The following is a 72,089-nucleotide window of genomic DNA, read 5'->3' as shown; positions in this document are numbered from 1 at the left end:
GAATGACCATTTGCTTAGTCCCACCACCACGTTTGAATCTCAAGTGTAGTGAAAGGTCAATATAAACCAGATGTGAAAACAAAAAAACAAAGATATTCAGAAATTAAGGATGCTAGTAAACAAAAAAAAGAAGACTTTTGTAATATTATTAGTTTATATCATTGGTTAGAGTTGAGAAATGAGAGAACTTTGAACACTTTCAGTTTCCATTTTAGTCCTCAGCAAATATTTTAAAACTGTAATTTTGGGTAGATGATTACTAATGACCTTCTTTAAACCACAGATATTTCTAAAATTATCTTGACAGACATAAAATTAACTGTGTATGGAAACTGACAATCAGAATCTACAAGTGCTTAATTTTGGTAATAAATAGGATTGCTCAAATGTAAGAGGCTAAACATATGTTGATATATTTGCATGACCAGAACTGTAGAGATAGGAAACTTGCATCAAGGTCCTCAATTTGCCATGCCAATGTTTTTAGGATTGTATAAGATATATCTTTTCTGGGTAAACATGTCCTAAATGAATGTTTGCACACATGAGGCATAAGCCAGCCTGTATATTGGCAAGTTCAGCTGGCTCTGCTGCAGCTGAGTCTGCCTAGCCAGGTAGCACACTACCCGGCTGTCTTCTAGCAAGCTGCTGTTGTTAGTGACCTGTAAATTGGTAATAAAATGGATCAAGAGGTATCCTGACTTCCTTGTCAAGAAAAATGTGACAGAATATCTGATTTGCAGTAATGATTTGATTTGATTTAAAGTAAATATTTGCAGGTTTAAAAAGGACATTCATAGATTGAAACTGTCTATAGTCAAAATGAACTTTTAATAAAGGTTAGTTAATTTGTGAATGAAGAAACATATTTTGTTGCCATTTGGCCTAAATCTATTATTGCTTAAAAGTTTTTGGTTTGGCCACTCTACTAAGAGATCCATTTTTCACAAAGTTCCATTCTCAATTTCATTGCTTGGAATTTGAGGCTGTAACTTTTCCTCTGAGATGAAAATTCTGAAAACTGATAAGCATATGTGGCAATTCCTCATCTGAGCCTAAAACCATGTGAACTCCAAGGCAAAACATCTTGGTGTGAAAGCCTGTAACTTTTAACTGCTCTTACTTTCAACACCTTTTGGATTACTAAAGTTTAAAATTGAGGTATATTAAGCATTCTTGTAGACATTTGTTTTTTATCAATCAAGAATGCATGCTCCAACATAAAATCTTAAAAGTAGGGGAAAGAGTTTGCTGCAATTTATTCAAATACCATTTCTACTTTTCTGTATACCTTTGAAAATATCCAGCCTAGGGATTGCATTCTTTTGCAACTTCAAATGTAAGTTGTTATAGCTGGGAGAAGAAATAATTTGGTGTTTATTCTTGATATACAATAACCTCAACTAGCTCTGAATTTAACAAGAATGGCTGGTGTTTATTTTTAACTTGTTAAATCAAAAAGGAAATACAAATGGTCATTTCTTGAAGCATGATTTTCTGAACTCTTAAAAAGAAAAGTGTACTTTAGAAGTGTATCCTATGACAGGAAATGACAAGCTACCTTCACCAGGGTATAGGCTGGGCTGCGGTGTTTGGATCGGTATACAGCTGTTGACTTAGGAGGGAGATGCTTGCGCAGAAAAAGCAATACTTTATTCAAGTCACCAGACAGTCTGAGGATTTGGGGAGGAGACAGGGAGGGGCTGAAGCTTTTCACTAAAAAAGACAGAGTCATCAGGCTTTAAAATAGCTGTGTGGCCTTGTTCAGTGAAAATAAAGAGTAATGTGCCTATAAAAAGCAAAGTAAACTACCAGTTGACTGCCTCTTTTATGCCATACTCATCTTTGAAAGTTAAATTTGTTATTTTAGAAAAACATATGGTAGGTTTAAAAAAAAAAAAAAACAAACAAAAACCCCAGGTTGTTGGCTTCAGCTTTTTTATTTTGTGAACCAAAAACTAGCCTTACACTAAAGAAGCAAAAATCTTCACGTTTAGTGTAGTTACTTAAGTGAACACAAGTGTGCCGCCTTTTAAAATTTCATTATTAACATTAGTATTTAATATTTAAATTTGGTTTGTAAACATAAATGACTGTTATGCTAAACTGCAATTCTAAAAAGGAACTTTACTGGTTTACAGAAACGTGAAGACCAAATGTCCACATTGCAGATCCTTCTAGCTGTTAAAATGTTCTCAAAAACCATTTATTTCTTACTTATTAATATTTGTCAGATATAAGCAATGTACTAAATCACTGATACTTTGATCTTTTTTTGGATTGTTGAAAGAAAATGAAAAAAAATACAAACAAATAAATTGTAAAGACTTTAATAGGAAAATGAAAGTAGGCACTGGGCATCTTACACTCAACATCTACCACCTGTAATGACAACTTTGAATTTCTTGGAACACTAATGCTTAAAATGGTTATCTCATTTTACTAAGTTTTTTCATGAATTTTCTGCTCCTAACCCTTTACTCACATCTTGTCTAGCATGAGGAGGATCCTTTTTTTTTCTTTCTGTGCTAGCAGCAGTGGAGATCAGGTGTGTAAAGACAGAATTACAAAAATATTAGCTTAATATATACTACAAATCAGATATTGAAATACTAAAAAAGCAGGAAACGTTTTCAGTATTTTAAAAAGATCTAATTTTATTCACCCAATTTTGAAAGCACACTGGTTGCTCTATTTTGGCTCAACTCAAATTTGTTAAATTATTTAGAAGTACCAGGACTCCAACTCTTCTACTTTCTTCTTTCTTCACTGACTCCCCTGGAAACTGTCTGCCTTTGGAAGTACTTTTCTTTGGGTTCTTCAGACTTTTCAGCTATTCATTTGGATCTCTAATAAGATTTCACAATTAGAAGTAGTCATCAACGTTCTCTAAGCTATTTACCTTTGATTTCCTTTAGAAAGGGAACCAACCATTAGAGATGTTATTATTTCGTACATGTGGGTTTGGTTTTTTTTACAGTTGAAATCGTTAATGATTATTGCAGGTCAGGGCAATTTGATACTGTCATGGGATTTTCCCCTTTTTATGCCTCTGTACCCCTTCTTAAACATAATGAAAATGACAGTTCCAGAGGTTCCCATTCTTTAACCTTTTTTTTCCACTACAGCTCAGCTGCAACCCTCTTTTCCTTCTTCTAAGGGTTTTTGTCCCTACCAGAAGTGTTTTCTGATGCTCACAAAATTGCTTACCAAAATGTATTGATTTAGGGGGGGAGAATTAGAGTTGTTTGGGAGCAATATCCTGTTTGAATTAACCATCAAGTGTTCTGTGCAAGAAATTGGTGTGTACTGTTGGAATTACGATGGTCAGCTAATCTTTGTAACAAAGCTTCTGTTCTCCAAGTGGATAAGTACTCTTGTTACAAATACTTTTGATGAATCTGAATACCTTCCTTGACTAGTTACATGTGTGCCTTTGAACTTACCTTCCACAAACATTTGAGCTTAAAGGCTTGTAGACTATTACATGGAGCTGGTTGCCAAGGGGACATGGACGTAGTCTAAGAAGATTAATTTTTAAAAAACAACACCCAAGTGCTGAGTTATTGAGAACATTCAGTGAATTCATTCCTCTTGAGAAGTCACTTTGAAAGTGAATATTTGGAAAGGGTTGTTAAAATTTATTTATGAAGTTGAGATAATGCTGTTGGGTATACTGTTTGTTTTTCTTTTCACCTATATAATTTGCTGGCTACTCCTAAAGTCTCCTTTTTTCTTCTTATGAAGAAACTTGCTTTTGAATCTCAGGAAGTTTCTTATTCCTTTGGATTTGCTGTTTTTTGGTGGGTGTTGTTGTGGTTGGTTTTCTTTTTTTTAATGAATTTTAATAAGAACTGACAACTTTTAATAATTTAATGAATATACACTTTTAAAAGGCAACTGAGTAAGAGTCATGGTATAAAAAAATTGGGTAAACTTACACTTGTAACTCTTTGTGGAGATGGGTACCTACTCAGTTCTTCAAGAAATTGGAAATTTTACTCATTTAAGAATTTTTTTTCTGCTAAAAGAAATTTTTAATTGCAATACGGTTATAGTTTACTCTGATTATTTTATTCTACAGTTTTCTATTTCAAAGAAAGCAAGTTGTATTAAGAAATTCTCACCAAAGTGAATGTAAAATAACTCACATATTCACCTGAAGAATGTAGTTGAAGAAGGAGCACAATCACACAAAAATGCAGGAATGAGACGTATTGCTTCTTACAGAGGCTGCAGCACTGGGAAATTCCTCATTGCTAAGATTGTTTCATGGGACAGTGCTTTGGTGCTGGCTCAATGCAGTGTGATAACCTGAACAGTTCATGTCTGAAGTGCATACACCTGCTACTTGTTCTACAATATATGTCTGATAGCATCAAATCATTAGGCTAAACATCTCATTTAGGAAGCTGGGAAATAAACATACAGGTGCCCCTCCCAGTATGCAGATTTATAAGGAAATATCTTTATTATTGGAAAGCCATTTCTAGTGTTTTTATGATGTATGAAAGTGAGTTATATTTCAGCATTTGCAGTTCCCAGGGTTTTACTCACCAGTGTCGAGAAGTGGGACAGCATTGTGCTATCAGTGCTCAAGGGGTGAGGGGTATTGCAGACCCACATGTGCACAAGGTGAAAAAAATCACTGAATGTGGACAGGTGGTAGGACTGAAAAAGGAAAATGGATGCCCTTAAACTAGGGAGACAGAGAAGTAAGAGGGAGGAACTGGCCCAAGGAACAGAGTAATGTCAATTGTTTCATATGGGGTGAGGTGTAATGACACAGAATGACTATGCCTTGCTGAATAAATCAGGTCAATGTGAGAGTGTAATCCAGCATTTAATAGACGATGATGATCTCCATCTGTGCAGTTTTACAAAAATGTCTTATTTTGTCATGTAAATTATCTGTGATAACCTTTTTCTTAATTTTCCTTCTGTTATCAGAAGGGAAAAGAGGTTGGTTGGTTTGTTTGTTTTTTTGTCTATGAGCTAGTAAACCTCTGGTTATTGCAAACTAAAAGTGTAGTTATTTTGGTAGTTGCTCATTAACATCTGTTGATAGCAATGATGGAAGTAGGCCAGGCCTGAAGCCACAACACTTTGGCTTCTTCCATTAGGGTCATTTTACCTGCTTAAAAACAGACCTGGCCCAGAATAAAATGATATGGCTAGTAACTTGAATTTGTTTTCTCCAGCTTAGTACTAGAAGGAATCTTCTGGGCAATGACATTTAACTAGATGCTGTTCCAGGTCTAGAGGGCTGTGAAAAGTGAAATTTTGCAGTAGCTGAAAAAGAGAACAAGAAGCCTGTACCTCTGGCGTGTTTCCCACAGCAGAACAGAAAATTGAAAATGAGAGGAAAAGATGATGATTTCACCGAGTTGTCAGTGGAGATGATTTCCAGCATGCAAGGTAGTGAAGCAAGAGGGAAATAAAGCCAACTCTGCCACCACCAAAACCTTCTAGGTTCCATATTTCAGTAAATGATGAGGAAAGATTTCCATGCTTCCAGAGGTCATTCCCCAACACAGAGGATGCTGAAGCAAGGCACCATGTCTTTTTATTTCCTGGGCCAGTGCTCCTTTTGTTTTGGAAGCTTTTAAGAGGTTTGTCAGTCTCACTGATTTTACAATTTCATGTACTTAAAGAGGCGTCACTAAATCGGACAGCTCACAGTGCTAGAGCACTAGAAGTCTTGCTCTGTGTCTGCCGGTTGAAGTCCCACATTGTGGGCAGGGTGACAGATTTTGCTCTGAGAGCATGCCAAAAATGGGAAGAAAGAGGCAACTGCCTTGCTACAGCAAAGAAGGTCAGGAGGATACGGGATGACAGTCAGAGGATACGAAGTGACAGAAAAGAATCCAAGCATGGCTGGTTGTTCAGTGTCCTGTGGGGAGACCTCTGTTGAGGCTGGATAGCAAGAGAAAATGACTTGGTATTTGTTAGACAAGGTAGGCTCTGTGGTTCGCCAAATGTTACACAAAAAATAGGCGATGTGTGTATTTTGACATTTTCTCCCCTATAAATACTATTCTTGCCTCGTGAGACACAAACTTTGTTTTATTCTAACACTATAGGGTCCTTTCTGGCTTTATGATCTGTCTTACAGACTCGATAAGCTCTCCCTCAAGACTGTAAGATGATATTAACCAATAGTGCTAACATCAAAGGTGCTTTATTGAATATGATCAAGGAACCATTTAATGTCAATACAAGGGGGGTTTGTTTTGCAGCTGGTTGGCAGCCAGCCAGTTGCCATGCAGTTATGGAGCTCCTTGATGTTGAAGTGGCTTTAAAAGTGTGGTGAAAAAGACTGATGGAAGGCTTACAGCTCTAGACTGTGCAGGAAAGGGATTGCTTGTGTAATACAAAGGTAATATTTTTGGTTTATGTTCAAGTGGGAGGCGAGGGGGGAAGGCAGCTGTGTATTTTGTCAGCTGTATATGCCAACATGGTGACCTGTGAGAATTCGTGAAATGTTACAACCGACCTCTCATCTCACCAAAGATGAATAAATTAAGCAAGGTAGAAAACTTAATGTAAAATATACAGTAGAATGGCAGAAACTCTTGTGACCCTCCTTATTAGGAATTTCGTGCCTCTGGATTTGAGTTCTTCTTGTGGTGGCGGGCAGTAAGATGAGATGTTTCAGTCCTGACTTGATTCATACAGTGAGAGCTAAAAGTAGCATCTGCAAGTGTGAATGACCAAAGGTTGAATTCTTCAACTAGAAATGATACATTCAAAGGAAGTTTAATTGCAAGTTATTTTGTAATTTGTCATGCTTGTATCCTAGTGGAGACTAAGCTTATGTACCTTGGGATGCTGTATACCTTGTTTATGGATGTTCCTTCTGGTGCTGTTTGGACAAATCGCCTTAAAACTGCAGTGGTGTTGTCAGTTATCTTCTAACAGTTTTGAAGGCATGGAGCTGTCTGCAGGATGTTTTGGTGAGAGAGCTGAAAGATAAACAGTTTTCTCTCTGCCATGAGATTTTAGAGAAGTGTAATAGGGGTTGGTGTATCAGCCATCTACAGAAAGACCAGATACAGATGGAGGCATAAAATATCTACAGTATAGGCAGATTATCTTTACTCAGTTTTCTGTGTGAATGGGTGCTATTCAAGTTATTGTGTTGTCTCCTTGGATTATGTATGTTAATTTTTTTTTGCTTTCAAAAACTGCCTGCATCTCAGTTTCTGCTAACACTTCACCACCTATACAGAAGAAAGCATGTGAATTCTAAAATCCAGCCTTCCCTTCACCCTGCTTTCTCAGTCCAAAACCAAAAATCCACCAGTTAAGACTTTAAGCTATCCCTAAGTGAATGAAACAAGACTCCATTGGTTTGGCATATTATCAGCTGATGCTATTGTTACTCATGAAAGCAGGGATAAATTGTGAATAACACAGTGTATGGGAGCAGTGAATGAGGCCTGAAAAGAATGTCAGTGAATGCTCCTCATCTTATTGCAGTCGCTGGCACAGAAATGAGAAAAGGTTGTTTCACATTCTTGTAATCTTCATATTTTTGTTTTAATGTTGTTTACAAAATCTAAACTCTATTTTCAAATTGCAAAATGAGTTTACACAAAGTCTGGAAATGCAGAATGAAACTTAGATTTTGTGTTCTGACAAAGTGCATTGTGACAGGTCATTGGTGAGCTGGAAAGACAAAAGGGTCCATTTGTTTCTGCACATGTTTTGTCATGGAGGAAAAGTGGTAGCTAGCAAGCTGGTGGTTAGTGTTTGCACTGACAAATATATGCATATCTGTGTATAAGAAATTTTCAAATAAGCTTTTAGTGAAGTATAAAGCTAAACAGTCAAATGCTTATGGTCTGATAAGGTCATAAATTTACTTGTTGAATGTGCATGTTGAAAACTGATTCTCATTTTGTTACAGCCATATGGTTTCTACACAAAACAATGAGCTATTTCTAATTTTAGTGGTTTATAGTTTCATTATTTAAAAAATGAAACAAAAATGCATAAAGTGGCTGTTTCTTTGCAAGTCTAGTTGCATGCACAATATGATTAAAATGTGCTAATTTTAAGATTTTTGCAAGAAAAAATGTCTATGTTCTTTCCTTGAAAAGTGGCAAGTGTTCTCATTCACTGAAAAAGATTAGAAAATAAAATTTCTAATTTAAAAATAATATTTAAATAAGGTCTTAGTGTCTAAGTTAAAAAATTCTGTTGAATTAAGGTCATATCCATAACTTTAATTAATGTAAAAAAGATAAAACTAGCAAATATTAAATAATGAACTTCTTTCTTTGAGAGTAGTAAATGCAGAAAATAAAACAGATATTTGCAATAGAAAAATTGTGTCAGTCCTACTAAATATCTCATCTGAATTTCTAACATAAAAACAATAAATGAGATGTTTTAAGAATTAGAAAAGTGAAAAGAAAACATAAACCATAGGATGAACTTGTCTAATGTTTTAACACAAACATTAATGTAGATGAATAATCTTAACATCATATCATATAATTATGCATTGGAAGTAGATCTATTGTCAGTTAAGTGCTATGAAAACATTGCTGCTAATCATCTTCAGATTTTTGCATTATAAAACTTATTGTGAAAAACACAAACCTGGGATTTCAGTATTTTTCTTCAAGATACCCTCCTAAATTAGTGGAGGGAATAAAAATAGTCACCTACTTATATTATTGCATTTGCTGAATCTTTGTTGTGAGTGATTCCGGTTACTGTTGTTTTCCTCCTACTGTAAGATTTTTAGTCCTTTCTCTCTTACGGACTCCCCCAAATCAGTATCCAAAACCCCTTTCTGAACTGCTGTATTAGGCAAGCAAACACAAATGGTTCTCATTCTTAGACCATAAAAATCTTTCTAAGGATTCAATTCTTTGTGAATTTCCACTTAGATTTGAACAGTTCACCTAACTTTTGGTCTTGTCTTTTTTATAAAATTCATTCTTTATTTTCCCCGTATTCTTATAACACAGAGTTTCTTACAATAATGGAATAAATTTGAATCCACGCTCTAGCCTGGCAAACTGAATTTGCAGCATCTCTTTCTAATGTTAAGATACATTGCTTTAAGGCTTTTGCTGTAATGCTTTTTGTTGGAAGGAGAGGAGATGCTGACTGTTGTGTTTAAGCAGTAGCAAAAACATTCCATAATCAAGTGATGCTAATAAACACAAACTGATTAGAATGCCCTTTTCCCCCTTAAGTCTGTAAGAGCCACAGAGACCACAGAGACCAGCAGTACTCCCAGCTGCCACACTGGCAGTAGCTGAGTAGGTACTGAGCTGTAGTTGAGGTTCTTGATTGGGCATGATTTGTAATGCCAGAGTACTGGACTATTTTGATGTAGATGGACAGATCAGATCTTTACAGATTCTCTGTCAACCCTGATCATCCATTTTGCTGTCTTGTTCTTAGTCTCAAAACTGACCTTTCTGGATAATAAGAATTTATTTTTAATCTACATTTAATCCACTTCTCTGTATTAGTTTGACTGACTGAAATCCTCTGGTTGTGAACAACCTTCTACTTTCATCTGGGAAAAAAAAAAAAAAGGTATTTTAATGTTTATTTTCCCTTTGATTGCAGAAAATATCCCTACTACTCAGCAAATGCTAGCACTTTTCAGGTTTAGTCTTTACTGTCTACTCACCATTCTTTTAGTGATGTCAGCAATTTGTGTTTTATGAGATCAGAGGATATCAGCAGTGACTTTATATTATATTCTTTCTTTTCATTAGCCTTTGATTTTATAAAGGCATAAAAGGTTTTCTGTGATATTTTGTCATCACTCTTCTTCTGCTTGTTTTGATTTAAATAGAAATGCCTCTCTTTTTTGAGGGGAGGTGATCATTAGCATTGTGTATAGAAACTGGTTTGTATTTTCATTAGAAGCAGGTCTAAAAACAGGTGATAGTTTAGAATTTTTGAATCGTGTAATCATCTTTGACCCTAAATGAAGTTTAGGCATGCTCTGCAGAATAGTGTTCTGTACGAACGATTACCAGACTATGTCATGTACAGGCTCTTCTGCTGCAGGTGTCTTGTGTCTTTTTTTTTTCTTTGTAACAAGTTAACCAGATGTGAGAGAGAGCATACTCTTAATTATTACAAATATTGTATATGTCAGTATTATAACGCATTGATTTATTGGACTGTTATGGTACACCCAGCTAGTTAAATATTTCACTGCAATTTTGAATAAATCTGTAGGTGAAAGCTTTATCCTAAGAAGGTTAATGTACTTCTGGTAATTCAGGATAAGTTAAAGAAGTCAATTGGGTGGATCTCCAGAGTCTTCTGGAAAATGAAGCAAATATATTTTTTTTTTTTTTTTTTTTCCCCAGACAAGTCAGTAGCAGCTTTCCAAGAGGCTTTTGGGAAAAAAGCGCCAGAGCTTTGATGTGTTTTGCTGCTTTTAAGAAACACTTTTTAAAGTTTCTTGTAAATCAAAAGAATATGGGCTACTTCAGAGCAATAGACTTCACTGTATTAACTATTTATCTTATAATTACCTTTATGGAAAAGGGTCATTTATTTTTTCTTGCTGTGAAGTTTTCAGTAAAGACCACTGTAGTCTTAGCACAGGAAAGAGTATCTACTGATCATTTTGATCACATCTGCTGTCTGCACATGTTCAGGAAAGTTTTGGTTTCTTCAGACAAGAGTTGTATACCTAATTTGAAGTTCACCGAGATACTATCTGCTTCAACAGCCTGATGTGCAGATATTTGTAAACCTTCTCCTAAACAAGTCTTGTCTTTTTATCTTTTTTTCCGGAAAGGTGGAAGTGGTAACAAACCGTTAAACTGGTGGTTAAGAAGGTAGGTGTCTGTGGGTATTGATGGGAAATAGTCGTTAGAGGAAAGCTGCATCACCACACAGGAAGAAACATAAAACTCTTGAAAGCATTTTCCCCAGCTGTTGCGGAAGAACAATTTAGACAGTAGAACTTGAAAGCCACAGATCTTATATCTCATTTCTAGCTGAGAGAGTCCTTCCAGAAAAAGGACTGATTAGCTGCAGTCTTTTTACAGCTCTCACAGAGGATCAGCGTTTTCACAGAGAAGATGGATTTAACAGTAAGGAAACAATAAATTGCAGATAAGTAATCAAATTTCTACAGGATGGCCTTCAAGCGTTACAAAGAAAATGACAAAATGTGAAAGATAAATGGTGGATCTTTGATTTTTGAAAAAGAACATAGCTCTTAATTTATTACAAACATTTTTGCCAGCAAGTAATGTTAGTGAACTTACACAAAAACGACATTTAAAACCATTTATGACAGTATCTCCTCTTCACCTAGTCATGTGATTTCTTTACTCTTTCAGCTATTATATTTTGCTTCTGACTGGGCAAGTTTTCCCTCTGTCTTCAAATCATTCAGTTATCTACACGGGTTGTGAGCTGAGAGCTCTGAGTTCCTCTTTTTTCCCCTTGTTTCTGCTAGTCTGTCTCAAAAACTTAGACAGATTATTTTTCCCACATAAATATCCAGTGTTCTGCCATTAAGTAACTTCAACACTTCTTTCACATGACATATTGTTGGTAGCTATTCTGGTTCTAAAATATTGCCCACTGGCACCCTTGGAATAAATGTTTGCAAGTTTTCTTTGAAGTATGTATTTGGAGACAAAGCAGACCAGCATGTTCTTTAAGCCAATATTTTTCTTTCAAGTAAGATGTAAGGGAAGCAATATGACAGTTTATAGGAGCAGTGCATGATTCGCTTAACTGATGGTGAACTTTATAGTCCTACTTCTGTTACTGACCTGTTACATCATCATAGACAAGATATTTAATTTCTGCTTTTGTTTTTTTCCAAGGCAAGGGTGGTCACTACTTTTTTTGGTCTGTATATTTCAGAGCAACATTTAGTAAATTGTCTTGTGTAGTGAACATCTCTTTGTTTATGTGTAGTGACAAGACTTGCAGTCCCACCTTTGATCATTTTCTTTCCAGGTTTAAAAATGTTTTTTTTCAATAACAGTTTGAAATGACATTCTTCTGTAAAGAACAGACTGTCTTCCTGCTACCTCTAAGTAGAAGCTACGTCCCATTGTTCTTTGTAACACTCAAATCAATGTGTCTTTTGAACACACTGGAGAGCTGCTTCTCTCCAGTGATAGGAAAACTGACCTGCATCTGGGTAGCATGTTTGTAGAAACTTTCTGAAGCAAAAACACAGTGCAAATATATTCTCCAAAAGCTAATTAATGATCTTCTAAGATTTGTAGCTGTCTTAAATATTAAACAAAACTGATTTTTTTTAAATCTTCCTTCAATAGCACAAGCTTCAGGTTTCTGTGTGTTATGTATTTCCATAAATTAATTTATAATATTTGGTTTTGAGATACTTGTGACATCCTATATTGATGCATGTTTCTAATTTAACAAGTAAAGTTTTTATCTAGGAGTAATGTGCATGCTAGGAGGAGGCTGCATAATGTCATACGCTAAAGGGTGAAAAAGAAGGCAGAGGCATGATAGTTTGCACATATTGAGAGGTGCAAAGCTGCAGACTGTGCTACAGTCAGGAGTTGGAGCCTAACTGAAAATGGGAAACTCAGCAATGCCATAGAGGATTAATTTGACATTGTTGGAATTCAGAATCTCAAGGCAATAATAGACAGGAGCCTTTTGGGAAATTTTACTTTCAAATAGTCTGTGTTTTTACTGTAGTTTACTTTGGTTATTCCCAAACTATGGTCATAGTAAGTGAGACACTTGTGCGTTTGAGGTAATATTGCTTTTACAGGGATATGGTTCTCTGGGTTCTGTGCTGCAGTCATTCAGAATAAAGCTCCTGAAGGATGATATCAATCCAAAAAACTTTGTCGTGACTAGGCAAAACTGAGCACCTCTATGTTAACTGAAAAGAAGGCCCCCCTGCTGGAAGAAGGGACACAGTATAGTCTACAGTTCTTCATGATATCTAGCTTCTGCAAGGATAATCTTAGGAAAAACAACTTTTCTACTATTCAGGCAACCACAGCACTATAAAAAGACATAGATGAAGCATTTGGTATGCATTAGCTTGACTTTTTAAATGTCCTGCCCTCTCTCTCTCATATTGACAATCTGCATTCTATGTGAAATAAAAGTGATGGGGGTAGTATACACCTAGCTTAGTACAGATGTTGCTATTTGATACCAAGAACTGAATTGACTGTGTTGTCTTTACTGGAAATCCTAGTTAATGTTTTGCTTGTGTTAATATTTCCATGTGTTGTTCCTCTTGGGCAACACCTCAAAGTACTTGTATTTCATCACTAAAAAATTTTAGTCTTGTTGAAAATCCCTGGGATTGGAATTTTTGAGGTTGGTTATTTTGGTTTGCCCTTTTTTTTTATTATTTTTTTTATTTTCCCAAGATCCACCGATTACTACATCAGAGCAGTACGTAAAACAAGAGTTCTAACTTCTTTGGGCAGATACCAAAAGGTATGTGGTCTGAAACATGGTAAACATGGCATGACTCAGCTGTGACACAGATAACTGCGTCATTTTTAAAAAGTCATTTAATATTTTTGTTCTTCACATGTCCACTAAGGAAAGGCACTTTGTTACATTTCTCTACTTGAGAATATCACTTTACAGAGGATACTGTATTTATGATTGTATGTAAAATATCTTTGGTTAGTGTGTTTGCCAGACATTCTGTTCCATGTATTGTACCAGTATTATAACTTTAGAGAAGAGATTATGTAAAGGACTGCACCTACCTGGGTACATCAGGTGCTACTTCTGATCTTAAAGGGTCATCTGAGAAATATTTTGGAGTCATTTAATTGCTGTTAATGTCTCAACGCCTCTAATTCAACCACTAAATGAAAACAAGCACCAAGATTTTTTCCACTTACTTTCACAGTGGGGATGGGATTTAAGATGTTGCCCTTCTGTGTCTATATACTTCATACACGAGTATGGTGATACAGTGGAGATGTATATTCTTATAAGAGCAGATGGTGTCCGTCCATAGTTCAGGCAGCCTGTGAAAGCCAAAAAACTTCTGAAACTCTTCCAAGAATAATGACTTGCTCCCCAAGACAAACTTATTCGGGATGCAGTTACCAGACAGGATTTAACATTCTTTATTAAGAAAAGCTGTTTGAGCAAAGGCAGTTATTAAATGCTATGACATTTTGAAAATTAAATTGATGGATTTTTCTCACGTCTGGAGCAGACACTAATGGAAACTCTTGTGAATGTGCTGAGACCTTTTGAACAAGCCACTAGAGAGCAAACTGCTGAAACAGCATAGTCAAGCCAAGTCATACCAGCAGTTCTTATTCTGTGATTATTGATGCATGACTTCTCTCCTCCACACCACCCTTGAAGTCATCCAACAAGGAATCTTATTTGTTTCCAAAACATTTAGGAGAAAGTAAAAAGATAGTGCAGACTGTTTGAACTACTTATTGTTACGGAAGTTTTCTTCTAAATCCCTTTCTTTGAAAAAGTTAGTGGAATGTTAGCATCAGAGAGGTAACAAGACTGTTAAGTGATCAAAGATATCTGAGAAGTCATGGAACATTTGTATTCCTTTGGCTACCACTATTTCTATAAATTCTTTTTGAAACATTGCTCAGGGGGGTGAGCAGACAAAATTTTGTTAAAGCAAGCAAAAGGAAGTCGGATGGTCTTGCTGTCCTTTGCCTTTGCTAACTTGCTGAGCACAACTTAAAGTAAAAATCAGATATTCATCTGCTGGTATTTCAAATAAACCATCTGGCTAATGAATGTGATAATTAAGTGTCTTGAATTCCATCCCACTAATTTGTCATTTAAAACAACAATGACAACGCTTTAGTACTTGAAACTTTTTAAATTATTTTTTTAAATTCTAGGCAGGTCATGTTTAAATCTCGAAGTCTGAATAACTAGGTTGTCAAGCAGTTTGAACTGCTGATATTAATTTATTAAAGTCACTGTGCTATCACAAGAATTGGCTAGTCTTTAAACAAAAAAAAAAACCCAAAACATTAAAGGGCCTTCTTTGGAAAGGAATTTTCTTTCTGCACATGTATTTATTATTCCTCAATTTCACTGAATGGATAAGCTAAAGAATTTTCTTGCTGTATTGTTTTCAAGCAGTTCATAAAATTTGGACAGTGCAATTTTTGTGGTTGTTCCCCTTTCACACTTGGACGTATTGGAAAATGCTTGCACATTGTTAAAATTCTAAACATTTCCAGTACAAATAGCCACATTTTGAAGGACTGAATGTATTTTAATGATATATAAATATTGTGGAGTAATAATATTGTAGGGCACTGTCCAGAAGCTGGGCCAGCTGTGTGATAGAAGGTCAGTGTTTAACACTGGGCTGCGGCAAATTTCTCCAGTGTGTCCTCTTACACAAAGCCCTTTGAACACAATGCAAACTGTTCCTTACAGTACCCTGATGGAGCAGTTGGAGAGTTGTTGAGTGACTGAAAACTGCTCTCTGCACCAATAATCCTAAGAAGCTCAGTAGGGAAATTTATGTTGTAGTGTTATCTGAAATCTCTTCAACTGATTTTCTACGTAGGTGTTGGCTAGAAATGATCTACTGATAGTCATCAGACTATTTCTGATAATTACAGTTGCAAGGGGGTGTACACAGTTATCGAACATAGCTGAGGAAGGTAAAAAGTCTTTATAAAGGTTATCTGCATTTACATTTAAACCAATAATATAACAAGCTACTGTAAGTTGGCCTTGCTTTGAGCAGGGATTTGGACAATAGGATCTTCAGAGCTCCTTTCCAAACTAAACCTCTCTATGTGAGAAATATTTTAACTAAACATTTCCCTGTTCAGAAGACTTGGGTACTTGAAAACAGAACTTCTCATGGGAAGCTCTTGACTTTGGTGGAGGTTATGCTGGGAATAAGGAGAGAGGGAACAGAGGAGCCCAGAAGGCCCAGGTATTTGGGTTAATTACCTGACGTGTGCTGACACAAGGTCCAAGCTTTGCTCCAGAAAACAAGTGAACCGAGGATGATCAGGGGACTGGAGCACCCCCCATATGAAGACAGGCTGAGAAAGTTGGGGCTGTTCAGCCTGGAGAAGAGAAGGCTGCGTGGAGACCTCATAGCAGCCTTCCAGTATCTGAAGGGGGCCTACAGGGATGCTGGGGAGGGACTATTCATTAGGGACTGTAGTGATAGGACAAGGGGTAACGGGTTGAAACTTAAACAGCAGAGGTTTAGACTGGATATAAGGAAGAAATTCTTTACTGTTAGGGTAGTGAAGTACTGGAATGAGTTGCCCTGGGAGGTTGTGAATGCTCCATCCCTGGCAGTGTTCAAGGCCAGGTTGGACGAAGCCTTGGGTTATATGGTCTAGTGTGAGGTGTCCCTGCCCATGGCAGGGGGGTTGGAACTAGATGATCTTAAGGTCCTTTCCAACTGTAACTATTCTATGAGTCTATGATTGTGAAGAGTCCGTTTTATTTTGTTGTGTAATAAAACAAATTATGGAACATCAGAAAATTCTGTAAACCTGGTAATCTTAGTTTCTTGCCAGTCATACGCAACTGGACCTAGTTAGAGGAAAACATTAGATCTCATATAGTCCTATTGTTTCCTTTCCTCTCCTCTTCTTCTCTGGTGAATTGTTTAATGATATTTCTGGCAAATTATATCATTCTAATTTGGAAAGTCTATTAGTTACTTCAACATGCGTTCTTAAGATTTACATATGTACCTATTGTTTCACAGCTATTTTAGGAAGATTTGTTCTTATGAGTCACCCAAAGCTGGACTGAGGGAGGGAGAGGTGCTCCAAAGAGCATTTAAGAAATGTAGTAGTGATTTAGCCAGTTCAAAGTCTCAATCAAAAATATAAAAGCCTATCATAAGAACTTAATAATGAACGTAATTTTTTTTTTTTTGTGGGCTGATATCCATATGGTAAGAAAAGGTATGAAAACCTAATATATTTCATTCTTAAGCTATAGAAAAGTAGAAGAATAGATAGGACAAAGTAAACTTAAACCAAATTTTTTTTCTAGGGAAATGTAAAATATTATTTAAAACTTCCACATTATAATTGAACACCAAACCAAAGGTGTCTGTAGAATCAACTTCTTCTGTAGCCCAGTAAATATTTAATGTCAAGAGACATAAGTCTCTCGCTGCTTGACCCTCAACAAATGAGAACAATGATCTCACTCAGCATTGAATAAAAGGAGGGAGCAGCATGCTGCCAGAAAAATAGCTGCACTTCTTACTGGTGTAACGAATGTAACTGAATAGATGTTGACGAGACGGTGTGTCTCAGAAGCAAGATGGAACCAAATTAGGATGCATTATCTAGGAAAAACACCATGTTACAATTTATGGTCTAGTCCTAAACTGAATGCTTATCTATCATACAGCGTTAATACCCATTTTTCCTTCTCTATGAAGCTGGTCTGGGATTTAACATCTTGAGATCAGTTTAATCTAAAGCATATGTGTTTTCTTTTATATCACATGTGTGTTCTGTATTTCCCTTTTTACAAGAGCTAAGACCAGCATGACAGTATGCTGTGATGAAAGAATACAGAGTTCATTGTTGTGATGTAGCCACAGAAACAATATGGGAACCTACAATAAAATATGTATGTCCTTTTTTTATGGGTTTTATTTTGTGGTGCAGGCTAGTGTTTCTGTTAAGATTAGAAAGGGAAAGGTTCCCCATTGGGTATGGTAAATGCCTGTCCATACCACCAAAGCCTTAGTAACTTAGCTGAATATTTACCAAAATTTGCAGCAAAGGTTGAAAGCATTCTGAAATGATAAACTCTCAACATGTGTCTGTCTCCTACCATGGGAATGTTGTGAAGGAGGATTCTGTCACAAAACTTGGGATCACTTAAATTTTTGTGGGTCTTTGTGTCTGGATCTATTTAAATTTAGCTTTTTAAGTTGAAGAACTGAGACTATTGCAAATAAAAGGATAATTTCTAGCATTAGTTTATCACAGTGGAATCAAAATACATATATTTAACTTGAAAAGCATTTGATGTAAAGATGTAATTTCCTTTCAGTACTAGAATATAAGTATATCCCATAATATTTTCTTTTGTTATGTGTGGCTACAGTAGAGTACAAAATAAATTAAAGCCCCTGTCATAATAATGTGGTACATGCGATTCTAGCAGAATTGTTTGTCCAACGTAATTTTCTTTCTAGTCAGAAAGCCCCTAACTGCCATGATGAAACTGTCTTTTCTGGAAAAAGAAGTTCCCTTGATCAGTGCTACATCCCCACAAGGGATTTTCTTTTGTCTCATTTGGTCATAAGGTTGTCTCATTGTGTGAAACTAGTTCAGTATGGTAAATGAAGTCTCAGCTGAAAACTGATTATGTAGCACAGGGATTCTTCCTAGTGTGTTGTTTCCTTTTGATAGAGCCCCTGTTTTTAAATGGGTGATTACAGAAAGTATATTTGAATTATAAATAACCTGAAAAGAAAAATCCAGGAAAGAGACTTACTGTCCTTTCTAACAGGCATCAGACGTCTTTTATGTGTATTAACCATTGCAATTACATGGAGACTCTTCTTCATCCTCCGGAGAATTAAAGGGAATTTACTGGATGTATCTGAGCATGCTCACTGCTGCTGTGAAGTAATGACAGAAGTTATCTAAAACAAACCTTCTCTTTGACCTAATTGACAGTTTTATTCAGTCTACATAAGACTGCAAACATAAAATTCCCTTTTGTGATAACAGTCGTGTAACAAGGCTGGGAAGGGCATTAAATTCTACTGTATAATTAATATCAGACATGCAGTCTCTGTGCTGCAATTCTAAATGGAGCAGTAAAGAGTTGGGGAAAAGAAAAAGAAACAAGCACAAACAAACCCTGGTATCACCCTGCATAAACTTAGTGATGGTAAAGCTTCAATTCCTGCTTAGAGCAGAATAATGAAGGATGTGGGAAGAAGCTAGGTGGTCACTAGCCATACTGCTAAAGAGGGTGAAGCAGAGGGGCAGCCATGCAGCCTCACCTTCACCAGAATGTGAAATATTTAGTGGGGGAAGTGTACAATATTACCAGCTCTTTCCTCACCCTTTATTTCCCAGCTTTTACAATGTATCAAGGAAGGGTTTGATTCAGTTTGTATAGATCAGGATAGACACATAGTTCAGACTTGTTTTCTTTGTATAGAAAATGAGGGAGGAGCATGTTTGTCTACAGTTGTCATGAAGAAAATCAGGCACAGTAGTTTCTACTCTGTCCTTGCATAGGCTTTTCCAAAATGAATTTGTTTACTTGGGCACTGAAATACATATCAGGTAGAAGCTGACTGTTACAGATAGATCAGGATTTGTCATCCACTAGGTAGTGAGACTTTAAAAAGCTGTGTGGCTTCAAAGTTTTAAAGGAATGGAAAAATCTTTCTTTTCTGTTGCCCTGAAAATCCTGGGTTTTTTTCCTCTAACTAAAATGAATATTAGCCTCAATGATATTATTTTCTGAATCATTTTGTCATCTAAAATGGAAATCCTTATTCAGCCTGCTGCCTGTGCAGCAGGCATGGCCTCTGCTGAAAGAATAGTACTTAAAGTACAAGTTGTTTATTGGCACCCTTAAGTGATATTTGCCAAATAAAAGTGATCTGTGCTTTGTCCCAAGACTGTTACTTCTTAACCAGAAGAAAGGGTTCTTTACAGCAGTTTCAAAATCTATACACATAAACTTTTTTAGAAATATTCTTAATATACAAGATTCCTCAGACTGCTAACAAAGATGTGATTTAATCTTTTTTAATGGTGCTACCCAAATTGCATTAGTTTGGCCACTGTTTTGCATAATGTGTGAGCATACGCTTTTGTTATTCTTTGGACAGACATTGAAATATATTAAGCAAATGGTCTTTGCAATGCAGAAAACCATGTTATAAAGATAGAGCAGAAGTTATGGACATGTATGCAAAGGGTGCAGGTAGTAAGTAAATGTCAGATCAGTATCATTGCTTCTGACTATTATAATGCACAGTCTGAATGGTTTTGCCAATATAATGTTACATGACTTGAAAAGATTCAATGATAGAAGATGGCTAACATTGTATTATTATATTTACAAATATGTTTGTCAGCCTTCTTGTTCTCTGAAATGAAACAAACAGGAAACTGCATGTCTGGTCTACTGATGTGTGTCATTTTATCACAAATAGGGAAGTCTGCAATTTAATTTGTGTTTTTTTCATCTCGTGAATTCGATATCCAAACTACCCCTCCTTTGAGAAGGCAGCGTAAATCTGTCACATACAAATATTTCATTTACATTGTTATGAGAAAAGTAACAACAAATTATCTGTTATTCTGCGTAAAGGCTGTATTTTAGCAAAAGAAAACAGTTCAAGACAGAAATGTAAACAGGGAGACTAGAATAGTGCTTTAATATCCATATGGTTTATCTTGCTGAGAAGCTAGGCAATCCTTGATTTCTGTCATCCATTTACAAGTATTTAAAACCTTTCTAACTTCTAAACTTTTCTAAGTTTAAAACCATTTTAACTTTTCAACTATTCAAAACTTACAAGGACCTGCCTTGGCAGGGAATGAATAATTTACATGATGGGATTCTATCTTCAGTTTCTGTGCTTCTGCAAGATATGTGTAATGTTATGAAATGTATCTCTTCCTTTCAAAAAGGTTGTTTTATACTGGTTAATAAGACATTTTAAGCCTTAGTTTTTAAGCCATCTGTTTAAATAGAACAGGTTGGGGCTGGGCGGGGAGGCTTAAGCTTGATTTTGCTTGTGACTTGTCTCTGAAGAGAACTGCTGTGCAGGAGATAAAAAAAAAAGGATGATCTAGAGAAGGTCACATCAAGAGAAAACAAACAAAATCACCAAAAAAATCAACATTTTTTTCCTTGTAACTAGGGCAGGTTGATGATTTACATGTTAGGAACCCTAGCATGAGAAGGACCATTTGGGCTGTCAGACTGACAGTTTTGTAACAAGCAGTTAAACCAGGTGAACACAGGAGACATCATCTGCTTCTCCTCCCAGAGGCTGTGCAGGACTTCTAATGCCCTGTAACAAGCTTAAACCCATGATAAAAGATCTGTGGTCACAATTACAATGTGCCATAGGAAGAAAGCAGGAGAACTTAGAAGCTTTATAGGTATCACGGGACACAGCAGTAGCAGGGAACTTGCTAAGTGAAATTTCCCGGTGAGCCTCAGATGCAAGTCAGGGTCTGCTCTAGCAGGGGAGACCAACAGTCCAGGCACTTCAGCCAGGCAGCCCCGGGGGAAATTTCTTCTTGGCTGCAATCTGTCAATCTGTAAATACTTGAGCCAAGCATCACACAAGCTTTAGGGTTGAATCAGCCAATGTCTTCTGTTCCTATTTGTAGCTACAGCTATGTTTCCACAGAAAAACACCCCAGAAGTTAACTGATATGTCACATTGGGGAGAGTAGGTGATGGAAAGAAAAGCTGCAAGATCCTGCTGCAAATGTCCTTTTTAACCATCCTGTCACACCCCTCACTGGCTGTACCTATGTTCTGTATCTGCAGAGAGCTGCCTCTCGTGTGCACTGTACCCCTTTCCACTGAGCAGTTAGGTCAGACTCATGAGGTTCTCTGGATTCTGGTGACCATGAAGTATAGAACTAAAAAGAAATGTAGAAAGCGTACTTCTCCTGTGTTTGGTAAAGATGAAAGCCAATCCACATCTAACATCAGCAGCTGGCTCCTCTTACGGTTGCATAAGGCAAAAACGGAATTCAAGAACACTTATATTATTAGGGCAGTCTCCTCATTAAACATGCCCCCAAATACTCTTGCAATAGAAACTAAAAATACATGTTAATGTCAAATTTGAGGTATTTTATTTTGTGAATATTTTTGAGAGTGGCCTATTTCTGAGTAAATAATGTTTGACCACAACAGTTATCCAAGGTGGTGATTAATCACACCTGTTAATAGTATAGGCTTGTTTTAAGTGATACTTCTTCACTGAAACTAGTATCTGTTAGCCTGACTGGTCTTTCTAAGCTACTGCGAACTTTAAGGAAACCTAAGGTAAGGTCATATATTAGACCTTTATTAATACCACCTTTGATAGGACAAGGGGCAATGGGTGTAAACTGGAGCATAGGAGGTTCCACGTTAACATCAGGAAGAACTTTACTGTAAGAGTGCCAGAGCAGTGGAACAGGTTGCCCAAGGGGGGTTGTGGAGTCTCCTAAGTTGGAGATATTCAAGGCCCGCCTGGACAAGTTCCTGTGTGATGTACTCTAGGTTACCCTGTTCTTGCAGGGGGGTTGGACTAGATGATCTTTTGAGGTCCCTTCCAACCCTTGGGATTCTGTGATTAACAGTGAAGTTGAGCACCTTTTAATATCTGACACTTTAAATTCCCATTTCTCTGTCACACCTTAACATGTTGTGCTGAGAACATGATGAGGCTGAGCAGCCTAGCTCTCCCCACAGAGACTTTTTCTCCTCTCAGCTACGTAGGTTTGAGCAAAACAAAAGAAAATTATTTTACTCCTTTCTACTCAAAACACGGGTAATTTGAACTTACCTTTAAGAAGTCCGATTTGTTAAATCAAAACCTGGTTATTAACTGATGTGTAATTAATGTCTGTCTCTAGATGCCTAGCTCTCATTACTTCAGATATTTAAATTGAATTACCGGTGAATTTCCATGAATGATTTAAAGAGTTTGGTATAAGCTGATATAAGTTAAATGCCTAATTTTAAGCATAGAGGTTTGAGTGACCCACTTCCTTTCTGCTTCGGATGTTGAAAGAGGCCTAATTTCAGTTTCTGATGGATATATTGCTGTTTAATCCAAGTCTCTTAATTCCAGCCTTGTATAAACTCTAGTATTAGTGTATTTTTAAGCAGACAGGAGTTCCCATGTGTATACTCATAGAGTAAACATGATTTGGCAGCTTGAAAACCTTGAATCAGGCTAACTTACCAGTAGTGTTACTCAGGCCTAAAGGGGAGACAGCATCCTGTAGAAGTGTGAAGGGAAAATGTTCCTAATGCTCTGTCTGACAGAAGGTGATGGAGTTGCTAGGTAAAGGAGTTGTTCTTTTACTTGGATTCGTTCGGGTCTGTATTTCACTGTGGCATTTCCCAGGCTTTAATCCTCTTGGCTCCCATATGAATTGCTATGTAAGTCAATGGTTTTACATTCAGATGGGATTTTTTTAATCACTATCTTAAACAATTAATGTTTCAGTAGCACTGGAAAGTAACTGTAGTACCATTATGATCTTTGTCTTAAATAATGTTATGTCATCTCCACACCAGCTCACACACTATGTAAGACCAAGACCCTGAAAGGTCAGCTCTGAATCCAGACTTTCCCAGTGTGAGAAGCTAGATCCATCTTGGATTTGAGCTCACCCACTCTAGGCATAAAGGCCAAATGCTAAGATTTGAAAGGGATTGGACTCCAACATCACCCAACTCTAATTTTACAATAGCCTGTGGCTGCTTTCCATTTCTAAAGATAGTGATTCTTGAGTTTTGATGGAAATAGTTTTGGAGTAGAAGTTATAATTAGCACAGATCTAGCGTGGTTTGGTGTGTTTTGCAGTATTTATACATGTTGACTTATTTGAGGCTACCCAAGCAAGTCATTCTATGAACAGCAGAGTCCAGTTTTACATCCCACGTCACTAAACTCCTTCTGCCCTTATTTTCTGTATCCCTTCACTTGTTCTGCTTCCTATATTGTTATTTCTGATCCCTTTGCCGTGCTCCCAGGTATGTTAGATATCCCCATGTCTTAAACTTGCTGGGCTGAAAATAATTCTGCAGAATTATTAATACATTTAGTAACTATGGGTATAGTGTAAATGACAGGAAGGCTTACATCTTAAACATTTTAGAAGCACATAAATACCAAACAAACCTGAAATATACTAAAAATTTATGTAGAGTTTTTAAGATTAAATTAATGTTCTGAGTAAATGAAACAGAGTTGTGAAAGCTGAGAATATTGGAAAATTAAGTAGCACATGGTTTTATCCAGCACCTAACAGCAATGGCCTATTTGAAGAAAATGCCTATCTGTTTGCTGAGGGTGCAAGATAACTTCTTTCCCTTTATTTGGAAGCAATGAGGAAGCTTTGATATAAGAATACTCATGCCTTTCCAGCCTCAGTAAGCTTTTACAAAGTTTTTGTGTACTTTAATATAGCCATTAACCAATGAAAGTTTATACCGTATTATAAGTTTGTATATTGTATCTCAGGTTCAACTGATGTTCTGGAAATCCTCAAGGTTTCTTCAGAAAGTTGACTTGGGTTTCTGTTTGTGCATTAACACTTTTCCAACCTGTCTTTCAGTAGACATTTTGATCCTTAAGGTTTTTGCTCACTATAACTAAAATCAGGTAGGGTTTTATTTTTTTCATTCCCTTTCTAAGTCTATTCATTTCATGTATGAACCAAGATACAATTTTTTTTCAAAGGTGGTAAATGCTAACAATGTCAGCTAAGACTACAGGAGCAGCAAGGATGAGGTTGTTGAATAATATCTGGAATAAATTTGGCCACGGTTTTTTAGGGAGGGGAGAAAGAAAGGCATTATCTTTGTATGGAATGGTTCTTCACTACCACTACATTAAGAAAATATTGCTTTATTCTTGTGTTCTCTCTTTTCCCCTTAAGGCTTTGTGATTATAATTTTATTCTCCAATACCTAAATTTAGTTTCAAATCAAGTACAGTAGCTCAATAGAACACCACACATTAAGATACACATTGAATTTCACATGACAGGCTTTATGTTTGCTGAAGGCTCGGGGGCTAAAGTTTTAACAGTCATCTCACATTTTGGTTCAACGCAGTTTGATGCATGTCTAGGAAATTTGTGTTTTACTCACACAGGGGATGATTCAAGCCTACAGCTGTCGCAAACAGTATGCAGGACCTAATTCAGGAATAAGCTGTCAGCTACTATGCTCCCACAATAAAAGCAAATTAGAATCACAAAAGGAAATTGGCATAAAGCATAAGATGAGAGTTTATTTTTTTTTAAATCATAGTAGTATTTAATTTGGATGAAGACTGATGTGAACTATTAGGATACAAACCCCTACCACAACTGGTATTACTGTAACTGGATTTCTGTAAAGCAAACCTTGGTTATGGTTGTGGAATTCTACAGGAGTAGTATTATTTACCCTTAAAATATAATAATTCATCTACTATGCTGTGAAAATAGCCGTAATGATAAAAACGTATCTTTGGTTAATCATGCTGTCCTCACAGCATTTATATCATCAATCTAGCATGTAAGAAAAGTACTAAGAAATACAGTGCAAGGAAATTAATGTTTCATAGCTAAAATGAGAATTCCTGAAGAACTAAAGAAATGCAACAGGTGTTATCTCCTAAGCTTGGAGTAAAAACATCAAACACAGAATGTACTTCCTAGCAGACTTAATTCTTTCACCCTTCTGTGTGCAGGACTCTTTGCCCATTTGGCCTAATACAGTATTATGTATTTATTTAGAGATGTTTATTGACATAACATTTCAGATGTTCAAGTGACATTTTTAGTCTTCTTCCAAGCATGTATCTTGGGTTTAGCAGTAGCAATCAATTTTTCTCCTTCTTAGTAGCTGGTGCAGCAATGTGTTTTGACTTTCAGTCTGGGAACAGAGCTGATAACAGTGATGTTTTTTAGTTGTAGCTAAGTAATGTTTACTCTGACCAAGGACTTTGTGAGTCTTGTGCTCTGCCAGGGAGGAGGGGGGGCCAGGAGGAAGCAGGAACAGGACACCTGACCCAAGCTAGCCAAAGAGGTATTCCATACCACAGCATGTCATGTCCGGGGAGATAACTGGGAGTCCCCCGGAAGGGCTTGCTCTCTTCCAGGTTGGGCTCATTTTGGTGGGTGGTATCGTATTCTCTTCCCTTCTTATTTCTGTTATCATTACTATTTGTGGTGGTAGCAGTGGTGGGTTTGTGTTATACCTTAGTAACTGGACTGCTCTTATCTCAACCCATGGGAGTTACATTCCTTTTGGTTCTCCTCCCCATTCCTCTGGGACCGGGGCGGGGGGAAAGAAAATAAGACTGGGAGGGGGGGTGGTGGTGAGAGAGAGACTGTGGTTGGGTTTTAAACCACGACCCCATGAAAATAAGCATGAAGTGCTTATTGGTATGGAAGTGCTGATGCACTGAAATCTATTATTTGATCCAACTGTACATGTTAGTACCTGGACAGCAGAAAATACTATAAGTATTAATCAGATAAATATCAACCAGAGTTAGATATATACACATAAAATAAAACTAATTAACCTAGTACTTGCTGAAAAAGAAGAACTGATAAAGAAAAAGATCTGATATCAGAAAATATTGGATGGGATTAGACAACCATTATTTTTACTGAAGTGATTAAACTACATAGACAGTACCAGAAGGAGCATATTTATTTAGTATTGGTATTTCTGATTATGCATTTTGGAGCCATCTTACTAGAAAGCTGTCCCCCAAAAGACCACTTCTATTCATCTGATTCTGTATGTTCATTTTCACTTACGCTGTCTGGGACAGTATGTTTAGCTGATTGTGTGCATGCCACTGTGCTTTATTTTGAAATCGTAATTTCTAATCTAGATTCACAGCATTGACATAAATAGAGTTCTCCTACTTCCCTTCTCTCTGTGTCACTTGGAAAAAGATCTCTGCCCTTAGGTTACATTTGGAGAAACTTGCTTTCCCTGGAAGCCCCTTCCAGCCAGAGTTTCAGAGGTACAAAGATGACTCCTCATTACATGAATGTACCTGTCTCTTTTATGCTCCAAGTTTGTTTGACATCCAAGTGAGGCTACAAGTATGCATGTAGTAGTGCATGTGCTTAGGTTGCTGCTGGCTCAAATCTCAAGGTATGTATGTGCCTCAGTTTATACCAGCTGTTGGGGAAGAACAGCTAAATACTAATCCAACAGTTATTAGTGCAGCATAAGAATTACAGTGCAAGACTGTCCGACTGGTAGCAACAGATGCAATACATAGTGATCTGTGTTTTTGTACAGGAAAGCGCCATCTATAGCCATTCCTGAATGTCATGTGTTATGTAACGATTATTGTGTGGCACGGGTATTTAAAATCATAAATTACCTCATTTGCTATTAAATTCAAACAAGCTTGCGTATTTCAGAAAAAAATATTTCTGTACTGTATGTGAAGTACCTGGCACCACATGTTGCCAGCATACTATTTCTTAAAGACCATTAGCATGCAAGCTGTATGTCCTGAATCATCCATCAAATAACAGCTTTAGTAAACAGAATATCATCATTACAAACAAGACCAAGGAATTGTTTCAGACAATTAAAGCTTTACCACACAATAGTTCATTCGTGTATGTAACTTCACATCCAGTTCAATTGTCCCTCTGTGCAGATCGCACAAGTGCTCTTATCTAGTTTTCTCCAAGCTTGTTCTGACAATTTGGAATAGTAGTGGTTTGTTCTGAAGCAGCTAGTCCTTCTAACAATGCAAAGAATTAGTTTTTTGTCAGTGCATACCAAGTGCAACAAAGGCGCTGTTCTGCACAGCCTGATTTGGTGGCTGTTTTTCAGAACTGATGACTACATTTCCAAATTGTGAAAACTTAACACTGCTGGAGATGCTTGAGCTTCATTTTTTCTCTTGTGCTCAGTGCCAAAAAAGCTCATAGTTTGAATTGTTGCTATTATAGAAGAGCTCACTTTATTACAGTAGTTGTTGCTGGCGTTTAAAAACTAGGTGCCTTACATTCTTGGTATACATAGTCATAAATAGTTTCATTTGGCATTTAGGGGAAATGTCATACCACTTTCTGAAACATTTTAAAATATTTAAAAGAGAATTATGGAGAAGTGACAGTTGATTAATAGTTACTGAGTTTTATTTTGGTTTATTTTAATCAGATTTAGCATGATATTTATTTACATTTTATGTATTTTATATCTAAATTGCAATTCTAATTTTAATTATTTAGATTGCTATTATATACATGTTCCTACATCAGAAATTGATATTACCTCATTTTTTTGTATGTAAACATTGTGTGATTTTACTTACAGATGTATAAAATTTTCTCTGTCCCTGAAAGTCTTCAACTATTCTGAAAGATAGCTTGTGAAATACTATTTTATATATATATATAATGTATGTATATATATATATATAATGCTTGTGGGGAAATTGTTAATGGAATAATGTGTGTTTAAAAAAAAAGAAAAATAGTGATAATGGTCATATTCTTTAAATCAATAATTCCTTTGATGACTGGAAGATGTGGAATGTAAAAATTATTATGCAGGAAAGCAGAAAGAGAATACAATTGTATAGAAACGAAGAAATCCATTTTGATGGAACTTAATGTTGGAACTTTTGCAAATTCTTTTCAGTACATGAGAAAATTATATAAGAAAAATACATGCAGATTTTATGAGCAGCAATGTTTCTAATTTTATTTTCTTTTAACATCAATATTTCAGTTGATCAACTGGATTTGAAGGTAGTTCTTCCCTCTGGTGAATGGACACAACTAATCCCTCACAAAGCTATCACCTCTGCTATCTACTTCTTAGAACACTATGTTTGAAACTTTGAACGTAACCTTAATGACCAAATGAATTAGAAACTTCTTGTCTTTAACTGAAGTTTTGATTGTAGCTCACCAAAAGCTTTCTTATGAGCTAGCTCAGTTTTAATTTGATGAGATATTTGAGTTAATGAGCTGATTCTTACAGGCCAGAAAGATTACTTAGAATTTGAAGATATACAGGGTTTATAACAGCCCCCTTGTTCCACCTGTTCAGTGGTGGCTCTGAAATCAGTGTTAATTGATACAGAGAAATATTCCCTTGTGAAAAGCAGTCATTTTTTTTCCTAGAACTGAACAAAAAGTTTCATTAGAGCATGGAAAATGGCATCACATCAACTCTTCTCCTTCCTTGTTAAACTTCTTCTCCTATGGAGTTGCATGCATGCTCAAAAAGATGTGAGCTTAGGGACCTCATTGTGACTCCAGATGCACTACAAAGGTGATAAGTCAGCAATTAGAAGGTGTCAGTATCACAGTTGCCTCTTATTGCTTGAATGTGAAGAATTTGCCATAACCCAGAGTTGAAATGGCTGGGCAGAAGCTTGGGAGCACAAACTATGGTGACTGGTGTGAGGGGTTCTAGAGGCTGCCGACTTTGAGTAATTAGAGGCGAACAAAGGGAGCATGGTCTGCCTGTGCATTTTGTGGAGCTCGATTTTATATGTATGCAAGTTTTCCTTTTAATGACAGAGGGAGGGGAGGGGGTCTGCTGAGGAGAGGGTGTTTAGCAGTGCTGTAGTATCTTTTGCCCAGGTGTATGGTGAGTAGCTTCCATATGGTTGTAAATGATCTGTTCTTTCCTTTGATGTGACTTCACTGAACACAAAGCACAGATTAAAGGCTTTCTACAGTTTATTATAAAATTACTAGGCAAAATTAGAAGCCCTCAGGATATACTCAGATCCTTCAGAATTTGCCAAATGTGTTTAATTGTTCCTGTCTCCCTTTACAATAGTGTAACCTCCAAGCAAATCTAGGGCCTCCCTACTCCTCTTACATGATAGAAGTGGTGCTCTCTGAGCATAATATGACTGCAGGACAACAGGATTTGTCTTGTTTGTTGCTTTTAGGTAGACACAAAGCATGCTTCCTTTTGCTACATTTCATTTTTATTCCTTGTGCCTTCTTTCCAACTTCCATATCTACTTTAGTGAACTGTTCAATATAGAGGTCAATACAGAGTTTGCCAGCTGGCCAGTTATCAATGGAAAGGTTGCTTTATAGTTCAGAGGGGATTTCTTTGGGTAAAGGTTCATTCACAGTTACAGAAGGTGGTATTTGGTGAACCCAGACAAGGAAATCCTTGGCAACCAAAAAACTTCCTAAAGAGAGGATGAAAACAGACCACTGATTTTCTATGGTAAATTTAGTATCAAAACCCAAGTCCTTCCTTCGCCAGCTTAAAATAGGATTATTGACTTGCACTTATTTAACTTGTCTTCACACATTGAATGTAATAAAGCTTTCTGAAAGATAGTTTATCATTAAGCACTATTCAGTAAACAGGCTGCATGGTGTTGAATATCAAAGACAGAAACACATTTTGCGACTTGGAAGCTTGTGCACACAACCCACCATTCTGAATGGCAGTTACCTGCCAAGGCGTGTGGGGAGAAGATTCCTATTAGTTTTCTTCATGAGCATGCAGGTTCAAGTCAAACTAGTGGATATGTGTTGGCAGCATGTTTGTCTTGATGTAGCTGTGCACCAAGACAAGGGTCCATATTTCTGACATATGAATTATGAAAATATACTGTAATTAGTATAAACTATTATGAAATCAAACCTGCAGTCCTTTTCTTCTGTAATTGCTGGAATGTAATCCTGGGACTTGACTGTTTGAGGTGTTGTTTTTTTTTTGAATGGCACTTTACTTAGAATAAGCTGAACCAAAATGTTTGACCCATCTTGCTCCTCTAGTTTATCAGATTGCACCCCTGATAATGGGGAAGTTAAATTTGAGAGGGAATAATGGAATTATTCACCCACTTACAAGGCTGTTTGTCATAGTGGTTGCAAGGTTTTACAATGTATTTTATTAGAATTAGAGTTTATATGCAATCTGACAAAGTATAAAAAGAGCACAAACATTTATCTAAATGTTTTCATAATACTCTTGTGTGATATAAACAGGTCATATGGCCATGCTTTTAATTAAACTGATCATTGCTAATTCCCCAGTTCTGTGTATCCTTCCTCACGTTAAAATGCATCTGTCATTTTCATCTCCCTATAAAAGCCATGATTCCCAAGAACTTTTCGGTCCTGCAAGCACAGTATATATGTGTTCACTGGTTAAAGAACAACATGTTGTAGGATGCATGATGTTTCAATTAAATAGTTCGAGCATATTAATCATCTACAAGAAAAGGTTAAACCCTGGAGTGTGCATCTGCTAACATTCCATCTTTTTTTTTTCCTCTAAGTTTTCTTAGTATTGAATTGATTCTTGCATTTTCTTTTAATAAGAGACTGAAATTTGGTTGCAGCAAATCAATTGCTTTTAATATGGAAAATATTTTTAATGGAATAGAAATTTTATTTTGAAGATCCAGACTCTTGCTCTGTGGCTGTGGCTAGGACATTTGATTTTTAATAAGGCAAAATTCGCAGTTATGTTTTAAAGGCAGGGTTATTCCTGCCTGGTCATACTTTTAGTTGCAGCTTTTCTAGTAGACAATTTATGTAGTCTGCTTTGTTTTGTTCCTTCATTTAGAGTAATAATGTAAGAGAAGATACTTGAAGTCTCTGGCCAAGATTAAGGTAAGGCTACTGCCACTTAGCTCTTTATTATGTGATAAAGTTTTTATCCATTCCAGAAATACTTGGTTAACTCCTAAAAGAGCTAACTCCTGTGACCTATATGAATGGGTCTGTTTCTAGTGATACCTGGGGGCCTCTCTGTGATACTTGTTACACGTATACGCAGTCCACAAGCAGTTGTAGAGGTTGTCCTCTTCTGCAGTGTTAGGAGCAGCTTCACAGGCTCAGTCACTAAGGGGATAAGTAAAGGGGTAAGGTAGGGAGCTCTCTCAGTCCCAGCAGGATAGCAACAGGTTAAGAACCTGAACTAGTTTTACTGGACCATAAAAGTGGGGAAATGCACCCTAAGAGAGACAGATGATGGCTGTATGGAGTGATAGCAAGATAGAAAAAAACATGAACTTAAAAAGGCAGACGATCCTTATGTCCTGAGAGCTTAACTGACCATCTACTGAGAAATGTAGTGCCAGTGTGTACCAGCTGTGCAATTGTTCAATTGCCACATATGCTGCAGTGCTGAGTGTTTTACTGTGCAGGTGTGGGACACCTTGACTTCTGTGTAACTGCACAGCAAAACCAATTACTTATGTGTCATATATACCTTTGGAAAAATTTCAGTTTACCCTGTATTTGGTATGGGAATTTCCCAAGAAAATAACACTGAGGTACATCTGTGTATGCACAGGCACAGGATCTAGTTCTACAGCTGTAATAGTGCTCTACATTCAGTAATCCCCCTGAAAGTACACAGGAATTTTCCTTCCTCTGATTGGTGCAGAAATCACCTGCTGTCATCATCCTGTCTCCCAGAAGTGAAGCCTCTGATTGTTCACTCTACAGTTTATATCCTGCTTTTTTGCCTGCTTATTTCTGACTTCTGCACAGCCATGTTATCAATGTGATATCTGATGTTTCCAGTCAAGCAACAACTCTGGGGATAACAGCCCTCCCTGAAACACCACCTCTGACAAAGAGCCCGAGCAGCTCTGGTGTGGCTGCGGGGGCTCCTGCAAGCCTGAGCTCACATGCCTTGTCTGTCCCCTCCAGTGCAGATAAAACCAGACAAACCTCTCTTTATAACAGCTCATGTTTTCCCTGACTTCAATCTCTACACCTGCTGATAGTTTTATCAGCTCAAAGGATTCTTTGTATGAAATTAGCTAAGTCCTCATGCAATTTTGTAGTAAAAAACAGGTCATTGAGTCTGATTGTGCAGGGATAAAAGAGATACTGCTATTGAGGCTATGCATAACTGTTTTATTCAGTTTAACACTTAAAAAAATACTGGCTTTTATTTTGACTTCTAGAGGGATAGGTATGGCAGAGCTCACCTTTGTCTTCTAAATATGAGGTGGGAAAGAACCGTCACTGCTCTGCTTTCAGAGAGTCCTGATACTGTGGCTGACAGCATGAGCATGCAAACCAGAAGAAGGGTTAGCTTTCACTAGCTTATCTGCTAGTAGTTTGGACGTATGTTTGCTTGTACTGTAACAAAACATGCCATTCCTCAAGACAGCTCAAGTTAAGGGTTGAAAATTTTACAGATTTTTGACAGATTTCTGAAACTATATAAAACTATATTGGGTAGTTTCCCTGCTGATTATTTATCTATATTTGGTTCAAAGATTATCCATGGGCAAGTGAGAATGTTAACATTTATCAGGATGATGTTGACAGTAACACAGATAAAATGCTATCTAGTGATTTTGTACTTTGGGAATACAAATTCCTTGGAATAGACTTCTGTTGTCTCTATTTTACTTATTACATGTTGTCATCACAAAATACTTGTGATGAAAAAGATATGCAACTTGTTCAGACACTGAGTCACAGGAACTTTGCAGCTTCACTTCCATTTTCAGTGTGGTTTTAATTGAATTAGTAGCTCTGGGAGCCTGTCATAAACATATCAGCAGAATTTTACAGGAAAATCTATCACATGACTTTCTTGCCCATTAGTAAGTACAACAAAATCAGTCCAAAGGCCTTGAAGACTTCCCAGCTAGTGCTGATGGTACAAAGCTCACACCATTGGTACTCAAAGTAAAGGAGTTGTCCTATGGCATAATAAGGAGCTACACACTGTATTTGGGGGTGGTAAAGACTCAGTTGTTTGAAAGGAAAGGTGTTAAGGAGGATAAAAAAAAAACCCTGGACTTCTGATAGATTCTTTGTTTCTATGTATTTTATACATAGTTACATACTGGATCTATCTGGGTGATTTACAAGATCACTAAAAGAAGTAAAAAAAAAAAAAATCTGCAATTACAGTGTTGCAAAAAAGGTTTGGAATACTGTTAGCACTGGAAGGTGGCACTTTCAGAAGAATCAGTGATTTAATACTTCTCTTTAAAAAAAGCCTTTTACTGAATGTTAGCTGCAATCTGTTTCTCCGATGGAAATATTTTTGTATAAACCATAATTATTTTCTTTGTACGGTGAATTTATTTGGGTTGCTCTGAAATATATTTGGTTGTAATATTGCCATTCAGTTATATCTGGGCAATAGGAAACATTTAGACAGCACGTTTGAATAGAAAAAAGTGTTAATTTGAATGCATTTGTTAGATACCTCCTGTGTTAGACACAATAATGGCATAGTTCATTTTTCAGAGAAATAGGTAAAAATTGAAAAAAAACCTATCATTTAATTTCATGCTAAATCTACTTAATAATGGGGCTTTTTTATTATTCTTACAGCCCCTCAAGCAATCAGGCTAGGATTCTGTCTGATGTACGTTTGTTTGTATTTAAGACATTAACCTGTCTAACAAATGAATATGATAGAGGATCATGTTTCAAAACTGGGAATGTATTCCAGCTCTGTGAATCAAAGACCTCCTGACAGAGCTTTTACTTGTCAAAATAAAATATGTATTTTAACATTTCTATCTGCATACTCTGATGTATATCCTTTTCCAACCCCTATTTAAAATGTCAGTTGCCTAACCGAAATTGAGTACATCCATATAAAAAAAGACTTTGTCTATGTGTTTGGAATTGTAACATGGTTTTTATTTTAAAAATGCATATGTTAAAAAGAAAGCTTAACAGTTTTACTTCAGTGTTGGCATTAAAAATCACACGTATTTCTTAAATACTGAAAACGTCGCTAATTCTTTCATTTAAGCCATGGAAAACTTTACTGCTCAGTTGATGAGTTCACATTTTATTAGCATTGTTCTTGTCTCCTGTTTAGGGTTCTGTATGAGCTCATTATACAGATGATAAATTTAACAGGCTGATAACAAGTCATGGATAGCCACACAACTATGTCATGATGCATTACATTCCAAAGACTTTACAAAACAGTATTTTGACCGCAAATTTTCTCAATTCCGGGAGACTGTTTTAACCAAATGAATGCTGTTGTCTTGAGTCAGTGTATTTTGGGCTTTCCCGAGTCTACAGATCTTTGAGGAGATTTATCTCTTCTAAAAAAATATTTTGATGTCTTTTCCTTCCAAAGCCCACAGATATGTACAGAGCAAATCAAGCAGCGAGGCAGAGGAGAAAACTTGGAGCATTTTTAATTAAATAGTATATTAGTGTGCGTTTCAGAGAACCTGCATATCTCACTAATTTGGTGGAGAGAACAGCATAGCAATTTAGAAGCAACAGCACTGAGGAGGACCCTTTTAGATAAAAGGAAAAAGTCCTTAAAATCCTAAAACACCTTGCCAGCACTTAAGCAGAGAGGAATCAGATTATTATTTCTCTGTATAAGACTTATCTTTCTACCAGCCTGGGAGTGTATTTCTTGTTTGTCAAAATGACAGCAGCTGGGTCAGCTCTATGTAACATGGCAAAGCACAAAGGGATATACAGTCTTCACTCAGAAAGCTGGCAATAGGCAGCATCAGACAGGAATGAGAGCACTCCCCTGCACAGGGGGAATGGAGTTGAGTGGGATGCTGTTAGGCAGACTGGTATCTTATCACCCATCTAATGTTGATAGCAAGCCTCCCGCAGAGCACCTCTGAGAGCTGTGTTTGGGGAATTCATAGTTCCAATACTCCAAAGATTTTTTTTTTCTTTTTTGTCAGGATAACATGTTTTGTTTATTTGCCAAAGAATACATTTGATCAAAGATCTCAGGGCTTATCTGTCTCGGTGTTTTTGTCATGGATTATACAAGGTCTGTATTATCTAGGTCACTTACATATTGCGCTTCTATATGAGCATGTCAAAGAAATATATTCACTAATGTATGTTTAATGGGAATGCATCTGAACTGTTATTCAAACAATGAACATTTCTTACTCTTTAATATGTTCCACTCAACCCTGATAGAAAATTAACATCTCTTATTTTGATATTAACCACAATCCCAAATACAATATAATAGGTTTTAAAAAACATAACATTTACAGTTCAGTCTTTACACTCTGATGCATGTTTTTCACTAATTAACCCATTTTAGTTGTTTTGTATCCCAAGATGCTCTGTATTCATCATTTATATGCTCTATTTAACTCTTTTCAGGCAGAAGACAATATATACAAGCAAGCTCCTGCATATGTTACCCTAGTGAATTGCTCATTCTTTAATGACTGTGCTAGCTGGAAACTGGTTATTGTATCAGAATAGAAAATTCTTGTTCCCTTGTTTAAAATAAAATAAATTCCAATTTTCCAGGACACAGTGCTCCTTATAGGTGACAGACAGACTTTATGTGAAATAGAAAACATGCATTGAAAATCCCATTTTTTTTAAAGAGAGGTTTTCAGAATTGTTCTAGAGCTAATATTTATGATGCACTATGAAATAGTGTAACACTCCTAAAAAAACAGACACTGAAAAAACATTGATGTTCCCTCTGTATTGTCTTTACAAAATCTCCGAATGCCTTTATATGCTTGGAAACTTGTTTTACAAAAAATACTTGAAACTGAAATATGTAATTCATATCCAAACAAACCGAGTTGGTAAGTAGATGTTATTTCTTTTCCATAAATCTGTAATACTAAAGAATTTTTATTGGAAATATGTGGATGTTTCAAACAAAATAGTGTTCCTATAGGAATTTTTCCTTTCACACCTACAGAACAGAATGCTGGTGACATTTAGAACTGTAATGATTTTGGCAGTACAAGCTATCTCTGGCAACCAATGTTTGCCCTAATTCTTCATAAAGTGAATAACAGTTTAAACACTCAAGAGGTTTGAATGCCTTATTCTCAAGAAACCATTGTACACATCCTTAATATAGATTTTAAAATCTCAGCCTACCTATGTAATAGCGCAGTTTCACCATGGATGAAACACATCATTAAGTGAGTATAATGCAATCTTCAAACCTTTAGCTTTTCTTTTTATTAAGATGGTGATCTGTGATTGCTTTTTCTGGTATGTGTTTCTTGTGATTAGATGGACAAACTGTGAGTTCTCTCAGTGCCTAAATTTAATGCTTAACAGATAAGTCAGAAAAGGGGCAAGGAAAGAGTTCATGGCACTTATGGAAAATGCAGACTTGTATGCTATAATCTTTTGAAATATATATTTTAGAAATCATGCAAGAGTAAATTCTATTCAGTAACGCATCATAAATATCTGTACTATCCATTGAGTATAGAACACATGCTGGGTTGTTTTTTTTGTTCAGTAACATGAGATATTACATAGAGCTTATGGTATCATGCTGATTGTTAGCCTGACAGACATTTCCTGAAGCACCTAATTTTAAGTTTAGAGATGATACGTATGCAGAATGATCGATTTGTGTATTGAGAAGTTTTAAATGGAGGAAATTAAATCAAGTGGAATATACAAGTTTGGTTTATGATTCCCTTTCAAACTACAGGCTGGTTTAGGCTGTGTGCAATGCTATGCCCACTCCTTTTTCCTTATAATATATGAGGTGAAAATACTACCATTGTATAGTTTATTGTGCTGAAAATGATAGTTATAATTAGTTTTATGTTTCCATCAAAGCTTCTCCTAAAGCTCTTGTTAGAAATTTGTTTTATTTCTTGTACTGCCCTTTTAGTAAAATAAAAAAAAGTAAAATATTTAATGCCTGTAAGCAGGTGGGTGAGACTCATAAAACACCTTTATTCAAAAATATTTATTGAAAATGGATATTTAGGAGGAAGAACCCTGTGGATGGAACAGAAATCAAAGTAATTCCCAAAGTAAACACACACATGAAACTTCAAAAAACACATTTGAGATGACATACAAAAGGGATGAAGAGAAGTTTCTGCTTTGGAGCAAGTAATTATCTTATTTACCCCACATTGCATGAAGACATTAGTACTCAGTTTATCTCGGAACGCAAGTCCTTCATCCATTGCTGACTCTTTCTGTACATGAATTATATATTCTGAGACATCATACAGTGAGAGTGGGTTTAATGTATTTTACAACTTCATACTAATTGCCTAAATTTAGTAATCATCAACTGATTAATATCCATGTTTATTTCAAATAAGCAAACTCTTTCTAATATTGTCAATAATATCAGACTAACTTGCAGCCTGAATTTTGGAACCAGTTTTGAGGTGATGGTAGTTCTTAGTGAAAATTCAGGTTCAAACAAGAAATAGGTCATTTATTAAAGCAGTCACAGAAATAGGATAAATTCTTTCTTCATCTGGCATTTCTCTCTTTTTCTCTTCATACATTTCTTATTGCCAACACACTTGCTTTTTTTTCCCCAGCACCCTCATTTTATCAGTATGTTAGAATTCATTTATCTTCATGATATTTGTTAAGTACTTAGTTTATTGTAATTGACAGTTCAGAGTAGTGCTCTGCCTGGAGTTTTGCATTTTATTTTTTCTTGAAACATTACTGCCTTGTTCTGATAGTCTCTTCCAGTGAGAATAGAACAAAAAAGAAAACATCTGAGAGGTGATGACCATATTTAAAATACACTGCAAGGAAGCCTAAGATCAGAAGGACAGGCATTGGAGTAAGAATTATTCAGAACTGATTTGTTACCATATGCAAGAGCTGCTTCCTTCCTGGATAATATTACCTACTAAACATGTTAGAGTCAAGTCTTTCCATTTGCCTGGGAGAACTCAAATTGATTCTTAAAGGGGACCATAATTTCTAAATGAGATTCATCTATAGATCAATAGCTTGGGTAAATTTTGACTGTGTTTAAAGCTCAGCACAGCATTTCAGGTTGGATGACCTCAAATGAGGTTTTACTGGCTTAGCATTTATTAGCATTCAAGTTTCAAACTTCAGGTTCTGTGTGAAGCTAATTATTGTACTATGTTATACGACTTCCATAATTTTTAGATACATTGTAGCTAGTTCAAAAGGGCAAATATATTGGACATGGACACATCAAATGATTTTACTTGAGGGAGGCATCCTCACAGCCTAATTTCTGGGGAGTTGCAATTAGCTAGGTGTAGTGAATACAGGGGCAATAGGAGACAGCTGAAAAGGGACTGGCTATTGCAGATGCTCTGTATGGTTTCCTTCAGCCTCATTGTCTGTGAGAGATTTGAGCCTTATGTAAAACTAAGCTTTGTGCTAGGACTTTGAGTCCACTGTTTTTACTGAAAGTCACTGGAAAAGACTGCAGGTATTCCTCTGCGTTTTAAATTTTTTAATCATAGTATTTAGAGCCTAACACCTGAATTCCAGTGAAGCAGCATTTGCTGAGAGAATCCTTATTTCACAGAGAACATTCAACATTTTAAGAACTGATGCTTTCTTGGATGGATTTGGCATTGTCAGCTTGTTTCACTGTTGTTTTCTGACTCTTTCATCTGCGTTTTTCCTCTAGTTGTCATTGGTGTCAAAAGAGAAATAAGATAACTGATTCAAAGGTCAGAGACATCATTTCAGATTTGATGAGTCAGTGACAATATAGCTCAGAGAAGTAGCCTTTGGCAAGTTTAAAAGTAGTGACAGTTTTGATGGTGAAATGGTTACAGGCAGCTGCGAAGGGAGGCTTCTTCCTACATAGAAATATAAATAATAAATGAAAACTTCTATTGATGATACATGCAAAAGATTTAATAAAGGACAAGATTGGTCCTTAGTTATCATAGCCTGAAAAGTGATGTAATTTGAAATTACAGCTGTTGCTATGAATGGGTTATGCTCACCAGCAGGTGGTAGAAAGCAGGTCCCTAGCACTGAATCTCACAGCTTTGGTACATAAGGATAGAGCCTTTCCTAAATACAACTCTTCTCTTGCTCACATGTATCCCTAGTGTAAGTGGTTCTGAACAACCAGCAGGCAAGCTGCTAGATATAAAGCACCAGTAATGTATTTTTTTTTCTCCTGAAACAAGAAGGAAACCAGAGAATAACAGTGAAATGTAAACTTATGTTAATAAGGACATGACATTTAAATGATGAGACCATTATTAATTCTCTTACTTCTCAAACTGATGGTACCTATTAAAATGAAAGTAATGAGCTGCATTAAGTCACACATTTCCTGTTATGAATCCTCAACTGACAAAACTAAGTGCACTGCTCCACACCCTGGCCTCTCCATTCACCATTTAATCACTGGAAAAGCTAGAGGAGGAATGATGAGGAATGAAACCATGTTTCTTACATGGGGAAACCTGTGTGTTACCTGCTTTGGTTTGCAATTGCAGAATTTAACCAAAAATGTGCACATAAAATTTCTTTCCTGTTGACTCAAAGGTAAGAGTCTAAACCAGAGAGGAAATCTTTCATAATATTAACAAAAACTTTCCTGCTTTATGCTTTGATTCTTGCCTAGAGTAGGAAAGTGGTCAAGCAAAAAGTAGGTCACTGAAATAATTGCTGTACTGAAAATAATATAGCCTGGCAGTTCTGGGGTTGAGCTTCTGTATGTTCATTGGGCTGTAGCAGGTTTGAGGTCTGTGTATTCACATAACGATGGAAGTCTCTAGTACTTAACATTAATTGTGTACTTGTGTGTAATCTCCTATAAGAGGTGCTTTCTTGTCAGCTGGGTGAGATTTATTTTAATTACCAAAGCTACATATCAACTATATTAAAAAAAAACCAACAAAAAACAAACAAAAAAACCCCAAAAGATAATTTATAATTTTCTTTGCAAGTGTTACATTTTTATTTTACATAAGTCTGTGTTTATGTATTTCCTTTCTGTTCTTCATTGCTTCTGTTGTCCTGCTTTGTCTAGTTATTTAGCAATACGCTCCTTTATTTTTTGCACAGATTTTTCAGAAGATGTGTTTCTTCTTTTAGTAACATTGCAATTCACTTATATGACAGATATTTACACTGAATAAGGAACAAAAAGAAAAGGCAGAGGAAGGTGGAAAAGGGGACCTAAAGGACAACTGAAGGATCAAATTGCAGTCTTTGTTGCATTCATCCTCAACTGTTGCTTTATCTTATGTACATTGTGTACAATGGGAGAAAGCTTTGACTGTGTGAAATGTTTTGCTGCGTTTTGTCATCTCATGTGTTATATGTGCTATATATATATATAAAATCATAGCTCAAATGAATGTTTTAAACCTAGTAAATATAGTCTTTTCTAAATCACTTACATAGAGCAAAGGTAAGAATAAGGTTGTGCCTTGTAGTATAGATACATAAGTCAACAGGAGAAAAAGTCCCTACAAAACACAAAAATCATCTCCAAATCATAGGTTTTAATGAGGACAATATTGCAAAAGTAAAACATGATTGTAATGTTAGAGACAATACTATTGCTTCTTCTATTTCACAATTCCAATTTTAGACAGCCAAAAGCTCTGGTGTGTTAAAAATCCATTCCTCCTGAATTATACAGTCTTTCTTTTTCATTTGGCTACAGTGTCTTTGTCATATGAGTCCTAAGCTACTGAAGATGTATGGTATGTCAAGATTTTTTTGTTGGCAGTATGCACAGTTGTCTGTTCATGCTTATTGACTTGTTCTGTGTATCTATATGTTGACTAGATTATAGACTTCCTTTGTGACAGTGATTTTTTATTTTTTTATTCTTTCTGGTATTTTCAGATAGATCTAGTGTCTCGCTTCTGCCTAGACTTTTTTTTTTATGTTGAGACTTTAGGAAGATGAGTATTGGATGTAAAAAATATCCCCTTCAATTTTTAAGGAATAGTAGTACAAAAGTGTTCTTCAGTTTACACCTTACAGAGAGAGAAGCGATAATGCACAGTTTGTTGACAGTTACAGATTATACATTCTGGGCACCTGTTTACCAGACTATGTTGTAAAATATTTTAGGGAACTGTCCTAATTCTTGTGTTCATGAACAGCCTGCTAAGGCACGTTGGGAAGAATTTATTTTCCATCTGGTGTTTCAGTGTTGAGATTGTATTACCAAAGTTACATAATTCTTATGGCATGAGCATGCTTACTGTAACCCTCAGCTCTTCATCAGCAAGCTAGTACTTTCTTCTGCCAGTTGCAAACCCCCACCAAACTGTCCTGCATGCTAATGGGATGTATGGTATATTAAAAAAAGAACCAACAAAGGAAGAGCCAAGTAACTTTCAAATCTGCATGTGTTATCCATTTCTCATTATTCTATTTTTTAATTGGTGGCATAATTCAGTTTGAAATGGTGGCTCTGCTGTCATTAGCAACATAATCTAGGGTGTGGTCTCCATTTTGTGCTTTACCAGAGATGATTTGTGACACACTGGGTCAGTGATTTAGTTTCTTTGTCTTCTCAATTTGTAAAATGAGCAGCAATGCTGTGTTTCATTAATAGATTCTGAAGGTAACTAGATCACCTTTTGTGAAGCATTCAAGCACCCTTCTCATGAAAGCTGAATAAAAATCCATCAATGAATTGTGGAAAACAAGACATTATATGCTATTGAGAGGACAAATTAACATATTTGTGTCTCATTTTAAAAAACCCATTTACTTTAGCCTTGAAGGACAGGCACCACCTAACTCAAAGTGTTTCTCCTGACCTCTGCTTCCTTTTCTCTTTATCTATTTCCATCATCTCGGATACCAATGATTCCTTTTCACAGTCCTTCACAGTCACTTGTCATGTGTAACCCTGAGTATGTTGCCTCTGCCTTTCTCTGCCCTGAAAAAGCTACAGTAGTTTTCCTGCTTTCCAAAAGCTTATTTGATTTGCAATAGTCCTGCACTGTCTAGTCAGAAGGGGTGAAACTCCTCTTGGGAGTTTTTCTGCTTTGGTTGGTTTGGGGAGGGGGGGTGATTTTCAAATATTTTTTATTTGGTTGTGTTGCTTGTTTAAGTGAGAGTTTATTTATTTAGTAGACAAAATAATATTTCAACATCTTATATTAGCTTCAGCATGTAACTTTATGGTTCACCACTATACAAGTTTGCTGATATAAATCTGCAGAATTTACTCAAACAACACCTGCTGAAATCAATTCTTAATTTGATTAAATCTACAGTCTCTTTTTCTTTCACTGTTAAATTCTTTACTATGGCTTTCTGTGGTATGATGTAGGTTTAAATCATAGGAGTTTGTATGGTATGAGTATGAGTAAATTTCAACAAAATGAGTTAATACAAGTTAACAGACTCAAATCTGGTGGAGGAATTTTACCCATGTTATAGTACTTCTGTATTTCTTCTGTCAAAATACCTCTCTCTGATTCATGGCAATTATGAACTCTCAGGAGTTGTAAATTACTATTATTTTGACACATTTGTCTTCCTTCTTTTTAATTCTGTGGTTATTTAAAGTATCTAGTCTTTTTTTTTTTTTCCTGAACCATACTTTTGTTTGTACTCATATTTGCCATATTGTTAAACTCTGGGGCAGAATTGCTCTGGATCTTTCGAGCTTTAGAAGGAAATAGAGCTGAAATGGAGAGCAGCCTTTTCCATGCTCTTCAGGGGAAGACAGCAGGGCTAGGCTGAAGGGTGCTACAGGTTACCGCACCACACCAGGGCAAGGGACACGTATGTGTGGGCAACAGGAACAGATGCTGTGTTCCTTTTCCTAAGCACCATGTGGGCCACACTGTAACCTGAGCTTGAAATGCAGAATTAAGCATAATATTGCTAAGTACAGCTGTTACATGCATGTGAACACCAGTGCAGGGTGTACTGCAGAGCCTGTGGGATGTGGGAGAAGGACCTCCATCTTCCTTAGCCTCAGAGATTCCTAGGACTGCTTAAAATTATATTTCTGCTGCTATTAGTAGAAAGAAACTTTATGCATGTTTTATAGATCAGGAGAATAAATATGGAAGTACAAATGACTCAAGGAGATGGGTAGAAGTTCTTGCAGCTTCTTGATTTACTAAAAAATGGAAAGATATATATATAACATTAGGAAACTAACCTTGATCTATCTTTATTTTCTTTGTCATAAATTGAGAATAATTTTAAAATGTGCTCAGTTTCTCATAGCAGTTTTAAAGTGACAGAAGTTCTGTAATTAAAAAGCTGATAACAGGGCAAAGTATAACCTTATTTTACTTGTACTTGTGGTAAATACTGGAAGGTTATAGCTGGTCTAAATATAGAACTAACGTAGGAAGTTTCCATGATCTATGTAAATGACATTACTGTACTGCAAAGAGTTCATAAAAACACTATTTTACCTCTTTCAAATCATCAGCATGTATGGTTTGTGCTTATACTGCATACTTCAGGTTTTGACTTCTAATTTTGACTTGTAGGACAGTGTTATCTTTATGTGTTTTTCAGACATGCTCACACAGTAAAATTTCCCTTAAAATGAAATTTGGAGTGATGATGACTGTTGTGAACATGTACCAGAGCTCAGTTTATACTTGATAGACTGTGTCCCCTTCTGTGTATGGCCTAAAATAGAGAGAGGGGGGGAAGTACAAATACAAGATGACAGTCTTTTTCTTACAATGGGAAACTGAGCTGCAAGGCCTCCCTGTAACAGGATTGTGAGAGTGTAAAGTGAAAGTCTTTTCTTTTTCATGTACTCTATTTTGAAATATTTAAAGCATTCAAATCAAAAAGCAGGTTAAAAAAAATCAGGCAGTGTATTCCATTTTATCAGTAGTTTAGATGGGTGAGAAATGAAAGTTAAATGGTATGTTGGCAGTGCTAAGATAAAAAAATGAACTAGAAAAATACTTCCATAAAGCAGGAGACAGAACTTTGGAATCAGAAAATCAATGAATGCTACAATATACTACTTGACTGCCTTTTATCACAGCACCTATGATTTTGCTTTCTTCTAAGTCCTAGCACTTGACACCATGATTACCTTTGTAAGTATTTATAGGATAGTTTTAGCCAAAATAGAAAACACTATATCTCTTTTCCACCACAAATCTGTGGAAGTAGAGGGTCAAATGGCTTTCACAGCAGCATTCAAGCAGCAGTATTGGAAATCTCTTTCCAAAAAGCAAACTATCCCCCAGGCCCATCACAATATTTGTCAGATGTTGACTGGCCTGTTTGCACCATTACCACTGTGGATCAAGGGTCAGCACTACAGCAGGAAGAAACCTGTCATTCGAAAACAGACTCAAAAGGGTAGAGAAGGTGAGGCCATGTGGAGGGAGGTGAGTGGGACAACTGTGCTCCAAGATGCTGCAGTGCAGGGGAGTGAGGTTAATCCTTCCTGATGTGATGCCTGGGAGCTGAGGGAAGCCATGTCCTCTTGGAGTAGGGAAGGGGTGCCCTCCCCCATGATAATGTATGTGCAAACACACACTGAAAACATCCCTTAAGAAGATAATAAAAACTAAGGGTTCTGTTCATCCCTCTAGTTATGCTAAGTACCTATAGTCAGATCTGTGAGAAATAGACACTTCAAGGGACAGCCATGCTGCTGCTGGGTTTCATACAGCTTCACGTCAGTCCAGCTGACATGACAATATACCAGACAAATACAGAGGATCCAGCACTTTCCAGAATGATAGCTATCTGCACACTGTGGTCCTGGAGAGGCTGCAATAGTGAAGGGACAGTGTGGCATATGTGCTTTAGCTCTGCAGGAATACCTGTAATTTCCAGCACAGACACAAAAGAGATGTACAATGAGTTAGTTTCTTAAAAAAAGGTTTGGTTTAGCTTAGCAAAGATAACTAAAACCAGGATCTGTGGAAGGGACCTAAAACAAAAGTGTTTTAATATCATTGTAAAGAATGCAGTAAATACTGTGAAGAAAATAGATGCTATGTAGTTTCACTAATAATGTTAGAGTGCAGACTTGACCAAAGTGTTAGTGCAATTTTCTTGCATGTACCTTTTGAGGAGGAGATAGCCCATATCATCCCATTCTGGCAAGTTTGTATTCCTTTTGCCAGCATCTTAAGGAGGGAGTAAATCCACCTTCCTGAGTTCCATGGGGGTGAAGTTAAAGGAAGTGGCAGTAACGTCTCCACACATTCAACCCAGAATTGCTTGCATAGTGCAAAGTCAGTTTCTCTTAACCCTGCAATATGCTGGTACAATGCAAAAATTGCCTGTCTGTCATGAGAATCAAATAATCTAATATTGAAAAAGGAACTTGGATTTAGATGGTCAAAGTAACCCAGAAGGTTTTAGAGATTTATCTTAAAACTTCTTTGAAAGGTTTCCTAACTAAGATTTAGAAAATAATAAAAAAAAATGTCAACAGCATTTAAAAGCTGTTAAGAAGTGGGTCAGTTATTTAGGTAGCATCACTTAGTCCCAAGTGCATTGAAGAGCTGTTTTTTCTCAGAGTTTCTGGAAAAGGAAATGTACAAGTCACTGGAGAAGATAAAGGGGGATTTGATGAGAAAGAAAAGAAATTAGGAGGGCAATTCACAAAAAAATATCTTAAATATAGATTTCTAAGACTATAGGAAATATAAAGCTGCAGGATTCATTGACAAAGATGCAAGGACTTCCTTTTCATTTTACAAATGTGTTCTCTCTAATGCCAGCATGATTCTTAGCTGAAAGTCAATGTTCTTTGCTTGATGAAAGACTAATGGTTGTCCTGGAACGATTGGAGCGCTGCATTCTGGCATGTACTGAAAAGAGCAGAACTAGCTAGCATTTAAATAAAATTGAGTTGCAGAAATGTGATACCTAAACCAGGCAGGTTAGGTGTATGTTTGTGATACTATTTGTCACTGTGTCCATCTGCACAAAAATAATCGGCTACATTAAATTTACAGCAGACATCTCCACTCTCATTTTCTGCTGGCGAGCTGGCAGCATGGAAATAATTTATACAGGTATGGGTAGAATGTTTTTATACCAAAATTTTACCTATCTATTAGGACATTAGGGAAAATAACTAAAATGGAGATCACAGAAATAAGCTAAATTTTAAGTAAATCAAAGGCGAGGCATGAATTCCATAAAGTACATGCAGTTATATCATAGAAAAGTTTCAGGCTAGTCCTCATTGCTTTAATCAGGGAGTGAAAAATGACAACACTTAAAATAATGAATTTTCAGTGAGTTTATGTTCAGGGCTATATTATTTTCCCTCATTAACAAACATTCTTGACCAGCAACAAAAGAGAAGCATTTGATTAAAGCTTTTCAACAAAGAACAAGGGGTGTGGGGTTATTATAGGGTCTCTCAAAGTTTAGGTCATGACCACCTACAATGTGCTGAGGTGTGACTAAATAGACAAAATGGAAAAGCTCATTTCCCTCTGGTTAGAGTAATGAGCAGTGAAGAGGATTGCTGTTGAGGGTCTATGAGGCAGGCACAGACAGCCCTCTCCTACCCCCAGCAGCAGTAGCTTGGTGCTTCCTGGCTGGTGGTGCCCCCAGTAGCTGCAGGTATTTCTCACCCTCCTGCTGGTGTTGTGTGTGGATAGCTGTGTAAATACTGCCCGAACCAGGAGCAAGGCTGGTACTTTGTGCTTTGGTATTCCAGAGCTTTTATTGAAGTAAGAGCTCTAGAATATACATGATCAGGATGGTTCTGATTGGCATCAACAGCAGGGTCCTGGTACACTTAGACCACACACTAGGACATAAGGCTGAGTGGTGCAAATGAAGAGAGAGTTGGGGGCTGGAAATAGGGGAATATCTTGTGAAAGATTTTTAAATGTTTCTTGGTCGTTTTGTGTTTTTTTCTCCCAAAATACCCCTGACTTCTGAAACCCATGAAGGAAGCTAGTGCAGGTGAACTGTCTTTTAAACATCTTTAAATAGCAATATTATGAATGTAGGACTTGAACAGGACAAAAGTCCAAACATTCATTTCTTCTTTGTTGCATCACTTTCCTGGATGACATTATGTCATTTTCTCTACCATGCTCTCACTTTTATATCTCTGCTGTCATGAGGGCCTCAGAAGTCAGCCTAGACTTGCAGGCTATGGGAGAAAGGTGGCCACAGAAGTGGCATCAGTGCCCCATTTGCTGCAGAGCTACACAGCCCATCAGCTGCCTATCTGATAGTGTGACAGGCTACTGCACACCCCAGGAACTAAACAATCAAGCTGTGCGTGCTCATTAGGATCATTCCCTCTGCCTGTGTGGGGCTGGTGAGCGTGCTGGGCCAGAATGAGGAGCTGCAGCTTCTGCCAGGGAACCTCACAGTACAGCTTGTGTAGTCCATTGGACAAACTGTTGGTACTTCTGTAAAATCAATTAGAAATCAGAGGCAGGGTGAGAACTGAATTTAATGTGTTTTTTTTAAGGGAAAGAGGGATCTAAGGATGTGTTGAAAATGGGTGTTAAACCAAGTAAAAGAGGAAGCAGCTTGATAGTACACAGGGGATGGTTTGTTGCAACTTGCTAATTCAAGTTGATATTTAAATATCTTAGAAGTATTGAAGGTGTTAAAAAGCATAAAGGCCAGAGCATTCAATCCTGTACAACTGCACGAAAACCCTGTGACAAACAAGAAACTGGTCTCAAATACCAAATGTTCAAGTAGCCTAATTTAGAATGTTGGTTAGGAGCTCTGGGTCTGTAGATTGCATGCTGGTTATCTGGGTGTCAGTGATTTTCTCTAATTCTGTGCTAACAGATATTAAATGGGTTATTGTCTTACCAATCTTTAAGTTCAGTTATTGGAATGCTGGAGATGGATGGTTCTTGGAGGAAGTCTGTCAGCCCCAGAATTTGTTTCCCTGTTGGCTTGTCAAAGCTATTCTCTCGACCTTCAAGGTGCAGAACAGGGTTGATTTATTCATTCAAACTTTTGCCTGAGGAGAGGAGGCTGAGGGAAATCAAGCCTGTTCTTGGATCATAGTCTATTTGGCTTGACACTGTCAGTAAGCGTTATATATCACTGTAAATGTTTACTTAGCCTGTTGGTGAAGCACACATTATAAGCTGAAGGATATACAAAAGCAGTGTGGATATGTGTAAAGAGGGAGACAGTTAAATGGCACTAAGGTAGAACAAAGAAATGAAAGAAATGAAATATATTTTACTGTAATCCACCCCAATGCATCTGCACTGAGGTGGTTATTGGCAATTATTTTCTATGATTTTGGAAACTAAAGTGCATCTACTAAAATAGAACACTTGTTCTTTATGTTTTACATCTGTATGAATATATATATTTTGATTTAAAATACAACATTGGAAGTTGCATAGTAGAAATGATTTTTACAGAAGGTTCATCTGCTCCTTTTCAGTATGCAGGCTGTATTAAAAGAAAAAGCTGAGTGTGAACAGGAGGAAAACCCTGGAGCCAAGGGGCAGTGGATCTCTGCTGATCTAGGCTGTTGATGGTGTGTCCCTGCTCACAAGCAATAGAACTTCTGAAACCTTTGCATGGCAAGACTGATTACAGCTTTCCTGCACAGAAGCTCTCCATTAGCGTTACAAATAGGGCTATCAAGAGCCCAGAATATATCAGTTAAGAAGCTTTTGGCAATATTACCTAGGATGAAGAGGTCTGCCTGTGGACAAGTCTATTTACTTGCAAGGATAGATATTCACATTTTAAAAGTCTGCAACAAGTAGCTTTTACAGATGTGGTAGGTGGTCATGTTTCTAATTCTTGAATTATCTTCAAATTTCAAGCTGTCCGGAATGTTTTGCCTGAAAATATTTTGCCAACAAAAGTTAGAGTTTAAATCAAAACCAGAAGTTTTGCCTGGTAAAAGTAGTAATTAATTTTTTTTAGATTGGAATTTTCTTTTAATTGTAACTTTTGTTCTGTTTCTGCTTGGAAACAAATAAGAAACAGCTGGATCAAAATCAACCAAAAAATTTCCTTGGAAATTTCTTTGTCATTTTTGAGCAGGAGAAGGAGTTGCATTTTCCGCCAAACTTTTCATATAAATGTTTTATAAATCTGAAAAGAGGTATTGTGGAAATACAGAAGAAAAATAGTTCTTTCTCTGCTTTTACAGAATATATTCAAAGAGTATCTTCTTATTCTGCGGTCTTTTCACTCATCTATGCCCAGCAACAGCAACATGAATCCATTGCTGTGCTTCCCCAAGTAACAAGTCACTCTGAACACAGCACAACGGGTGTAATTTTTCTCTAAATATGAATCTGAATGGCAGTATCTTACACCATCTTTGCACAGGTGCCTATATAATGCAGTGTTGCATTGTATTAGGCAAGCATTTTTGCAGTCACTGTGACACATGTGAAGCATCTGTCTCATCCCATCCAAGTCAAAGCCATTACCACTGTGTGACTGCAGATAGCATGAAGTGGTGCAAATGATCCTTTCTGTTTACTGTCACTCAGTGTGAAAGTAGAGCACAGCTGGATCAGACTACTGGCTAGACCATCTGACTATGGATAAGAGAGAATGAGAGATTTCATGAGTTTGGATGGGTGTAGTTGAATAATTCCTAGAGACTAAAAATCAGCTTATATGTCAAATTTCTGAGAATTTATTTATATGAATAAATCTAATCCATATCAAATTTGTACCCATCCCTCATCCAACACACTAGAAGAAAAAACTCATCTCTGAACATGTCTTCAAAGGTTCTGAAGGTGCAGATCTGAGCACCCCAATTATTGCTAACATATAATGTTTAAAAAATAGTAATTTGCCATGAAATTTTGTATGCAATGCATTAGGAAAGGAATTAGGAAATACAGTAAGAAATAGATTAGCTTAGGCTATTATAACCAACCTAAATTTTTTAATGGCTGTCCACTTTATCTCTCCTGCAGCTGTATCAGACCTTTAATGGGATTAGGCTCTTCCTTAAAAGGCAATTTTTTACTTTTTTTTTTTTCCAGAGCCATAGGTTTCTGGCAGGGAATAGTATTCCAGTTACACACGAGCACACGCCAAGAAAAATGCACTTTAATAAAGGCAATGATGGGGGCACCTACATAGACTGAATCAGGATGAGAACCCATTTCAGTATGATATGGAGTGGTAAAAAATGTCTGCATAGTTCTAAATGCTAGTCTTTATTTTGTTTAGATACAAATGCTGTTACAGGAATAACTTTATGGCTTGATATTGGACTGGATGAATCTCACAGAAATCCTCTCCTCACAAAAGGGGGAGAACAACTTCACTGTCTAAAAAAACCACAAAGGCTATGCTTTGCCAGCTCTGACCTGAATAAGGTCAGATCACAAGTGCCCAGCAAACTGCAAATGCTAAGATGCCCACAAAAACGATGGAAATCCTGAAGTTCATCTGTTCAGTGATCTCAGCTGCTAAATGACTGCCACATTCTTCCTGTAAATTTGCCCAGTAAATGGAGCATCCTGATTAGAAAGCATCCTGACACAGCTGGCACCCAGGATTGTGGAAGCAAAAATCTGCTAATACTGGTAATGAAAAAGCAGAAAGACTAATAGCCTCTGAGAGTAAGCAACAGTTGCAGAAGCAGAGAGGCATGCCTTGTCTAACAAATGGGAATATATATGGGATTCAGTAACTTGGTCTAGTAAGTAATTTATTTCTTGGAAAAAGTCAGCAATCTATGATTGCTAACTGTACTATGGTTTACATGTGGAAACATGGAAAGTATGCAGCACATAGTGGATAATGCAGCATGCTCCTTTAGTGATTGCAGTAGTCTTTTCTGTACTTCCAAAGGGATCTGCTGGGGTCACAGGCAGAGCACAGAGAACAGTACTGTCGTTGCTCTTAGTGATTTATTTTCCTCCTGATTTAAGCAGGATTATGAATTGAGGTTAAATGGTACATCTCTTTAATCCCTATTGTGGGTAGTCTCAGGACAGATATGTATGTGTCAGGAATTCTTAGTGGAGTCCTTGTTTAGCATGAATGAGAGCAGAGGGGGCTGTACCTCTTGACCTGCTCCAAAGACATTGAGAAGTGTTGAGTGCACTTGTTCCCTGGGTTGACCTGGGTAATCCTCTGTAGGTGTAGCACAGTTTTTTTCTGCCAGGCCAGCATCTCTTTGGGAGGCTGTCCTAAAGCATGATTAACAAAAGCTATTTTTTCAGTGTTTCTGCTCCAAGTTTAAGCAGGATTTGAAGCAAATGCTCATTTATAAGAAAAAGGGTTGCAATCCCTGTTATTTGTCTTAAAATATGTATTAATAAGTCATATGTATAGATATGTATGTATGTACAAGTATGTATGTATATTTCCATGTATAAATGCATACACATATGCACACATAAATGTGTGTATGTGTCACTGCTGTTATCGTCACTCTGATTCCAGGTATCAAACCTATTGAGTCTCAGTCTGGCTGTCAGGAGCTGGTGTGACTCTGACATGACCCTGACTGGGAGAAGTCAGAATGTGACTGGGGCAGGTGACTTCCTGGGCCAGGGCAGCATGAGATAGCACTCGACCATAATAAAAGAGGCTACAACATAATCATCTGTTACTCTTGCTCCTGTGTTGTGTTGAAACCTGGCATACAACATGATTTGGAATTTCTTTTGTGTTTGCTGAATACAGTAGTATGCAGGATCTTATACATTACGCATGACGATCTGTTTTTCAAATAGAGGCTGTCCTGGATTTAGATTTCCCAGTCATCCTTTCTGCCCAAGCATATGTGCACAAAACACTGCTTTGCAATAAGGTAGACTCTATTAATTTATGACTTTTTTTTTCTCCTTGTTATGCAGTTGATTCCTGTATAAAATAGGTGTATTGAGTCAATATGATGATGAATATGCCCCAGGTTATCTAGACGAAGCATGTATTTGCTAACACAAGAAACTATAGCTTCCAAGAGCAACATTCATCGAAGTGTATTCCCTCCAGTGGAAAAAGGACTGATAACATAGGTTTCCACATCTCTTGGGAGCTCATTTTATGACCTGTCTTTCTACAAGCTTAGAAGAGTTTGTCTTTTGTGCATATGTGAGTTTCAACAAAAAAGTGTGCTCTATTCCAGCCATACTATCAGAAATACAGAAACATGTCTTATCGTGCTAGAGTGAGCTGTTCAGCACAAAATTGAACTCTAGCCAACTCCACCTCTCAACACTGTCTTAAGAACAGCTTGGATCTGGTTTTGCATTTCCTTATTAGACTTGTATTGTGATTACACAGGCCTAAAATGAAATGCAAGGAAAAAAATACCTTGAGGTGAGGACTTTCAGTTAACCAATAAAAAAAGGGCAGCACCCAGCCAGGAAAAAGACATGCACAGGAGTCTCCTCATGGAAAGAGATATAAAGGCAGCAGCTCCAGGAGGAGAGAGATTTTCAGTGTGACAGCTTCAGTCCATCAACTATTCAGCAGAGATTAATCATAATCGTGTCAGACTTCTCCATCAGGCTTTCTCCAGCTGTTTGATAAATTATAATGTTTTCTGGGAAGTTCTCATTGCTTGGGCCACTGAGCATGCCAACTTGTTTATTTTTTAAAGAAGATAGCCTGGTTAGAGTAAAACAAGACTTTTGGCCCAAACCTTGATTTAGAATGGTTTTACTAGTAGGATCAAGATGGGAGCAAGGATGGAAACAACATTTTAAGGCATTTTTATCTTTTTTTCTTTCCTTTCAGTTTCCAATTAATACAAAGATAAAATCACCAGTCACTAAGAGTGGTGGCTGTTCTCTTTTTTTCAGGCCTGAAGGAAACAGAAGGCCCTAGTAGAAATGCTGTGAGGAAGCTGATTTTCAAGAGAGATGTGACCAGTTTTAGGCTCAAGTGCAAGATTTTAAAAACAAACAGGTAAATTTATTCATTCTAATAGCTGTCCCTCCTTTTAAAATGATTTAGCACCAGGTACTCCCACTGTGATCAGTTGTTTTCAAAATTAAACCATTCAAATAATAGAATTGGAGTCCATTATTAGAGTTTCCATATAAAGCCAACAAAGAAAGCCTGCTAAAGAGAGTCACTTAAATATCTAGCTTCCTGAGGGTAATTGCCGAAAAGAGTTTTCTAAGTCACCCAAAACTATGTTGTCCTTATTTATGGGAATTCTAACACATTTCAGAAACTCCTGGTTGTCATCAAAGAGGAATAAATATGCTACTGGATGACAGGCTTTGTAAGTAAAGCTGTCAGAGCCACAGACCTTCAAAGGTATTTTTAGGGAAGCAGTACTTGCCAGAACTTTAAATCCTGCTCAGGTTAAAGGCTGTACAAAAAAGAGAATTATCTTCCATCACTGATTTGTCTATTTATGTTTAGCACATTCTTGGTATCAGTAATTAACAAAGGTGTTATTAATACAAGATTCCTCCTCTTACTGGTGTTCAAAATAATCCACATTGCATTTGAAAACTTGATTTGGTTTGAATATTGTCAGGGCACTCTCTGCTAGATACAGCTACATCACAGCTTTATTCCTTCAAATATCATTAAAGAGGACTTGTGGAGACTGTAATACTTATTACATAGTTTAAATCCCCCCATTTCGTAAACAGCCTGTTGTTCTTTTCCATTTGGGTGTAGAAGCTTCTCACACACAACTGTTAATTGAAATCACTTTTCTCAGTGACCCCTAGGCAGCCTTGATGTGTAATGTATCCCTGATTTCTGATTGCAAGTCCAGAAGTCAAAAGCAACAAAAGATAATTGTTTTATTTCTGGTCTTTGTTTTAATTTGTAATTTTGAAGTTAAGTGCTTTTGAAGTTGCCAAACAATAATGCTATTGCCTTTTTAATTGTCTAATATGAGAAATGTTTGCCAACTTCCTTGGTAACTGAAAAAATACTGCAATTTAGTGATTAATGAAAGCTTTTTGTAATTTAGCCTCATGTACTATACTGACTCTCAGTCACCCAAAGAAATTGTCCTTTGACATGGCCTCTTTTACAGTCCTTGATAATTTGAACACAGCTATTTATCTGCTTTTCAGATCTATTTATGTACAAGTACTTCCTTTAACAAAAAAAAAGGATAAAAATATTACCCTTGCATGAGCAACATGCACAAGTTCCATGGGTCTTCTGCATGACTTGAGCTGCGTAACTGTACATCTAGTTCTAAAAATGGATGATTTAGGCAATGAGACAATAGCCTGCAGCCATGGTTGAAAGTGCATATTTCTGTGAAATATTCAAATGTGAACCTGCTTTTCCATAGTGAAAATTAAGATTTACATATCTGATAAGATCTAGAAGTGCTGTATGTCTTGCAGCAAACCTAAATGTCCTATGGGTCACAGGAAAGTATGCAGATTGCTGTAATAAGGTGGATGTAGTTCAGGGGCAAGTATTACTGACAGAGTAGCACAATGTAGAATGTCATTAGAAATCATCCACTTTTTTCCCAGTTTTAGTTACAAATGGAAAATGTTGAAAATGTTGAGTTTCCATTTGGATAAGCCTCTGAAAAGGAGTGTCCTTATCAAATTTTCCTTGTGTGGGCAGTTGTCTTAAAACAACAAAAACCAACCAAACAAAAAGAACCAGGTTTCTGGTATTCTTAGACTATGGTAGGGATGGAAAAGAATGGTTCACTTCATCTGAAGTAGCTGAAACAAGAAATTAAAGTAATGATAATTTATGCTTGCCCATCACTTTTGATTCACACACACTAACAGATTTTGTAAAGACAGGAAAATATTTTTACATGGATGGGTTAACTGAAACCCAGGAAAGTCAGTGGCCTAATTTGTCAAGGTTTTAGGCAGCTGTAACTGACAGTGGAATAACCCCCATTCTAATAGTTTTCTTAAATTTTAAGTAACTAATTTATCTGTTCTGTGGGATTGACAAAAGGAGGTTGAGTTACATACAACAGAAGACACTTTGGAAGGAGTATCCCTAGGGTGTGTGAGGTTTTATTTCCAGTCACAGTTCGATGTTGACAACCAGCAATGGGGCAGTGGTTGGCATCTGCAACTTACATGACATATTTCTTGTTTTTATGTGAGACTAGAAACATCCTTTTTATCCTCGGAGTTGGATGTTGTCCTCTTCCAGGTTCAACCCTGAGTTACATTTGTGCAGGGTAATAACAACAGCAGTCCTAGTTGTTCCTCACCCCAGTACAGGAAGATCACTTTGAGGTGAGTCTTATATCATTCATGGTATATGATATGTGTTTTGAAAATGCCTGTTCTAAGGGACTTTCATTCTAAGCTAAGCAGATGCCAATTAAGCTAATTGCAAGAAAATATAGGGAGGCAGAGAAAGTAGGTGTTGGTAAAAAAGTATTAGGAACAAAGCTGCTTAAGGTACTATGATATATGAAAAGTGATTCTTTTTTTAAGAGTGACAGCACAATTCGGAAACTGTCATTTGTGAGCAAATATATTCAACTTTGTTAGCAATGTAATCTGTAGGATTAGAGCTTGCTATTTGACAACAGAGTCCAAATTCCTCACTAGTTGGAAAACACATTCCCGAGTGTGCGTGGGTTAGCTGTCAAAGTGCTCTTGCTGGCAGCATGTGTATGATTTGGGGATCTGTGGCAAACACCAGCATAAACAAAAATCATGCCCAGAAAAACCTGCTTGTGAGCATAGTGTGAAATGTTTATGATTGGACTGTCAGAGACCTTCAGAAACCTAAACCTCTGTGCCAGAGAATGTTGGAATTTCTTTCATGAATTATAAATTATAACTATCCATTTGCTAACTTGATAAACATTGTCTTCCATAGGAAATCTATAGTAATCCTTACGTAGGAACTGATCTTGGAACTAAATATTCGTGGTTGTTCTGATTATGAAATGATTTCTTGAGATATATATGAGTATAATAAAATCCTACCTAATGCTCATAAATCTGTAATTGGTTATGAGTTAAGTCATAAGGAGGGAATATAAATATTGATCATGCTTGGGAAGTAGTTGGCAAGATTTTATTTTTCTATCTTTAAACCTAAAACCTCAAAGTTAGGAAAGAAAACCTTATACTGATTTAAAAAGAAACATATGGGGTAGAAGGGAAGCATTTAAATCCTGAAGAGGGGCAATTCAGCAAATGAAAATGGAAAAAAGTAGAACTAGTAGAAAGCTTATAAGGGAAGCAAAAGAACTACGGAAAAGTCTATTACTATTAGAGAATGATAATACATTAAGATTAAAGGAACAAAGCAATTATATACAATTACTAGTTGAAAAGGTAACATTCTTACTCCGGGGGGAGCAGATGTGTGTTCAATAAATATTTCTACTCTGTAACTAGGAAAGAGGTAGATAATATATTCATGGGATAGACTGATGAAGTATTTTCCAGTCTTGTGGTTATTTGGGAGCATTTTTAAACAGCATCACCTAAATCAACAGGTGCAGAAATTTCCCACAAGTGTTTTAAGAAATGTCTCATGAACATTTTGAACTGTTGAAATTTAATTTTTACAAGTCTTGGGAAACAAAGGATTTTCACGGGGAAAAACAAAACAAAAAAAATGATGTCTCATTGTTTAAAATGTTAAATAGGATAAATTGAGAAATTATAGGTCTTTCAGCCTGACTTCAGACGTGGGAGAAATGGTGGATTTCATAGAATCGTAGAATGGTTAGATTTGGAAGGGACTTTAAAGGTCATCTAGTTCCAACCCCCCTGCCAACAAGGATTCACACTAGACCATGTTGCTCCAGGTCCCATCAAACCTGGCCTTAAACAATTCCAGGGATAGGGCATCCACAACATCTCTGAGCAACCTGTGCCAGTGTCTCACTACCCTCATAGTGAAGAATTTCTTCTAATATCTAATCTAAATCTACTCTTTTTCAGTTTAAAATTATTCCCTCTCATCCTGTCCTTACACTCCCTTGTAAGAAGTCCCTCTCCAGCTTTCTTGTAGGCTCCCTTTGGGTACTGGGAGACTGTTAGAAGGTCTCCCCTGAGCCTTCTCTTCTATGAAACAATGGTATTGTAAATAATACTGCTTAACAGAAGAACAGAGAAACAAATATTTATTGGATGAGTTTATTTGCAAGATTGTATTAATAAGAAAGCTAACCTGTTTTACAAAGCTTTCAACTTATAATGGTGCAAGTTTGAAAAATAAGTTGGTGTGACATGTAGTAAACGAATTAAAGCAGGTGTCGAAATAAAAGTGTAACCAGGGAGTTGTCATAATGTTTGCTTTCAGTATAAGCTACTGAACATTTGTACCTTAGAATCCCAATTCATATTTCATCCAAACCTATATGAGATAGCATAGAAAATATCAGTGCATTCTGAATTCTAAAGAAGAGAAAAATGCTTCTCAATTTGAGAGACTAGAAATAAGTTTGTTCAGCATCAGATGGAAATAAATAAGGAAGTTCATCAAGTATGGACCTCTTTATGTGCCCTCAGGAAGGAAACTTCCATGAACATTAGGGGCTGTTTCAACTAACATCAGCCAGTGCTAGTACATCAAAAAATTGGTTAGTGCATGCCTCAATCTTTACTCTTCAATAGATTCAGACTAAATTAGAGTTTTGCCTTTTGTGTTTGATGAGTCTAAGACAACCAAACCAATCTTGAGGTATTACCTACATTTGGCTTTCATTTGGAGAAAGAACCACGGTTCTAAACTAAAAGAAACCACATTTGGATAACATCATTTTTATCTTGGCAAGATGGAGTTTCTCAAATATAAACAGGCTGCTTTCTTAGCCTCTATTTACCTTAAAAATTCCTGCCTCACCTAACAGCTTAGAAATTCCAAAGACAACAGAGCTAATTTTCCAGCTGACTTCAGTTTCTGGTATAGCTGTGGAAGAGAACTCTGATGATTTTTAAAAATATTTAATTTATACGTTCTATCCATCCATGCAAAATGATAGCATTTTTGACACATAAACAAAGCCCATGTTTATGGATACCATGGATTCTCTGTGGAACAGTTGCTTATGAAACTAATATCCAGAAGGCTATCTGTTCATTCTTTCCTGGGTTTATTCTGCAGTTTGTCTTTAGAATTGTGTTGTGGTGCAAGGGTTGGTTTTATTTGGTTGGTTTTTTTCTCATTTGTTTGTTTTTTGACTGAGAATTTTCTCTGCTTTTTCTCTGAAGATGCAAATATGAAATTAGCGAATGGTTTTATGACTTTATCAATGTTGATTTCAGTGTAAGTTAAATGACGTTTCCAAAAAGCAGTTCTGCTGAAAAGCACTTAAAAAGACTCCTTCAAGATACCTTATGAAAAAAAAAAGAAAATGTAGATGATCTTTAGAACAAAGAAATCTCCCTAAGAGCAGCCAGATCTCCCCACAAATTACCACACCCCACAGGCTGGTCCAGCTCTGCTTGTTCATAGAATCATAGAATCATAGAATAGTTAGGGTTGGAAAGGACCTCAAGATCATCTAGTTCCAACCCTCCTGACATGGGCAGGGACATCCCACACTAAACCATATCACCCAAGGCTTCATCCAACCTGGTCTTGAACACTGCCAGGGATGGAGCATTCACTACCTCCCTGGGCAACCCATTCTAGTACCTCACCACCCTAACAGTAAAGAATTTCTTCCTTATATCCAGTCTAAACCTCTGCTGTTTAAGTTTCAACCTGTTACCCCTTGTCCTATCACTACAGTCCCTAATGAATAGTTCCTCACCAGCATCCCTGTAGGCCCCCTTCAGATACTGGAAGGCTGCTATGAGGTCTCTATGCAGCCTTCTCTTCTCCAGGCTGAACAGCCCCAACTTTCTCAGCCTGTCTTCATACGGGAGGTGCTCCAGTCCCCTGATCATGCCCGTGGCCCTCCTCTGGACTTGTTCTAACAGTTCCATGTCCTTTTTATGTTGAGGACACCAGAACTGCACACAATACTCCAAGTGAGGTCTCACGAGAGCAGAGTAGAGGGGCAGGATCACCTCCTTTGACCTGCTGGTCACGCTCCTCTTGATGCAGCCCAGGATACGGTTGGCTTTCTGGGCTGTGAGTGCACACTGCTGGCTCATGTTCATTTTCTCATTGACCAAAGCCCCCAAGTCCTTCTCTGCAGGGCTGCACTGAATTTCCTTTTTGCCCAACCTGTTATTGGTACCACCAACCACACAGGCTGCAGGAATGGTGGCCAGTGCTAATCAAGAAGCCTCAGTATAGTAAGGAGTACATGTGCATTGTGTAATGTAATTTAGATGTTTATTCTCTAGAGAGGCTTTTTTGTCTCCATTGCTTCACCTGATTTTAACGGTGGTTATGAGCTTTGTCAGTTGTTAGCATCGAAAGACTTTAATTATTATTGGTTTTATAATGTGTTGCCAAGCAGTGTGACTCAGTCTGTTAGGCTTCAGCAGCATGGCACGTGGCATTCCGGAGATTACCTCCTCTAGCTTATTTGAACTGCCTGAGTGGCAGCTACAATGAAGACACTTGCATGGATCTTAGTGTCAGTGGCTTAGTAAACAGAATAGGTAAACGCAATCTACACTGAAGACCAAACTTCCTTGTTTCTGACACACTGGATGCTGAACCTGCATGTGTTACAATCTGATGTCTCAGTAACACTCTGGATATGGTGTTAGACTTTGTATGCAAGCTCTGGGAGCATCACTGAAGTTGTAGCATAGCATGTGTTACATTTCTATAGCTGCTAGCCATATGCTTGCAAGGGCACAATAAGAAAGGCATTGCCTTCTGACATGTCCTAACAGTGTAGGATACATGTGTTTTCTTACCTTAGTGAAGTGAGCATCAAAACACCCCTTACATTTAACTGGAATGGATTTTGTCTTGTGTATTTTTAAATTTTGGATGTGAGATATGTAAATACTCTTTAACCATCTTGTCTTGCCCATAATACATGCTACTAGGTCTGAAGAAATATTGTCTGTTCTGTTGTGTACATTAGGCATGTCTGGTAGTTGCAAGTAATGGAATAGCCCACTTAAATGCCCCCATTTGAAATTTAGAAAAATCTGTTGTTCTTTGCTTTGCATTTTTAAGACTCCTCAGGAAGGATTTGGTGCAAAACAGAGGATTAGACAAAAATAATGTACTTAGTCTCAGAGCAGGAAAATGCAATTTATGCCACTGCACTAGTTAGCTCATCAAATTGAAGATGCTGAATTTATGTGACTTATGTGTTCTTGTTGCTGTAACACATTTAAAAGATTATGTTGAAATAGAACAAGATGCTTATAAAAATTCAGGTTAAACAAGATTTTCAAATGTACATACATTCAGGGTGTGCGAGACTAGCTAACAAATAAAAAATTTATTTAACTACATTTCATCCACAGACATTTTGTTTTCTAGAAAGTTTAAAACAGCTTCCATATTTTAAGATATTCTTTTAAGTGTTAATGTTCATGGGCAAATTTTCTGTCAGGAGCTTATTATTATGGTCTGGACTGACATGTTTGGTTATTCTGATGTCTGACTTTTTTTTTTTGTTACTGCCCTGTAGTTAGAACTGCTATATTAAATGACAGGAATTAAGTGCTTAAATACTGAGTGCTCATTGCTGAATGTGTCTGCTTTTTGGCTAGTGTCTGACATTTTTATATATGCAAGATAATTCCTACTCTACTAAGGTTCATAAACGTACAGTCAGATTGACTGTACTATCTCTTGTGCTATATTTTACTGTCAATTTAGTATGAGTATGTACTTCAGTTTCTTACCCTTCAGTATAATGTGGTTGAAAAGCTTATGCCAAGTCTTACTTGGGGAGAAAGAAATGGATGGCAGAGTGGATTTGATGGTTATGTGTCCAGCATGTTCCTGTGAAAGAGCTGTATGGGCTGCTTTGTAGATACTGTCTACAGACTCTGCATTTTTGGAAATTTCATCCCCTACATTATGGCAAATTTCACATTAAGCTAAACAGAAAAGGAGTGTCCAATAGAAATTCAGACTGGAAAATTTATTTGGCCATCTTTGATCACTGTAAAAAAATACGCTGTGCAAGTAATTTTTTTCAGTATTTTTGCAGTGATTGGGACTGTTCGGAAAAGAGATTAAGTTTAGGCTAATGTCTAGTCAAAACTCCATGTTTTAATATGGAATGTTACCTTGCCAAACTCCAACGCCAAAAGCGTTCTACTGACATCACTGGAAAAATCTTGCTAATCTACATTTTCTATGATGAAGAACTGGCTCTGCCAGTGCAGGCACATATGGTAGAGGCCTCAGCTGAACTAAATGCGCAGATGCAGAAGAGCTCTGCACAGGTGTAGGGGGGCTGGAACAAGGATTTTCCAACTTTCAGCAGCCCAGACCATAAAATTTCCAAAAATTAATTAGACTACAGAATAGGAGTAGAACAGTGATTGCAGTTATCAGTCATGTATATACATATATTTATACATATGTGTGTATACAAAGCAAGTTTGTGACAGATATAACTGGTACTGACATAAATATGGGAAGAATAGCATATATTTGTGCTATTTTTTTGATGAAGGAATATATTTGATCTAATTGAGATTAGTTTGGAGTCTGCCTGCTAGGAAAAGTTAGAAACTTTAGAATTCAAAATAAATTATGAATTCTGCCAAGAAGCTGTTGGGCCTCATGGTTAAAAATATGATTTGGAAAGTGCCTTAGATTAGCCTTCCAATAATGCTTACATGTTATGTTTCAGTGCTACTCCATTGATACCTAAATGGGCAGTCACATAGACGCTGGAAAAATTGTTGAAGTTCTGGTGAAGGTGTTGAGGGAGAGTAAAAGCAATTTACTCTTCTTCCTAATTATTCCCTCTGTAGTTTTTATATTAATACACAACAGCATTAAATGTTTAATTAAATGTTTCCCATATGGAGAATGGGACAATGAAGCTGTCTTTCAGATGACCAAATCACTTAAAGTTTGGACCTATGGGATAAGCATTAACTAATTTCACAGGGCAGAGGTCATTAATTTCTCATTTTAAGTTCTGCTGCAGTGTTCATTTCAGGCATGCCCAAAACTGCAAGTAACAAAGTTTCAGGTATACAGAATATGATAATCACAAAAGCAGCCAAAATGAAAATGAAATTGCAAAATGTTATGCCTATCCCCAATAGCCTGTTCCAAAGTAAAAGCTTATTTAGATTTAAAAACACTTGCAGTCTCACTTGTAATACTTCATTGGAGACAGCCTGGAGTATTCTTCTGAAATGCAGAGTGCTTAATAACCTGCCTCTGCTGTGAATGCTGTCAAATATTTATGCTTCCTTCCTTCCAATGTTTATTCAGAATGCATTTTTGTACAGCTGGAAAGGTTGTTAGGAGCTGATGACTGGGACTTCAGAATGACAGATATTCTTAAAGGGGAAGAAATTAAAACTTTCCATTCAGAAGATGCAGATGTTGATGTAGCCTGTGATGTGTGGTGTGAATTAGTGATGAGTAAAGCAACATCCATACAAGATGAAAGACTAAATCATAGTGAAGAAGATTTCTCAGTAAATGAATCCCTTGGAAGGGTAGCACCACTTAGCAGCCCAGATTTAACCAACTTGAAACATAGATACAGAAAGAATTAAATTATTAAGTAGCTTATACAGACATGGGGTAGAAGAAGGGGGGACCTTTGGAAAGTACAGTGATAACTTTTTAATGATTTTTCTCATTGGGTTGAGTGCACTTCAGTGGCAACCACAGTCAGGTGTCTTTTTCATGTAAATTATTCTGATCAAGTTCTAACAGACTAAAATAATTCTAATTAGCAAAATAGATAAATAGTGTAGATTAAGGTAGTTAAAGATGCTCTCCAAGACAATTTTCTTTAGGATTTTACATTCTCATTTTCTTTAGAGAGTAAAAGTCTTCATTCTCAGCAAGTATACTGTATAATTCACAGTACTTCATATTTTAAAATAGCTGTGCAAGCATTACATAATCTCCCAGCATCCCTGAGAGGCAGATAATGTTGTCTTTCACATCTTATGGATGGTGAGATCAAGATTTAAACAGTGAGTGCTCTCTTTACTCTAACCCAAAGGGCAGAGCAAAACCAGCAACTCTTAACGACATGATTTCAGCTATTTCATGTCAATCAAACAGATACTACTCTGCATGCCATCCATTTTCATGCAAGTACAGGAGGAAGTCAATGCTTGTATTTCTTCTTCAAAGTGCTAAAAGTGTTCCTCTAATCTACTTACAGTATTTACTGCACAGCAATTTTCAGACTGGCTCTTTTTCTAGAAAAAGAAGACCTTCTAATCACAATGTATATTTCAGCAAAGCTCTCTCCTAAATAATAATAATTTAAAAAAAAGAAATGAGGCCAGTCCTTTAAACGTGCGCATGGTTCAGTAAAACTGTACTCATTTAGACTAGACAAAAAGAAATATCACCTCCAAATCGGCCTTCCCATTAGTCTTCTTTCATTTTGTTCCACGAAGAAGAATGTGAGGGCACATGCCTCCATTCTCTGTTTGTAAGGTGAAAATAAAAGCTGTACTGCTGAGTTCCTAAAACGTTTTACTCCTCTCCTAATCAAGCCAATGAGTGCTTGCTTTGCAGAGGCCCTGCAAGTTCAGACTTTCTAAATAGGCCCTACAAAACCAAGGGATCTCATGCTAAACTGGAAAGCTGAGATTTTTCAAATTGAAAAAAAAAAAAGTAGTGAAAATTGAAGGCCTAAAATTTGGGCACCTGGTATTTGGGAGTGAACTATTTAAAGAGCTCAAAATCCAAATGCAAACAGATAAGACAATACAAGGAGATCAAAATATGAGGTAACCCTAAGAACAGGAGTAATCTGAATTGAACACTTATTACAGACATTTCTTTTTATTGCTTTCTGTGGTCAGCACACCTCTGTTTCTGTCTGCACTGTGTATACCAAAGAGCAGATAAGTGACACAGAAGAGCACTTTGTTCTTTTATCTTCCTGAAATGTAACACTAAGGCTACCAAGTCTGTATCAAATAAATGGAAATAAAAATTCAGAGAAAAGGAGTAACCCATTTTCAAATGGGTTTTTAGATATAAGTCCTTAGATTCTTCATTTTATTGTTTGATAAAGTAAGGGCAATCAAGTTCTAAGTATTTTTTTTCTAACATTATGTCAGATTTTATGTGTAGGCTATTTTGTCTTTTATATTCACAAGTCTGACAACATTAATGTGTACTCTTGGCTCTGCTTATTAAAGTTACAGTCATAAAGTAATTTAGGAGATGGATTTTCAAGCTAGGCTGTATACTAGAAGCAGTCTAGCCCATATATTCCAGGCTTTGGTTTATTATAGTTTCAGCTTTGTGTGTCAAAGGGGGAAATTACACCTCTTTAGGTTAGTGTGCAGAGGTGACTGTTAAAGGTCTTGATCCTGTCAGGTGGTTTTATGTGTAAGATGGGACATTGATTTTGCAGGCAGATTCCTGTGGCATGGAGTTATGACTTCTACATGTAAGACAAGAAGTTTTGTGTATGTGGATCAGTACCTACTGAGTATCCTCTTCTTCAACAAGTATGATTAGAAGGTGTATAATTCAGCATGCAGCCGTATTTCTAACAGTTGCTTCAAAAATGATGACAATTATTTTTTGTTATCTTTGTCACATTGATGTATGATACGATACCAGTGCTTATGCTGACAAGTAGCATCCAGGATACCTGGCCGTTTTCTTGGGAGAGAATGCTTAAATGACTGGTTTAAGGTAGAATCTGCTAGCTGTCGTTTTACAACTTTCAAAATCTTTTCTGTTAAACAAGTTTTGTAGCTTTAAATGTTAAAGTCCCTTGAAAAGTGACACTGAGCCTCGAAAGGGAAAACTCAAAAAAAAAAAAGATTAAAATACTCTAAAAGGCATTGTAGAATTCCAGGCATGAGGTTGCATTTCCAAAAGGGCCTCTGACCTGCATCACTGGTCCAAACTGGGATTTCTCTTGCATAAGGAATTAAATTGCTGGTGGTAAGTTGCTGTGGAGTGGATGTCAGGAAAAAAAGACTGGAACAGATCAATTCTTAATATAAAATTAGCAAGGAAAACTGATAGTGAAAATTACTAAAAGGAAGTGACTTAAATTATAGTCTCTTGAAATCAGATAGAAAGTTATTCTTGCATACCAGAAGGAAACCAGATCTTTAACAAAACGTGAGAACCTGGTTTTGGAAAAACAGCTTATAAATTAAAATCAAAGCAAAATTCTTTATTGACACTGGTAAAAGTTCATTTTATTCACCTTTCTAAACTGCAATCAAATTTAAGTTTATATAAATCATATAGTGGCTGTGAATGTATATAACATGATTCAGATTATAACTTTTCCAGCAGTTTGGTCTGCACACTGGCCTGCAAACTTATTAATCAATCTAGAACATGCACCTCTATAATCATCTTAGGACAGAATGTAGTGATTCTTAAAATGCAGCTCCTTAGCTTCCGGTGAGATTACATCAATGCATTGTTTTGTCATATTATCCATTATAGCATTGGTCCCACTATAGCTTCTGTGAGTGCAGATGCAGTATATCTCATATAAAACTTTAAGAGAAGGTATAAATTAGTTTTTAAAATAGTATAGGAGCAACAAATAAAAGAAATCTCAGGGGGTTTATGTAACATCTAAAATTCAGGTATCACTTTTTTGTTTTACAACTACAAAAAAAGAAAAAGGCACACAATGAAAACCCTCATGAAGCACTTGCATAATCTTTCTCATGCCCTTAGTTTACCCTTCTTATTCCAGTCCACTCCTCCTCCCACACCACATTAAATAGCCTTCATAGATTACAAGGGGAACAACAGTGGAAACAATAGCTCATACTGCAGTGGTTTGAGTTCAAACCCTTCCGAATACTCTGAGGAGGACTAGTGGCCTCTTGCTCTGCAGTTTCCCACTCCTACTGCCTTTTCATAGCTGGAAAGTAGGACAGCAAATTTCACAGAGGCATCAGGGCCAACTCTAGTTTTCACTGACTTAATTTTACACCACTGTAGAAAAATAAATACTCCTTCCATATATAGCTCCCTAGAGAATTAGAGGGTGAAGTCTGTGGGAATGGAGGGTTTAGTATACAAGCATTTATTGTGTAAGTCTAACTGTCCATGTGTGTTGTGTGTGTATATTAGTATAAGAAGTGGTAATAAAGAAAAATTTTGCAGAGATTTCTGGAAAATTAGCAAGCTAAGAGGGGGGATCTTGCTAGTTCCAAAATGGAGGCATCACTGCAGCTTTGCCATACCACTTATTTTCATATAATCAGATTGCTTTTTGGCTGCTTTCTTGTAGTTTCATTTTCTCTGTCATGCTTCAAAGCTGAGATATTTGATCTGCTGCAGTAGAAAGAGCTGACCTTCTCAGTGCCCCCGAAAGACATTTTTCTGTCTTTTTCTTCTGTCAAGTCACTGGAATACAATCTTCTGATGTCAGACTCTTAATTAACTGAAAACTTCTTCCTATAAGTGGATATTTATTTAACGCTTTTTTTTCCTGACTCCTCATCCTAACAATCAGCAATTCCAGAATACTTTTGAAATAAACAATAAAGTGCTTTTTTAATATTTTAATTCATTATATGTTCATATATCAGCATTCTTTCTGGGTAAGAAATTGCTGTATTCATTTCTAAAATAATTCCTTTCATTACTAAAGTAATTTAATGATGTTTTGATCTTTAATTGTAATCTTCTGCCTTTAGAAGCTTTTAGTGCCTAGTTGTACTGCATAGTGTTCTCTGATTCAGGCTTTGTTGTTATTATTTTTTAGTTACTATGTTGATAAGAGAGCTTCATTTCTGTGTGCTCCACAGAAAGCAATGAGTAATTGCTTCTAATGAAGTGTGAGTTGTGAGCTTTTTCACAGTGCCAGACAGCTGATCACACTGTCCACTGCAGTAAGATATCTTTTCAACAAGACTTGGAATGAGACACCATCGCTTTCTGGAAAACTTTGTCTTCAGTAGCACCTGCTACGCAGGATGGTATTTAGGACACTAGAACTTACTGTTCATTCTCTTCTCTTTGGGATATAAGTCTTCTCCCTAGCACAACCTCTTCACTACCTGCTCCCCTCACAGGTCCCGCAGATCTTTAAAGTGTGGTAAAATAAATGTTCCCTGGTTGACAATAATGGGAGAAGGCAGGAGGTCTGAAATATTCCTGGCTAATTCTGCTCCTCCCAGGAAAGTTCTTGGAAGTGTGTTCCTTGAAAATTTAGTATTTGTTAAATTTTAAAACAAGGATCTAAACATGCTGCATCTTTACCCGTGCAAATGCTGTGCATGTTTTACAGCTCATGTTAGTTCTGCCATTCTGTTAATTTGCAGATGTGGGCAGTGCTTCTATCTCATCTAAAATGTGTGATGTTTCCAATAGATTGCATGCAATAGACTTTTGAACCAGAAAGGCTTATCAATACGTTACAGCCTCTGTTTTCACCCCAGTTTCTCCCATGCACTCCTTGTGTGAGCTGTATGCTGCGTGCAGGGCCATAGCACATGCAACAGGAGCTCTAAAGAAAAAAAAAAATCTAGATATTTATTCTGTGAGAATAACATGCAGGAAAGGGGGGAACCAAAAAAACTAAACCCAAATTCAAGTTGCCAGTGAAAGACAATTGTTGTTTTCTTCACCTTAGAAGAAAATTAGTTAAGGGGGAAAAGGAAAAGATTTGTTTCCTCCAAAGCTTCTTGTCCCTGAAAAACCACAGGCACCTGTGTCCTGTGAACCAGGATAATAAACAAGCAAATAAAATGATGAAATGCAGAGATTGTATTAAGAAATAATCAAACCTGAAGGGAGGAGAAGGAGGTGTATTTCCTTGTAAAACTTTTCCCTCTCACAGCCCACCCTAGGGGATGCATCATGGCTGAAAATGTTTTCCCTCCAGTACACTGCCTTGGATATCCTAACTTAGGTCCAGATTGCATTTCCAGAGAAACAAGAGTATACCAGGTGGAGTGAATGAAAGACACCGAATTCCCTCTCAGAATCAGTGCTTTATTCTAAGGTTATTTTGCTTAATACACATTGGCTATTTTTGTCTGAGATCTGTCAATTTTTTGCTTATTAATAATTCAGCAAACTTTTTGTTGTTGTTGCAAATTGTACTGTTGCCAAAACCTTATGGAACTCTACTGTTAGTACCCATGTGGGAAACCTATAATGCTGCTCTGAATGGTCTGCAATTCATTCTGCTCCATTCATTGGGGTTTCATGTTTCTTTTAGCACAAACCCCAATTCTCTAAGCTCTTTTACATTCTGTGTTTAGTCTAGTACTATTCCTTGCTTGCTGGCAGTTGTACTGGAAAAGGATTGTTGATATTATTCTGGCATATATAAACAGTAGGGATTTTACACCACAGTCACTTTCTTGCTTTTAACTCACATTTAAGCTTCTTGATGGAATCTTCTCTTTTTTTTCTTTTCCTATTCAGATACAGTAAACTTGTCTGTGTCTTGAAGTACAAAAGATATACCAGGTACAATACAACCTCCCTTCACTAGATGAATTACAATGTTCACTGTACTGAAAAATGTTATCGCTTCCCTCAAGCATTATGGTAGTGTTCTAGAGAGAAGAGTTCAAGTAGTTAAAAAAATTTCGGTGCCTGTTTCTTTCAATTCATTGATGCCTGTGTTTTGAGGGTCCTGATTTTTACCTTCACAATCAGTTAAATATTAATTATTATCCTGACCAGAACATTGTCTCTCTTGATTAGTATTGCAGACATTTATAGTAATCAACCATTCTGGTGGCTCCAAATGTTAAATTCTGAGCGTAGAATGGGTCCATCTCTGAAATGCAGGGATGTAACGCTCAAAGAAATTTAGCTACCTACATCCATCAACTGAAATAAAGATTCAAGTTTTTAATGTTCTGCAAGAAATGTGCTTGATACAGATGAAAACTGTTTTCTACTTGGGATTATAGCAATAGATATTTTTGTGCAAATGAAATATTTTTCCTCTCAAACTTCAACTCAACATAGGACTCAAGCATATGTGTAATCTAACTGGAACTGATTTTTTCATACACCAAGATTCTTTTCTCCTGCAAGAATGGTATTAATAGCGTCTGTAGTGAAAATGAGAATTAAGATCTTTTGCCTTGAAATGCCTTACTGAATTAGAATTACAGGAAAAAAAATACACCATGAACCTTTAATCTTAATTCATAAAAACAGAACTATCATCTAGTATTAAAGTTCATAACTTCTTATACTGATAAAACTCTTTTAGCTGAGTTTTTGTCCAACTATGGCTATAGTTACATTTTAATTAAATAAGATTGGTTGAGGCAGATATTATTTTCTACTGGAATAAAATATGCCATCACCTGAATTTATATCAGTTTGGATAAGTAGATATTGCACCTATTTATTGAAAAAGCTTAAAAGATATTCCTAGAATTTGGGAACTAGAGGGCTTCAATGAAGTCCAAGGTAAATGGACTAAAATAATAACTAGAGAAAATAATTAAACATCTGCAAAAATAAAAAGTTATTAAAGCAATAAAGAGGAATATTATATTGAAAAGAAAAAATACTTCAAGATTTACTAACACCCCTTTGTTGTCTCAGCATAAAAGTGAATAAAGAACTGTTTGGTTTATATTTTTTAAATTTTTTAGTGTTTTTTTCAGAGACTCTCAAAAGTGGTTAGTAAGGTGCCGAAGTGTACAAAGGTAGATTGCTGTCATAGATTACAGATTGGTAAACTAGTAGAAAATAAAACAGAAGAGCTGGTAAAGTTCCAAAGTGGCAAGGAATTAACTGAGGGGTGCCCATAAGAACACCAGTTGTTTAATAGAGTCTGGAAATGAGGGAGAACATTTGCAAATTAGAATTTGCATATGGCACAGAATTTGTTAGGTTAGCCAAGACCAGAGAACTCTTGAGGGACCTGTACAATTTAGGCTCTTGAGCAGCACAATGGCAGATGGGATTAAATGATGACAAATACATATTGGAAGGGATAATTGGGTTAAAATATGATTACATCAGCTCCCTTAGCTGTTTAACAGTCTCATTTTAAAACAGTTCCTTTGAAGTGGTTGGCAAACACCCATTTGTTTCAGTTAGAGAAGACCCAGATCTGCTGTCTGAAATCTGAGTGCAGCCCTATAGCTTGTTTTGGGAACATTATGAGGGTAACAGACTCTGCTGCTGCATTTTCTTTCAACCAGATGCAGATACTTTGAATTTATTTATTTGCTGTGTGCTACCACTATTCTCCTGCTCACCAGATCCCACAATGTCATTATTGAGACACATTGCAACGGCCACACTCAACTTTTACAAACATCTGAGTTCGATGGAGTTTTTCATTCAGTGGGAGCTGTGGGATATGTTGAGCCACTGTGCTTATACCTGGTGCCAGCTGCTGTGAGCAGCTGTGTCCTGCTGGCCATGGCATGGCTAGAGCTGGGCTCTCTGGGGCTGTGGGTAATGCCTGTCTGGCCAGGACATACCAACTGATGCACTGCACAAAAGCGGCAGATATGTGCCGCTTTGTGTGTGCCACCACTAATCTGCCAGACACACCATATGCTGGTTGTATGATTTAGGGTAACTTGTGAGCTTGCCCAGCAGGAGGAGAAAGAAAGCAGTGTTGTGCTCATTTCAGTTCTTCACTTGTTCAGGTGTTAGTGGTTTATTTGTCTTCTAGGCTATGGTGGTGATTCTGAATGCTGATGAAACCCAAGCAGGCCTGGCTGTGGGCAATAATTTTGTGTTAATAACTTTGTGTTAATAATTTGAATACAGTCCCTGGACCACAAATTTTGTTGTTGTTATTGCCAGCTTAGGTAAATCAGCCAGTTATGAATTCTGATATACTGTGGTCTACAAGAGTGTCAAAGTCAGCTAACTACTGCAATATTTATGAATCAAAATTGTGGATGCTGAACTAACAAATATCCAGGAAACCTTTCCTATAAATAAAAGTAATTTTAGGTACACTGCCACCCTCCTGCAGTTTATTTGTCTAGGTATTTCTCAGCACAAGTGCTTTCATTAGGCATTGCTTAAGTTCTGGACTCATTTGAAGAAAACACTATTTATGTTATCCTATGGTTCCTGACATTATCTATTCACAGTGTATAGCTTAGAAAGGTATCATCCTATTCATGGGCAAAGCTGCCATTTTTTAGTCCATTGCACCCACTGAACTATTCCAGGAATTTCTATAATCATCTTGATGAATTTTAATTCTTTAGTTCTTGCCCCTAAAGTTGCTTTTCTCACTGAATTAATTTTCTTAATTAGATTTCCTTCCAGCACAACACTGCTGTTTCTCCAGTGCTACTTTTAGATGACTTCTGAGAGGGACCATGTTTACCTGCATCCTCTGCAGCTGAGACAAAATACACTGGCCTCTTCATCCTGATCAGTGTCTTCACTATTTACCCTGTGGGGAAGAGCTGGGGTCTCACTCCTGGGACTCTGCATCTGGCTGCAAACCTGTTCCAACACTTGCCTTTTTCCTCTTCAGCCCATCCATAGTTTTCTCTCTCCACTGTAGGCAGCACGCCAAATCTGGCCTCTGGCACTGGTTGGTCTCTTCTCTCATTTCTTCAGGAACCTGGGGGAGGATAGGGAGTGAACACATGTTAGGGAGGAAGAGGCCACTTCTGCTTACATGAAGCAGAGGATGGGGCTGAGGAAATCGGGTATCTCAGACCTGTCAGGAGAAGCAGTCCCTTATTCTAAGCAAAAAGGGAGGATTAAGAAGAAGAACAGGTAGGAAAAAAGGAAAGAGGGAAGCCA

The sequence above is a fragment of the Melopsittacus undulatus genome, chromosome 6 (genome assembly GCF_012275295.1).
Source record: "Melopsittacus undulatus isolate bMelUnd1 chromosome 6, bMelUnd1.mat.Z, whole genome shotgun sequence".
Classification (NCBI taxonomy): Eukaryota; Metazoa; Chordata; class Aves; order Psittaciformes; family Psittaculidae; genus Melopsittacus; species Melopsittacus undulatus.
Note: the sequence above shows the minus strand (reverse complement) of the source record.